The sequence below is a fragment of the Patella vulgata genome, chromosome 7 (assembly GCF_932274485.2).
Source record: "Patella vulgata chromosome 7, xgPatVulg1.2, whole genome shotgun sequence".
Lineage (NCBI taxonomy): Eukaryota > Metazoa > Mollusca > Gastropoda > Patellidae > Patella > Patella vulgata.
This window is the reverse complement of record NC_065885.2, coordinates 2,085,698-2,157,786: the sequence shown is the minus strand read 5'-3', so window position 1 is coordinate 2,157,786 and position 72,089 is coordinate 2,085,698. Positions and strand designations below refer to the sequence as shown.

Here is a 72,089-nt window from a genome sequence, read left to right as displayed (position 1 = left end):
AGCGGAGAGAGAACGCAACCCATATTACGTAGTATGTAGATGTGAACCTAATCCTATTTTATTGCTGTAGATTCGCGATTCTGGTAATGGGTCAGACACGAACCCCTTGTATTCAGTCTGGTATCGACAAGTTTGACATATAACTCTGGTTTTGGCGATAGGCGACCTTCAAAGATTCTAGTATTTGGAAATGACTTGTCCCAGTATGACAACAATAAATAACCAATGATTAATATCACCATTTACATTTAATAATAAAATATTTTACAACAGAAACTTAACAAAGGATAATAATTTCAAGTTATAACAATCAAATCAACAAATCAATCATATCTATATAATAATCTACACACCACTAGAATATAATATTCTCTTATTTCTATTTACCAAGGATTCAAAAACATTATTATTATTCTGCCAATATACACCATGGTCTGAAGTCAGAGATAGATAATTTAAAAATTTTGTATTCACCACTTCTAATCTATTTTGTATTTACCAAGGCTCCCAAACATTACTGTTATTGTTTTATTATTATTATTATTAATAAAACTGTTATTGTTCATATTATTATTATTACTAATAAAACTGTTATTGTTATTATTAGAGTCTACTGTTGTATTCACCAAGGTCTCCAAACATTACTGTTGTTGTTAATATTATTATTACTAATAAAACTGTTATTGTTATTATTAGAGTCCACTGTTTCAGTTTTAATATTCTGTCTATAATTGTATCTATCTAATGGTACTGCTAATGAAGTGTTATATTTAATGTAATTCTGGTTTTCACTTCTCGGTGAATATTGTCCATTTATATTTCTTGATATTCCAGGATATTGAACATAATTTATATTCCTGTAATTATGTGCTGAACCACTGCATTTTTAACATTGTCTGACACTTCCGTAACACCACTTAAAAATGACATCATTTCCTGGAAACATCGAGTAAATCCTTTCTGATATTTGATTTGTTCTTCTCTTGGACACCTTGGAGATGAATATTGAGTTTTCTTGATGAATTCTACTGCAGATTCCAGAATTTCGGCCTTTTCCATTTTATTGGCATCGAGTTCCTGAAATATCACAAAAACATTTCATGAGATTTGATAAACAAATATATCCACTGTTTTAAAAGAACATAATTTAATTTAGAATGCTGATATAGTAAATTGATATCTGATGTAAAGATTAAAACAACTTATCGTTTGATAAAAAAATGAATCTTTACATAACAATTTTTTAATCTGGTTCAAACATTCGTTGATTCGGCTTCGTCTTTTCTTTTCAGCTAACAATTTTCGTCCCTTTCTAAAAGAAGTATAAGAACGTGAATCCATGATTAAATTTTAAACAGGTAGATGTGTTCAGGTAGAATGTTTCAAGTTCATCTGATAAATTATTTAGAAATCAGATATTTATTCCTTTACATAACTGTAAACAATAATACCACGTGACTACTCGGCGGCATTGAAGCATGCCGTTACAATCAGCCAATCAGTGACATTGATATTGTATCGGCACGCGAGTAGATTAGGCGCGGGACAGATGTTAGGATCATCCTAATTGTCTGGCACAATCTAGTAGACGAGATTAATGGAGAAAGTTTGCGTGACGCTTGGCGTGTGTAGGAGATATGACATCAAGTAGATGATTATTATAAGGTATTTATAAAGTAGATTACAAGACAGACTGTTAGTAAACTTTATATTATCAAGAAACAGGTGTGCGTATATATTAAAACTAGTTTGAGGCGCTCTTGATTTTTTTTAGGGGAAAATATTTAGTCGTAATTCATTTATCCCAAAATACACGTCCATGGTGGTGCAATCCATTACAAGAATATTTTTTTTGTATCTAAAATTAAATCGTTTTGGGGAGGGTATCTAATATTTAGTCTTACCGACTATATTTGACATAATTACATTCTACTGTGATAAACTATAACACATATTCATGGAAAACAGCTACTTATTTATTTGGGCGAGGTTTCGAAGAGTAAGTTTTCTCTCGAGGTTATCAAGCTAATACAGTAATACAAATTTTATGAGGGTAATTTATACAGGAAAACTATAAAAACAATTCATCAAACCACACAAAATATTTATATTACTGTGTTATAGTTTATTGCTCTATCCAGTTTCTAAATGCCTCTCAAAGAATATTCTACTGCTACGTATCTCCTTAGTTGGTATTAATTTTTATTGAACTTTGTACAGACGTTCTGGGCCGGTATTATTGAACTACGAAAGGTATTTTATGAATGAAGGTTTGAAAAGAAATATATGATTTTAATAACGTTAATTTCAACCTCTAACCTTAATTTCCCTGTTAGGGACTTTCGTCATGTGATAAAGACTAAGAAACCGTGCTTGAACTACTAAATGTATTTTATGAATCAATGGTTGAAACTTATTTCATTTGATTTGATGTTAATGTCAACCCCTAGCGTTAATTTCCTTTCTTGGTGGATTTGCAATATGTTCATTGTAAAATATTTTTTTTCTATGGACTTTCTTCAATTGATAAGGACTAAGGAATGGTACTTGTACGCATGCCAAGTGTCAGGCCAACTTTCTCCATTAATTTCGTCTACTAGATTGTGCCAGACAATATGATGATCCTAACCTCTGTCTCGCGCTTAATCTACTCGCGTGTCGATACACCATCAGCTCGCGTGCCGATACACTATCAGCGTCACTGATTGGCTGATAAAGACTAAGGAATGGTACTTGATAAATACTAAAGGAAATCCTATTTGAAACGTGGTTTAGATATGAAAAGTAATAACTGTATGGTTAAATATCCATCTGTTGAGGTGTTACGTATTTCAGGTTAGGGTGGGTGGATATCTATTGGTGTGTTAGACGCTGAAAGTTATCGGGACGGTGGGTATCATTAACTGTTGGGCTGATATAATTAAATAGAATATGACACTTGTATTAGATTAGATTAAGTAGATTTGGACGAGGTTAGATTTAGACACCTAGACTATAGCGCAGATCTAATAAACCCTCAATATATTGATCGGTTTAAACAGTTAATCGGAAACATGATTTGGAGTGTGATAGAGCTGGTTAAACACATTCCGAATATAATTTTAACACAGAGATCATTGCTACGATAGCTGAGTAATACAGGTTTCCTGATTCGGAAGTGACGAACGCCAAAGGAAAACACGAGTCATACCTCTATATAACTGACGTAGTTATATAGAGTGGACGTAAAACTCCAGAAACGAACGAACGAACGAACGGTCTAGCTCTATTCCTTGTATGACATGGTGAGTAATACATTTTCTGGTCCGACGAACAAGAATTCCATCGACAAACCTGTACTCTAATAGTCTGTTTTATTTATATTTAGTCAATGGGGAAAAGCACAACCTTACAAGTCGAGACGAGATCACGATCCAGCAATGCTACGGTATCGCTTTGTTCCTTGTATTACATAATTGTAGCGATTAACAAGATGCTAGTGTTATTGTCAATGGCTACAAAACGGTAGCCCCGGGAACAAAATGAAATGAAATGGGGTCTAACGTCCTACTGTTCTGCTCCTATACTGGGCTAATATAGACGGGCATACGCCATACAGTGTGCTACGAGGGAAATTTTGCCCGGGCAGCGGCACTATCGCCTACTCTTATATCGAATTCCAACTGCCAGGGGATCTTTTACGTGCATTCTATATATACACTGGACCTCGGTTTTTCGTATCATCCGAAGGACTAGACAGCTGTCCTTGTCAGGCCCTCCGTCCAGGCCCCGGGAACAGATAATACATGCATGTATACACCTGTCGCAAAACCTATTGTGGCAATATTTAGATAGTGACAATTGGTGGGGGGGGTCTAGAGATTTGAACTCTTGCTGGCCGGTCACCTCTGGTTTGCGGGCAGGGTATAGATCCCTGTGGTAAGCCTATGTGGCTTGGAAATAGGGGCGCTTTCTCAACATCGTGTCTTTACTCCGGGTGTTCCGGGTTCCTCCCACAGTAAACAAAACCCTGCGCGAACGCTCAAACAAATTTTGTTATGAAAAATAGTACAATTCTCTGCAACATCCCCCTGGGTGGAATCGGGCTTAAACACTAATAGAAAAAGATATCTAAATACAATAGGAAGTTTGTTTATACGTAAACAATTGATATCAGCTGAGGAACAATTAATATCAGCTGAGAAACAATTAATATCAGCTGAGAAACAATATCAGCTGAGAAACAAGTGATATCAGCTGAGGAACAATTAATACCGGCTGGGGAATAATTAATATCGGCTGAGGAACAATTAATACCAGCTGAGGAACAATCAATATCAGCTGAGGAACAATTAATACCAGCTGAGGAACAATTAATATCAGCTGAGGAACAAGTGATATCAGCTGAGGAACAATTAATATCAGCTGAGAAACAATTAATATCAACTGAGGAACAAGTGATATCAGCTGAAGAACAATTAATACCAGCTGAGAAACAATCAATATCAGCTGAGGAAGTTTATCCATATATCTAGATTCCTATTTCATAACCTAAATTATGACACTTGACGGCCATCGTGTAGCAGTTCAATGAAGGATATCCCCCTGTAAGAATACGTTTTGTTTTGGTTTTTAAATAATAATATATCGATTTTTCCACGAGACAAAAAGCGACTGATTATCAATTATTGGTTAATAAACGGTCTGGTATCCAGAACTCTGGTTTTGGCGGTAGGCGACCATCACAGATTCTGGTATTTCTAATGGCGAGCATCAATGATCTGGTATTTGCAAATGACTTGCCCCAGGGTGACAACAATAAATAACAAAAGGATTCATTAATAATTAAAGATTCCATACTTGTATAATAAAAAAATTTGAAACATAACAAAACTTAACAATGTTAAGATAAAATTGGAAGTAATACAAATCAGAATCAAAAAATAAATAATATCTATATAACATTCTGCATGTCAGTAAAATATAATATTGTCTGTAATTATCAAGGATTAAAGACATTCTATTTGTTCATAACAATATTAATCTTACAATATACACCGCGGTCTAAAGTCACAAATAAATAGATCATATATACAATATTCACAACTATTCATCTATTTTGTATTTACCAAGTCTGCAAACACCAATAATATTATTACTAATAAAACTGTTATAGTTATTATTCGAGTCTACTGGTGTATACCAAGGTCTCCAGACACTACTATCATTGTTGATATTATTATTACTAAACTAAATGTTATTTACCAAGGTCTCCAAACACTACTATTATTGTTCATAGTGTTATTATTATTACTAATAAAACTGTTATTGTTATTATTAGAGTCTACTGTTGTTTCAGTTTTAATATTCTCTCTGTAATTGTGTCTATCTAATGGTACTGCTAATGAAGGGTTGTATTTAATGTAATTCTGGTTTTCACTTCTCAATGAATATTGTCCATTTATACTTGTTGATATTCCAGGATATTGAACATAATTTATATTACTGTCATACTGTGTTGATTGGATATTTCTAGACACGTGTTGAAACAGAGAATATTTAACATTGTCCGACACTTCTGTTACACCGCTTAAAAATGACGTCATTTCCTGGAAACATCGAGTAAATCCATTCTGATATTTGATTCGATCTTCTCTTGAACAACTTGGAGATGAATATTTATTGTTCTTGAGGAATTGAACAGTAGACTCCAGAATTTCGACTTTTTCCATTTTATTTGCATCAGGATCCTACAAAATAGAAAGAAAAAAATCATAAATTATCCTTTGTCTAGTTAAATTTAAAATGCTGATATACCGGTAGTGGATTTATATCTCACGTAAACAATAAAACAATTCACTATTTGATAAAATACTGAATTGTCACAAATAAATCTACTCTTAAAAATTTAAAATGCTGATGTAGTATATTTATACCTCAAGTAAAGATTAAAACAACTTACCGTTTGATAAGAAACTGAATCATCACATAACAATTTTTTAATCCGCTTCAAACATTCGTTAATTCTGTTTCGTCTTTTCTTTTCAGCTAACAATTTTCGTCCCTTTCTAAAAGAAGTATAAGAACGAGATTCCATGATTTAAAGTTTAAACAGGTGGGTGTGTTCAGATAGACTGTTTCAAGTTTAACTGCTGAAAAATTTAGAAATCAGTTATTTTATACCATTCCTTCACATAACGGTAAACTTGACTTGACGCCATTGCAGCATGCCGTTACAATCAGCCAATCAATGACGTTGATAGTGTATCGGCACGCGAGTAGATTAGGCGCTAGACAGATGTTTGGACTATCCTAATTGTCTGGCACAATCTAGTAGACGAGATTAATGGAGAAAGTTAGCGTGACACTTGGCGTGTGTAGAAGATATGACATCAAGAAGGTGATTATTATAACGGTATTTATAAAGTTGATTAGAAGACAAACTGTTAGTAAACATTATATTTATATATAACAGGTTATTGTAAATTATTATAGAGATCTAGTCCTGTGTGAATTTTAAAAAAGACTTGTTACTTACACTAAACTGATTATGCTTTTTGTTGTCTTTTGTGTCTTGTACTATGGAAAGAATGAACTTAAAAGTTTTCCGGTTGTTGCGGAGTATACCATCTTATGAGATAGATTGCTATAATTAAATAGATTATGACACTTGAATTAGATTACATTAAGTAGATTGAAACGAGGTTAGATTTAGACACCTAGACTATAATATTGATATAAGATTTGATTAATTAGTCCACTGATCAGATTAACCCTCAAGATATTTAACACCTTTATAGATTAGACCATCGGGGCTCGCAATTTGATTGTTGGTTGATTCTCAGGGGCCATTGAGACGCATTTGAACTCGAGATCAGGGTGCTCACTAATCACGTCCAAGGGTGTTATGTGGTGCCATTAAAGTGTTCCGCTATCTATTATTGGTGATAATATGTTTTAGGGCCTCCGAGACCGTTCATTCCATAACACATTCCTAATTTGTATTAGCAACAAATAACAGAAACAAGAATATGAAGCTGAGTTCCTCCTGTTACTATATTAGATCTGATGTAATGCCTACCATTTCGTCACATTATGAATTCCTAGCTTGCTGTTACGTAATTATAAAAAGACCAAAGTAAACAATAATCTTTAGAGGCATTTAGCAATGTATTGTTGGATGATAAAATGGTCTTTGCCTAAACTAGTATATTATTATTCAAGTTTATAATTATTTTATGACATGGGTGAATGTATCTGCTACAAGATTAAACCTGTTTTATTCAAGTTCGTGTTTTATTATCAAATAAACGGAGAAGATATTTTATAATTATATTATTATCATCACAGTCATCCTTAAATAAAACATACAGCTTACACTTCATTCATCACACTGATCGGGGGCCTGTTTCACGAAATTTTAACTAAGATAAAATCCAAATTTTAGTAATTTGATTGGATAATATTAGACTGATTTTAGTGCTTAACCTATCAAAATTGAAGTATCTACTAAAATTTGGATTTTATCTTTAGTTAAGATTTCAAGAAACAGGGCCCAGTAGTGAATTTTCGCTAGGCCGCTACAATCACTGATAAGGATGACATCGATGCGACTTAATGAGCCAGAATTTTTTTTTTTTCTTGCGACAAATTAAATTCTAAAACATTTTTTTTTATGTATTGGAAAAATAAATAAATGCGTTTGACGTATTTGAAGGTAAAAAATATTTCCTATTTAGTGTAAATGGGTATTAAAATGACTAAAAGGCAGCATTCTCTTCGAAGCAGTAACGTCTTATGTAAACAATGCACGCGCCTTTCAGCCAATGATGGACGCTGCGTGACAGCAAGTGTTAAGAAAGTCATCTTTGATAGAGTTATTACTAATACTAGACTCGTAATTCTCTGTGAAACAGATTGTTCATTCATAACTACACGTACGTTGCTTTACGTCGTTGTTGACATTAACCAACCAGAAACCGTTTCATATAAATAGAGCGATCTGATTGGTCGCATGACAGGTGTACAGGTATGTGTCGTCTGCTACAGTTGTTAGCGTGACACTTGGCGTTAGTAGCCGTCTTGACACCTGACTAGAAATAAAACATACCTATAGTCATATAATTATTAAACTTATCAAACAATACCTGTTTGGTATATATATATTATTGAGAAACAACCTGACAAAGCCAATGTGTTATTCATAGTCAACAACTTCAACCATCTTTCCTTCTTTTGGAGCCTTGAAAGGATATTGAATTGTACCTATTAAATTGGTTAGTGTATAGAAATAACAATCTGAAATTAACATGATACCGGTCTGACGTAATCATAAAACTCACAGTGAGAATTATTTTCAATATAAAACAATATAAACACATTTCAAGCTCTGTTCGCAAAGGGGGTGGGGGCGTATGGTTAGTTGACACACTTCAAGCATACATACTCTGTTAATTGCGAGAACAGACAGCACAACGTTATAGATATCTTTTATTTTATTTTTATTTGAACTGTATTCGTAAACAAATAAATGAAATGAAATGAAGTGGGGTTTAACGTCCTACTGTTCTGCTCCTATACTGGGCTAATGAAGACAGGCTTACGCCATACAGTGTGCTATGAGGGAAATTTTGCCCGGGCAGCGGCACTATCGCCTACTCTTATATCGAATTCCAACTGCCAAGGGATCCTTTACGTGCATTCCAATGTTTACACGGGACCTCAGTTTTTCGTCTCATCCGAAGGACTAGGCAGCTGTCCTTGTCAGACCCTCAGTCCTGCATCACTGACAAGGGAAAACCACGTCGGAAAATCGGGATGAACTTTCTCGGCCAAGTAAACAAATAAACACGCATTCCGAAATTTCAGCTGAACATGTATTGTATAATGTGTAAATGCCTCCCTCCATCGTCCACACATTCATAACGTCGAGGGGACACAACAGCTCTTAGCGGACCTTTCATTGTCATATTAGAACATGACACCTCGAAACAGACACGTTATATTATTATTAGAGAGGTTCCGCAACCAGTACGAACTACGACGTACGAAGTACGAACACGGCTTCGTACTTCGTTTTTGACAGGTTCCGCAACCAGTACGAACTACGAACAGGGCTTCGTATTTCATAAAAAAATATTAAATTAATTTAAATTTTAGTCTCCAAAAAGTCCATTGCAACGTGTTCTTATCAAATTCGAGATGATGTGGCCGAGTGTAAAAAAAAAAATAAAACATTTCACAGCCCGAAAATTTGTCCAAAATCAAAACAATTGCCGATCACTTTGACGCTTATCAACCATATACTGAACTGTAAATGTTCAGACTTTCTATAATACCGTAAAAAAAACGAATTTCATCCACAAATCAGTGAGAAAATCACGATTTCGTACCTCGTTTTTTAACCCCGAACTTTTCCAGAAATCTTCGTAGAAAAATAACGAACCGAAGGTCGCTTATGTCAATGAGAACACACGAAGTGATGACGTCAGCACAAAAAAACTTCGTAGTTCGTAGTTCGTACTGGTTGCGGAACCTCTCTAATGTATCAAAATTTCATCAATATCTATCAGACAAGGAATTGTGGGTTGGGAGGGGGACTGGGGATTATTTGATGTCACGCTCAATTCCTTTTTGGCCTTGTTGCCTTTAACTTAACAGGAAAGCAATTCTGTGTAAAGTTGATTGTCCTGGAATTATAAGGCCTTGCAAACTGATGCACAAGCATGTTGAGGTACTATCGTTTTCAAAATTGCGCCTATTTTATGAATATCGGAAAGGCTGTCCTCACAAGTGTTTATAAACTACAATTGTTTGAGAATATGTAGTCCCCACTTGACATGGGGTTTAGAATCCTGACATCTAAAATGGGACAAAAACTAACTCTGTAAACGTTTAATTAAGTTACGACCATGAGACTCAATAATATGCAAAAAAGTAGAATAATCTGTTTATCATGGCAAAAATACCACGATATGTACGGAATGAAAAATGTCAAATTTCTAAAATAAATAAATGTGTGTGGTTTATGATAATACATTTTCCACTCCATCGCTTGAGAACATATCAATTCTCGTAGTAGATGTTTCTCTCTGACTGTGCTGAATGGCTTTCATTTAAGTTTTAAATATGTTTTCAAGGGAGATAAATACTGCAGACACCGTGAAGATTATTCATTTGAATCAATTGTTAAATATTACAATATATATATTTTTAGAATATAAAATGCCATAATTTTAAATTATTAGATTTGTTTACGGCATCGTTTCATGTTGGATAGTGTATCATAAAAGAAAATTGATTTGATGTAAATACTCCTGTATAAATTGTTAACTTGAATCATATTTATAAGTAAACTTGTTTCAAGTGAGCCGGATTTCTTTCCAATTTCATTAGCTTTGCGCAGTGGCGGTACCATAGCCAGTGAGGAATTTCCGAGGCGTGGTTATTGCTAGTTGAAAACTATACCCAATACCCCGCGCTGACGACCTTTTGGTCGGCATGCGCAATTTTTGTCGGCTTCTACGGGAGCTAATTACAAAAAAAAAAAAAGAATCTAGAAGAAATTTCTGGACAGACGACCAAAAAGAGATTTAAAATATCACATTTATTAACAGAATATATGAAAACAAAAACTTAAAAAATATAAACATATCTTAAATTATAACACTTATTGTTCATACTAATATATTTAAAAATAAACCCGCACTGACGAAATTGCCGATTTCACCAAGGTCGTCAAACACTACTGTTACTGTTAATAATATTATAATTACTAATAAAACTGTCTACTGTTGTTTCAGTTTTAATATTCTGTCTATAATTGTGTCTATCTAATGGTACTGCTAATGAAGGGTTATATTTAATGTAATTTTGGTTTTCACTTCTCGGTGAATATTGTCCGGTTATATTTTTTGATATTCCAGCATATTGAAGATAATTTATATTACTGCCATACTGTGTTGATTGGATATTTCTAGACACGTGTTGAATCAGAGCAAATTTTACATTGGCTGACACTTCCGTTAGACCGCTTAGAAATGACGTCATTTCCTGGAAACATGAGTAAATCCTTTCTGATATTTGATTCGATCTTCTCTTGGAGAACTTTGACATGGATATTTAGTTTTCTTGAGGAATTCAACAGCAGATTCCAGAATTTCAGCTTTTTCCATTTAACTGGCATCAAGATCCTACAATATTGAAAAAACACATGCATAAGATTTGGGTAAAAATAAATTAGCCTCATCAAATTTAAAATGGATGGGTAAAAATAAATTAGCCTCATCAAATTTAAAATGGATAATTCAGTACATTAAAACAGTTTATAAATACAGTGCATTTTATACAGTATTTGAAGTAAAGATTACAACAACTTACCGTTTCATGAGAAACTGAAATTTCACAAATAAATCTACTCTTATGAAGTTAAAATGCTGATAAAGTACATGTATATCTGAAGTAAGGATTATAACAACTTACTGTTTGATAAGAAACTGAATCTTCACAAATCAGTTCTCTAATCTGGTTCAAACATTCGTTGATCCGGTTTCGTCTTTTCTTTTCGGCTAACAATTTTCGTCCCTTTCTAAAAGAAGTATAAGAACGAGATTCCATGATTAAAGTTTAAACAGGTAGATGTGTTCAGGTAGAATGTTTCAAGTTTAAGTGATAAATTATTAAGAAATCAGATAATTTATACCATTCCTTTACATAACTGTAAACAATAACATCACGTGACTACTCGACGCTGTTGCAGCATGCCGTTACAATCAGCCAATCAGTGACGTTGATGGTGTATCGGCACGCCAGTAGAATAGGCGCGAGACAGATGTTTGGATCATCCTAATGGTCTGGCACAATCTAGTAGACGAGATTAATGGAGAAAGTTGGCGTGTGTAGAAGATATGACATCGAGTAGATAATTATCATAACGGTATTTATAAGGAAGTCCGACTAAGTAAGCTTAGGTCATACAATAGGTGGATAACGTACTACTGTTTTGCTCCGAACTGGGCTAATGAAGACCGGCATACGCCATACAGTGTGCTATGAGGGAACTTTTGCCCGGACAGCGACACTGCGGCCTACTCTTATATCGAATTCCAACGGTTAAAGGATCTTCTACGTGCACGCCAATTGTAGCACCATGAGTCTTCTGTCTGACGTGGAGAGCGTCTATGGGAAACCGGTCGCCACATCCTACGTATGACCCATGCATCTTTTCTTACTACATATTTCTGTAGCCTTGTGAGCGTCTAGAATTTGTCTCTAGCTGTCTTTACTTCTGCTTCACGTTGTGTATTTACTTCTTCCAGTTTCTTAAGACGTTTGTCTTACCAGGAATAATAATGCATAGTTCGCTTCTACATTTTATATAGCATATAACTGAATACAGGTATACAAGCATAGCATAAATTACAATACTATATAGCTAAAACCACTTCTCCACCCTATCCAGCCTCTCGGATGTCTAGGAACTCAGATGTACCCTCGATCTCTGGAATCTAATGCAAGTCTGACTTACAGGATTCCCCGGTTTCTTTTAAAGGTAAGTGAATATCATGCACAATAACGCGTGATCATGGCCCTTAACTTGTGTAATTAACAAAATGATTGGTTACTTTAAATCAAATGATGCAATTAGAATAATTCCACTCACGTGTAATTCGGTGGTAAATGAGTGACATATGTTTTCGATAAATCGCTCTTTTTTATGTGTCAACTATCAATTACAGACTAAGTTGATTTAAGTATTTTAAGTACATATCACATATTATGCGAATATGTTATTTCTCGAGCAAAAATTCTACTAAAACTATTACATTCGTCCCTTTCTTTAAGACTTTTTGCTCGGTATTGGGTAAAAGATCCCTTGAATCCTTTACAATAACCATACCAACATCTGTAGAATTATATAACTATTCATAAATGTAGCAGAAATCTAGAAAATCAACATATATAATTATCACCTCCCCGCCTTCTAAGATTTATGCTAAATGAACAGGTAGGAGACTCTTAAAACGTCTATGTGCTAAACCCTATAATTAATCAGGCAAATATCAATGATACTATACTATATAACAAAACTGTGAAAACACAAACACACATAATCAAAAATCAAAAGTTGCATGCAAAAGTTCTCCAAAAAGTTCATCAATGTAAAATCCTATGAAAATTCACTAAGCCTAAACACAGAAAACACAAATTGTCTTTTTTAAATCTTCAAGTGTCCTAATTTCAAAACACTATAACACATCACGTAATGTTTATAAAGTTCAGGTTTCACTTCAAATTCTGTCTCAGGAAATCTCAATTTAGTAAACTGATAAACCATTTCTTCTTCTTGGATTTGTATTGGTCTGTTTCAGCTACCATAGTATCAAGTTGAAACTTTCTTTTTTTCTTCTAAGTATGGGTTGTACAATTTTATCCGTCAATCAAACATGTCATTGCCAACAGACCAAGAACTAACTATTCCTAAATTATTAAAACTTTATTTTCATATTAATCTAACATTATTATTTCGAAAAATTATTTGTAAATCTTACTCTTAATTAAAATTAACTTTATTTAAGTATTAATAAACTTTGATGTGTCCCTTTAACTATAAAACTTCAAACTAAGTTTGACCTCTTGACCTAACTCGATCAGTAATGGACAATTTTAGAATTACGTTTATGTTTTTTAATTTCCGTTTCTTTTTTAGAATTCCTACATTGTTATTTTATATTTCACCGTCAGTAATGTGACCTTTTTGACCTAATCATTATAATCCACCATTTTGTATGTTAGTCAAAAACCAATACATGAAACAAGCCCATGGTTACTTATTCCACATTAGTATCACCTAACACGTTATTTAGAATAGAACTGTCAATCAAATATGGCCAGTATATGAATGACATTCCATTTCATCCTACAGTTCCTATTCCATTATTAGTATTACATGTATATAAACATTATTTAGAATCATGTTCAAAGCAAGTGACGTGCACTTCACTCCCTCGGAACACCAGTCTATAATAAACAAAACAATTAGAACATACCTAACTATATCCTATATATTATATTAATGCAATCCGTGACTTTTACACACGTCAAATTTAACACAGTGTTAGAACCTATTGTTTATAATAATTCGACCTCATGTCAAATTACACATTCTAATCCTTGCGTACATGTCGACAGCTTAAAGCAATTAGCAGTATATATTAAACGTTAATATTACGTTTCTAAAGCAAAAATTTAATTACATAAAATTATATACGGACAAAATTTACCGTATACCGCCACTTTTCTAAAAAGTGTCATATTCTTAACTTAACCTCCTATTAAACTCGTATTAATGACTTTTGCGATAATCTCACAATTTAACGAGCCTATAATTTTAGGTTTTTTTTCCAGGAAAACTATAACCAACATCCCTAGATTAACCATATGGGATTTTTTTCTTTCATAACCTAACTTTTTAATCAAAAGTTAAATTACAACAACTCTAAGGCCTGGACTAAGGGCCTCAAAATTATATAGAATACGAAACAACAAAAAAACACAAATTAACGAATCACAGTAGAAACCACGGCCAACAAGGAAACTAGAGTTAATCACTCACAAACGTTATCCTTAGATCTGCCGTCTTCCCACTGCGATCCGGAGACAACATTAGTTCCTTATTTTATTCCCTATTCCGTTTCCTTATTATTCCTTAGTTATATCAAAACATTTTTTATTTAACCTACTCCCTAAACTTTCTCTTTAACTTTAATTTTACTCAAATTTACTACAGGTCATGTTAACCCGATAATATACATACCTAACCAGTGATATTATATTGTTTAATAAACCTACCAATCTCATCTTATGAATGACTCTAATTTATTCGCTATATAGTTAACTTTCAAATATTTAGATTCTAATCAGATTTTAACTTTAAATTAATATTATTTGGTCTTTAAACAAATTTAACACATTTAATTTTCCAAACAAAATGTATTTACCCAATTTTTGGAATATCTCCACCAGATTTTTTTTTTCCACCAGAATTTTTCTGTTGCTGGATTGTACAGGTTTTCTCCTTAACGTCTTCAAATATGTATTCTTCTTCTAAAGTGACTTCTTACCCCAAAGGTCGAAACTGCGTTACGGCATCAAATAGAATATGTAAGACTATGCAGTGCTAGGCAGTCACTGGTTAGATGTGGAAAATATTACGAGAGAACTCCCCACATCCAACGTGTGATGCATACTCTCTTTTCTTCTAATCTTCTGCTTACCCTAAAGGTCTAAACTGTCACGGCAACCAAATAGAATATGTAGCACCATGAGTCTTCTGTCTGACGTGGAGAGCGTCTATGGGAAACCGGTCGCCACATCCTACGTATGACCCATGCATCTTTTCTTACTACATATTTCTGTAGCCTTGTGATCGTCTAGAATTTGTCTCTAGCTGTCTTTACTTCTGCTTCACGTTGTGTATTTACTTCTTCCAGTTTCTTAAGACGTTTGTCTTACCAGGAATAATAATGCATAGTTCGCTTCTACATTTTATATAGCATATAACTGAATACAGGTATACAAGCATAGCATAAATTACAATACTATATAGCTAAAACCACTTCTCCACCCTATCCAGCCTCTCGGCTGTCTAGGAACTCAGATGTACCCTCGATCTCTGGAATCTAATGCAAGTCTGACTTACAGGGTTCCCCGGTTTCTTTTAAAGGTAAGTGAATATCGTGCACAATAACGCGTGATCATGGCCCTGAACTTGTGTAATTAACAAAATGATTGGTTACTTTCAATCAACTGATGCAATTAGAATAATTCCACTCACGTGTAATTCGGTGGTAAATGAGTGACATATGTTTTCGATAAATCGCTCTTTTTTATGTGTCAACTATCAATTACAGACTAAGTTGATTTAAGTATTTTAAGTACATATCACATATTATGCGAATATGTTATTTCTCGAGCAAATATTCTACTAAAAGTATTACACAATGTGTACACGAGACCTCGATTTTTCGTCCCATCCGAACGACTAGACAGCTGTCCTTGTCAGGCCCTCCGTCCTGCATCACTGACAAGGGGTACCACGCCGGAAAATCTGGATGAACTTTCTCGGCCATTGAGGGCAATTAAAGTTTCAAGCCATAAGATTAAACTGCAGTCCTCACTTAAAGTACAAACGACTTGCCATGCAAGAGACCCCCACATTTTCAAGTGGTGGACGGAACACTTCGCGTCAAATCTGATCAAGTCATCTAGCCTCGCTCGATTATATATTTACAAGAAATTGCTGGTCGACGGGCGGAAAGGCCATCGGACAATGATGAAAATGCTCAAATGGCCCAATGCTTCACACTAGGTTATTTTCGTACAACCAGGGTCAATAGTAGAGTCTCCATAAAAATGAGAACGGACGTCCTCACAGGGGCGACAACATAAAAATGTTGGCGTATAAAACAATTTAACAAGGAAAAAAATCTTCTTTAGGGTTTTCTTTGGGTCAACAACATTGGGGAGCTGTTGGGCTCCATCTTTGTAGTTTTGTTTTTCTTCATCCCTCAACAGCTTTCACTGCGCCGCCCAGTCACTAATGTTGGGTAAGTTATCTGCAAAACAAACATTAAAATGAAATAATCTAAATGTACAAATTCGAATGATTTATACATGGGCGAAGGGGCCGATATTTTCCATACCCTGGCATAAATATTCCTGTTTCTAGCTGTATATAAGCAATTTTCATAGTGTTAAAAATCATCAGAAAATATGTATCTTTGCATCCGGTCGTGCTTTGGTTTGCCTTTTCTTAAAAAATACAAGTCACTAAAAACGTAAATTGTGAGAGTTCCTAAGGTTGACCTTAAAAGGGTATGTAGCTACGCGATTTACGATCGAAAAGGTCTGAATTCCGACGGGTTTCAAAACAATAATCCTCGAAAATATCCGCCAATAACCTGATCACATTAAATGTTGGCGTATAAAACCAGAGGTTTAAACTGTTTATAAAGATTAACCCTACTTTAATTTCTAACATGGTTAAGGTTGTGAATATTCATAGGTCAAGATTGTCACCTTTGTTTTCGTGTACATACAGATTGAAAGCTGTCATGCCACGTGAGTGGGTTACTTGTCTGGGATACTTTCTTCCGCTGACCTTGTTTTGGCAGTTTCCAATCCAGTTCTGAAATATATAATAATAATAATAATGATTCTTATATTGCGCTAAACTCCAGAACAAAGTGTCTGCTCAAAGCGCTAACAAAACTAAGTTCATCTGTATGAAGTATTAAACAGGTATGTCTTTAAACGTGACTTAAATGTTGTTAGTGACGGGACAGATCTGAGAGAAACGGGTAGTGAATCCCACTTAATTGCAGCTGCAACTTCCAAGGACTTGAATCCAAATGATTTCAATTTCCATGTAGGCACAACTAAGTTAAGTTGAGACTGAGATCTAAGATTTCTTGGTAGTTGGTAAAGTCTGAAAATATCATTCAAGTATGCGGGACCAGTTCCATTCAAACAACGATACACAATAGATAGAATTTTAAAGTCAATTCTTTCAGCGATACGGAGCCAATGAAGTGATTTTAGTGCAGGGGTTATACTGGATCTAACAGGAGTTTTTGTGACTAGTCGAGCCGCTGAATTTTGAATTTTTTGCAGCCTTTGTAATAATTCTTTTGAGACGCCGAGGAGGAGACTGTTACAATAGTCTAGTCGTGACAAAATTAGCGAGCGAGCAAGTGTAGCTGTGGCTTCAGTTGTGAGAAGATGACGAATACTACTAATGTTCTTTATATGATAGTAGCATGTTTTAGTAAGATGGTTCACATGACTAATCATGCTGTTGTTACTATCTAAATAAACTCCAAGATTTTTTACTTTGCTGTAGAGTTTGATCAAAGAATTTCCTACTTGAATGTTATCTATTTTTATTTTTGATATTCTTGATGGTGGTCCAATTAGAATAACTTCCGTTTTATCGTCATTTAATTTCAACTTGTTAAATAACATCCATGATTTTATACTTGGGATACATATTTCAATGTTCATAAGAAGATCATTGGATTGATTTGTTGCGGAAAAACTATCAAGTAACTGGGTATCATCGGCATACATATGATGGGAAATACTAAAATTTGTTATGATCTGTCCAAGTTGACTAGTATAGAGTGTGAATAAGATGTGGCCCAAAACGGATCCTTGAGGGACACCACATTGTAGGGTCACTGATGTTGAATAACTGTTTTTCACAATGACTGATTGACTTCTGTCTAGGAGATATGATGAAAACCACTTCAGCACAGTACCATCTAGTCCGAATTCGTCATGGAGACGGTTTATCAACACAGTTGGATCAAGCGTGTCGAACGCAGCAGAAAGATCAAGCAAAACCACAAAGGCAACATTGCCATTATCTACATTAGTGTTAATTTCATTCAAAACACAATTTAATGCTGTTTCTGTTCCGCGAAAAGGCTTGTAAGCAGACTGGAACTTGTATAACAAATCGTTATAGTTTAAATGTTCCATAAGCCGTTGTTTTACTGTTTTCTCTAGAATTTTGGACAAAAACGATAAATTTGAAACAGGCCTGTAGTTTTTCAATTCATTTTTATCCAGATTTGACTTCTTCAGCAAGGGCTTTACGATTGCTGTTTTAAAAACAGTGGGCACCACACCAGACACAAGACTTGAGATTCGCAATCATCATAATGGTTGGTAGCAACGTATCTAGGAACTCAATTATGAGCTTTGTGGGAACGGGATCTAGTTGGCACCAAGTTGGTTTGGAATTGTGAATCAGTTTCAAGAGTTCAGCTTCATTGAAAGGGCGGAAAGTAAGCAAACAATCCCCATTGAAATTGCGACCCTTATAATCGAAAGAGTTATTATCAAGGCTCTTTCTAAGGCTAACGATCTTATTGGCGAAGTATTCACTGAAATTATTAGCCAAATCTTCATCGTCTGAATTTTGTGGAAGCACAGCCTCTGTTTTGCGTCCCAAGAGACCAAACATTGCCGAGAACAGTGCTGTAGGATTGTTTGCGTTAGAACAGATGGGATTATTGTGATACGAAGTTTTAGCTTTTCTAATAAGAAGGTTTGTGCCATTTCGGACTTCATTGTAGATTTGTCGGTGAATTTCAAGTTTGGACTGTCACCACTTCCGCTCTACTTTACGCCTTTTGATTTTGGCCAGGTGAATTTCACTTGAATACCAGTGGTTTGCTGGCTTGGGTTTCATTTGTTTCACTGAAACAGGGGCATGTTTATCTAGTAACGTTTTGAGAGTTACATTAAAGAAATCTACCAAGTCGTCCACATTTTCCGGAGGATCAGTAAGGAGCACAGAATTTTCAAGATCAGATTTAAAATCGTCTCTAGATAACTTTTTGATATTTCGACATTGAATGATTGTTGCTGCATTGGAGGGTTTAGGGAAAAGAAGTTCAAATGGTCGGACATCTGTTTGTCTTCAACGACAACATCCCTAATAATATTATCAGAATGTCTTGTAATAATCCAATCTAATTTGTGACCAGATTTATGTGTAGCGGATGGAATGTGTTGAATAAGATTGTTTGAATCCAACAGATCGATGACTTTTGTAGTAAAAGGCTTATCTTGGCATTCATAATTAATATTGAAATCGCCTATTATGACAAGGCCACCCGTTTTTGTTTGACATTCGTCAAAAAGAGAAGACAAATCAGCATAGTATCAGTTGACCTTTGATGGGGGTGGTCTATATATACATATCAGTTGCACAGTACGATTTCCAAGGACAAGTGAAAGTTCAAGTATTTCTAGCGAGGGAAACCTAAATCGATCTGATTTTGTGAACTTGACGTCAAGATTATGTTTATGCAATACAGCGATACCACCTCCAGAAGAGCGTAGACGAGGTGCATGTTTGAAATTATATGATGGGGGTGTAAGATCAGCAATTTTAGCTTCATCACCGGATTCATGTAACCTTGATTCGGTAATAAAGAATAAATCAATATCATCCTCAATAATATTATCAGAGATTTCAACAGTTTTGTTTCTGGCTAACTGAGCATTAAAGAGTCTTATTTTAATCACTTCAGATTTGGGTTTAGGATGAACTTGAATAAGATTAGATTTAACAACACCTTTGTTGTGACATAAGTTAAATGAATCAGAGTTTCTGTTCATGATACTTTTAATCACTGATCGCACAATCGTCGCCAGCCGAAAAATAATCCATCTCGGACAATTGGCGTTGTAATGAGTTGATCACTTCAATGAGTACCGCGTTAATGAGTCTATCTTTCCCAGTGCTAGTTTTACTGAAGTCGTTCTGGCTTCGTTGTAGTTCCGGTAGCTTTTGGTCGAAAAAAGCTTGTAAATCTGACCATTGTCGTCATCCGATCTCTCCTCGTCCGTCTATACCCAGTAGATCCATTAGCGGGTATACCACCATCTCGCCAACCAACGCGTAGACCTCATTGGAAATAAAAGTGGAGACCGCCAGTACAAGCTACTGACTAGAAGAAACTAAGTAACGTTTCTCTGTATTTCAGGAACTCGCGGTCTAATTCCACAATACGGCCGAATATGTTCAAAACGAACCCCTTGAAATGTGAGGGATCTTCACCTTTGAGTTTCAGCCAACCTTTAAATACCGCGTACAAAGAGTCTGAGGGAGAGGCGTGGCTCGGTGAGACGAGTTTTGCCAGCGCGATAAGTCCCAGAGTATGGATACTAGATGACTGGTTCCGGAGTATGTTGTCCAATCTGATTAGTTCCTGGCCTGGACATCGGCCTTTCCTTCCGTTTCCTTGAATGTTTTCTCTATGGCATGGTCAACACAAAGAATCAAATGTGCGGAACATTTCAGTGTTTCACATTAGCCAACAGCCAAACTGTCCAGCAAAGTACCACAGTCCCCTGCTCTGTCTTTCATCCAAATGTGGATATTGGAAATGATGTCATCCACAGTGGTTTTTCCGAGATCAGCGAGGCACTGTGATTTGAGGCGAATGGCCTCGGCTCCTGTCTTTTCAAAATACGATGCGGTTTCGGTTTACCCAGTTTGTCGCTGGCCCTCTTGATCCGTGATGGTGAAATGGTCGGTTTTCACATCAAACAGTCGGTAACCAGCGGCCTTCGTGGTGTCGTCGATGCTGATGGTAACGACGGAGTCACCCGCGTTGAATAGTTTCTGTCAACATGGCGAGGGACATGTACGAAGTATCGTGAACGTGGTCTGAAATACATTTCCGACTTGGCAAGACGAATGTCAGATCTTTGTACTTCTGCTTTCGTTTCAGTTCAGTCTGCGTTTCGTATTTCTATGGGAATACAGATTGTGAACATTGGACTAAGTTTAACAGATCAATAATTTAATTAAAAAGCGACGTATGCCTGAACATAGAGAAACTGCCGTCGATATCACTAACTATTTGGGAGAGAAAAGTTAAAAATTTAATATTTGTGCACGTTCTAAAATAGTCATAAGGCCAGCATCAAGTTTGGTCAAAGGTAACGAGATGTAACCAGGGTTACCGCGAATCTCAACCCTAACCCTGGACCCAGTCTTAACACTTACCCTACCCTAACCTAATCACGTGCCCTAACCTTATTTACATCTCAGTGCCCTTGACGAAAAATTGAGTTGGCCTTAAAGGGACGATCCCGATTTTAAAACAGTCTCGGAAATAAAGGTCTGTGTACGTAAGAAATTTAAGCGACAAAATATAGAGGAATGATGTATATTTATCTTGTCTCAAAATTTCAGCTCAAACTATTGAGTCGTTGGGACGTGAACGTCAAAACTGCTTATCCGAACACGTAACCCTTTTAAACTTTCGCCTCAATTTTTTGGTTGGGTGACCTGATAATCTATTGACAGTCTACACAGTGCATGACTCGCGTGCTGTACTTAACCACAGGTAATTTTCACCTACAAGTTATTTTTTATAGAATAACAATCTTGTTTTATCCAGACACCGTGGGGGGTTGGATGGCTGAATGGTTAGCGTGCGCGCTGTATGATAAAGTCTGTCATTGAGTCGACTGGCGTGGTTTTGAATCCCCGGTTGTACGTAGCAAGGAGTAGGGTCGCCTGTCCTACCTCGTGGGTTTTCTCCGGGTCCTCCGGTTTCCTCCCACTGCTAAAGACCCCTACGCACAAGCGAATTATGTAAATAAAATTAAACCATATGTTAGTCCCGAAATGACCTAGTTTGTGTCAAGTGGACGTTAAACCCCATTTCTCTCTCTCCAGACACCGTATAAGACAGCTTGGAATACCGGTCTCCTTTTCCAGATGAAGACTGTCGGGTAAAGTTGTTCGAAAAATCACGTATATTGAGTTAGTTGTTCGGTCCTAAGGTAGAGGATTTTAAGGGCTTTTAACACACAATTAAGCAGTTTTATTATCCAAAATAAAATCGCGCTTGGGCCTAGTTAAGAAATGGGTCTAGCCCATGGGTATCCTCCCATTTCGCCTACAGCGTATAACAACAGATTATATGGTCTGGTGGTTTTATTATCCCTAATTATATATTATTATTATATTCTTTATTTCCTCCAGTTATGAAGAGTACAAACAATACAGCATATACGATACAATTCAGAGAATAAATACAGAAATATACATATACAAACTATATTGAAGTTAGGACTTAAAGATCACAGTGACGTAACGCAAAATATACAAACATTATTACAGCTCTCTGATAGTCATAAATAGTTGTACTACTGATAGTCATATCACGTGATTGATCTACTTTTAGACTTAACAGGTCCCTAAAGAGGTTACTAGGATCTGCACCAAACTTTATTATGAGACTAATTCTCGTGTCATTGAATAAATCGCATTCTAAGATTAAGTGTTCCGATCTAGAGCGGAACAATCAATCACACTTTTCACATAATTCTGTAACAAAAATGGCATGAACATTTTGCAGTATTGGGGTACACGCTCTCACAAATATTCTGCAGGCAATTTTTAATGAAGGATCACGCATCCACACTGAAAATAGGGGGTGTGGCGACAACTCTTTCTGAATTTGGAAAAACACTCTTTTGCCGCAACAGCCTGTTCACAATCTGTTTCCAGGCACAGTATCCAAGAAAAACAACACGATTTTGGAGGAACATAGATATTATATTGATCAAGACTGTATATATTGATAATCGATAATCCTACATACATCTGGGATTAAGCCTTTCTCGTGTTTTGTACAGTCTAAATTATATTCCAAAAGTCTTGTGATGAGTATCGATCTTGGAAGGTACTTAGAGTTCATGTTCAAGATGTGACCAAAGAAAAACAGTTTTCTTTCGTCAATATAAGATTCCAGTGATCCCCATCCGAGGGGACACGAGTTCGTACATTTAAACCACGAACATATTTACATGCCAAGCGCTGTGCTTGTTCAAGCATGACAATTTCTTCACGGGCCAGAACGTTCCATAACCAACATCAATATAAAGCTTTAGCATAACCGCACTGTTTTATCAACTTATTACTGATTAAAGCGTTTAATCCATCCTGGTAAACACCGGACTTAGCCTGGACAGTGAAACCAGAACGAATAGCACGATAAGCACCAGTAGCCCGATCTTTAGATTTGAAGGTATCTGAAAGAGTGACTCCAAACAGAACGAACAGCACGATAAGCACCAGTAGCCCGATCTTTAGATTTGAAGGGATCTGAAAGAGTGACTCCAACCAGAACGAATAGCACGATAAGTACCAGTAGCCCGATCGCTAGATTTGAAGGTATCTGAAAGAGTGACTCCAACCAGAACGAATAGCACGATAAGCACCAGTAGCCCGATCTTTAGATTTGAAGGTATCTGAAAGAGTGACTCCAACATGTTTAATGCTGCTAACTATGGGAAGTTCTTGGTTACAGAGGTAGATTTGTTCTTTCCCAATAGTTTTCTTGGATATGGAAAAATTCATGATCACGCTTTTGGTAGGTGCAAAAAAAAGAATCTCCATCTTTTACTGTAGGTTTCGTATATTTATAATAATCTCTGTAAGCCAATGAATGGTGAGCTAACAACGGCGACATCATCAGCTTGTGTGGGGCAACATACCTTGACACCTAGGACTGATGCACCAAAACTAATGTTTGATAATTCACCCAGAAGATCGTTGATGAATAGAAGATATAGCCTTGTCGAGAGAACGGCACATTGTCTATGCCGAATTCCCTTATACCTTTGCCCTTTGTAGATAAAAACAGTCTCTAGCTAGTTTAGTTTGTACTGAATCGGTTACTTTACCGACAGTCTTTTTTCTCTCTTTCAACGCAAAATCACAATACGGGAAATTATCAATTTGTTTTGCTCTATTAAACAATTCATTACGTACGGATTTTAATTCTGGGTTTTTAAATAAAACTGCCACTTAAAATTAATTTAGTATATTTTGTATTACTGATCTGTTCAACTTCACTCGATATATGGTCAGGTTATACAGCTCTAGAAAAAGGATATTGACTTGAAGCTTGAAGGTAATTCATCTTGGCTACTAATTGCAAAATCCTCGCAATGATTTGATTCAGTATCGGCGCAACAGTTCATTGCTGATTAGATGAGCGTCAGGATTTTGAGGGTAATAAATTAATTTGTAATAGAAATGGGATGTAGTTGAAATTGGATGTAGTTGAAATAGGAGTGAACCAAAACTAGAGTCCGTAATGATCCATTGACAGCGTGCCATCGGGCTGGTCGTGGGGGTTTACTCCAATTTCGACTACATGCTGTCATGTGATCAGTGCGGACTCTAGTTTCTATATACAACTCTATGCTTTACCACGTGTATTACATGGTCCATCTATGCATCTCATTCTGCGCACCGACCAGAAGGAGATATAAATATTCCCTTCTCAATTCGTTCTCCCGCGGATTGATTTACTTTGTGTTCAACACTTGTTATATTATAGGGGGGTTGGATCATACGGTCTGTCCTTGAGTCAACTGGTGGGGTTTTGATTCCCCGGTTGTATGTGACAAGGAGTAGGGTCGCCTATCCAACCTCGTGGGTTTTCTCCTGGTCCTCCCACTGCTAAAGACCTCTACGCGCAAGCGAATTATTGAAATAAAAAAATCAAACCATATGTTAGTTCCGAAATGACCTAGTTTGTGTCGAGTGGACGTTAAACCCCATTTCTCTCTCTCTCTGTTATATTATTCTATGGCAACTCTTCCCAGCTATTCCGCATCAACTTTTAAAGATGTGATTAAAGATGGTTACAACCAATCAAATCTTATTGATCTGTAACCAGTGCATTCATAGTGGAGATGTATTAATTGATTTTGTTTTCAATAAGTAATATTCACATCTATATTTGTCTTTTGCCGGGATCTTGTTTCTGTGTCGTTGTTAAATTGAAATTTCGTGTTTGGATAGATCATTAATTGATAATAACTGTTATATATGGCCACTAAGTGTATTCATTGACTCATTTAAAAGATACGTTTTATAATTAAATTCAACAAGAAATGTCAGGCTTTGGCCTCTCGTTTATTAGCTTTTATTTATTTATTTCCATAGCAGACTCGAAGGATAATTTCTACCGAAATATAGAATTAGGAAATACCGTTAGAGTGGATTACTCTGTTTCATTTGATGATGTGCCTTTGATCACATGTAGCATGAAATGTGCCTCATACCCTGGATGTAAGTTATTTCACTATGATGATGATGATGGTACGTGTTATATTTTAAATATGATGGATAAAGGGTTGGACTCCATCAATATAACATCTCTACATGTTGATCAAAGTTTGACAGGTAAGTTTAAATAAGACAGGCATGTAATTTGACAAGATTCTTCATAAATCTAATTTGAAATTAAAATTACATTATGTAAGATTTTAGTAAAGAGCTGACCATTCTTGTTATAATAGCTTAAAAAAGATCTCGGATCCTTTCCATATTGGCGCATATCGAACCTCAACTTCTTCGATTATGGCACCTGATGTTACGAAAAATCACGTTTTAAGCTTGTGGACTACCTAGAGGTCACAACTGAACGAAAAAATCACGCTTTTAGCTTGTGGACAATCTAGAGGTCACATTTGTTAACCGATTTAGATGAAAGTTGAAATGTATGGCTATAACCCAAAGATCTCGGATCCTTTCCATATTGGCGCATATCGAACCGTAACTTCTTTTATTATGGCACCTGATTTTACGAAAAATCACGTTTTAAGCTTGAGGACCACCTTGAGGTCACAACTTTTATCCGATTAAAAAATAAACTTTAAATATATCATTGTTGCACACTAATGACGGTTGAGTTCGAATTTCGTGACAATTGTACCGAAACTGTCGGACAAAATGACCGCTCCTTGTACGCAAATAGTGTAAAAGTATGTAATACCAAGGTTGTAGACCCTCTAGAATTCACAATTTTTAACAGATTTTGATGAAACTTTAAATATATGTTAATGTTTCCGTGTCTATTCGCGTAAATCAGACCGCCACTTGCTTTATTTTTTATGGTCCTTGATTGTACGAAAAATCGCGTTTTTAGCTTGTGGACCCCCTAGGGGTCACAATTTCTATCCGATTTTAAAAACCGTTTATATATATTACTGTTACACCTAATGATGGTTGAATTCGAATTTATTAAAAATCTGAACGACACTACCTGACAAAATCACCGCTCCCTGTACGCAAATAGTCTAAAAGTATGTAATACCAATGTTGTGGACTTCTAAAGGTCACAATTTTTACCCGATTTTGATAAAGCTTAAAATATATGTTTATATCCCGAAGATCCCGGTTCCTGTAGATATTCACATATAATGGACCCTAACTGCCTGGATTATGGCCCCTGATTGTACGAAAAATCGTTTGTCTATCTTTTGCAAAATGTGGGCGTGTCTTGCATGGCAACCGCTTGTTTGTTTAATACTTGAATACATGTTGAACATTGCAGTAAACCATAAGATCCGCATGTCTGTCTGTCCGTCAAATTTTTAGGGACACAAATGTTTATTAGGCCAATGCATTGATGGAGTTCGAAGATGTGCATTTTCTGCTTAGGGTAAGCAGAGATAAGCGATTTGATTGGTTGATGCTTTGAGACGCGTTGACTGTAGTTCTAATTAAGAGTGAGTGATGAAACTTGGTGTATAATTTCACTACATCAATACCTTGGCTAAGTTCGATAATGAGCATTTTCTGCTCAAGGTACGCAGAACGATAAGCAATTTGATTAGTCGAGACTTTGGAACACAATAATTCTCCTTCTACTTGAGTTATAGAATGTTCCATCTTGGTGTAGGCGTTTATTCGATGAATGCTTTTGGGCACGATAAATTAGGTTCTACTTAAGTGAGAGTGATGAAACTTGGTGTATAGTTTTTTTTACATCAGCACCCTCACTAAGTAGCGATAAACAGCTTGATTGGTCAAGACTTTGGGACATAACAACTCTGCTTTTAATGGCGGCAGAATGTTTAAACTTGATGTAGATGTTCATTAGGTGAATTCAATGACTAAGTTCAATGCATGATTAACATGTCCCACTAAGGCTAAGCAGAGCTAAGCAGTTTTATTGGTTGATGCCTTGGGACTAGATGACCGACATAAGTCATATGATTTCTATATATTAAAAACCAATGTTACTTTTCCCATTTTGGTAAACATATCTTTGACAACATTAATATACTTTAAATATATTTTATTTACCTAATTATTTCTCAAGTAAGATACGTGTTGAATTAAACAGACACTGGCATGAGTGATATATTGTTCTTATAAAAACATAAAGTCAATTAACTCTTTACAACCGAATATCAACTGGCCCCTGGGTTATAGAACCTTATTAAACCAGCCACTGGCTATTACGTCAGATATAATTTAGACGAAGCATTACAGTCTAAAAAATGGAGGGATTAAGTATTGGTCATTAACCAATCTCTCTATAAAACGAACTATTGTTTTAGATTTCAACTTAGAAGCAATATTTTATAGTTTAATTGTCAATGTGCCATAATTGTCTATTATATATTTTGTAGAATTGTATTTCAAACATAGAGTGAGCTATGGTTTAGAACGGATCGGATCTATCTCTTTCTTGTAAATATTTGTTGATTTATCTATGTTTAATAAATCACATAGAAGTTACTTGGACTCGGTCTTAATTTTATAAAGACCAGAAATAACGTAGTCACACTTTGATTCTAACTGATGGAGAGTGATGAAACTTAGTGTATAGATGACTGAAACGTCGTGTATAGATGACTGAAACGTCGTGTATAGATGACTGACTGAGTTTGATCGTGAACTTTTCCTGGTTAGAATAAGTACAGATAATCAGTTTGATTGCTTAATACTTTTGAAAAAGATACATATGCAATTAATCAATATGTGTCTTCTATTTATTTTGGGATTTCGGCGGGGGACATCAGCCTCACTGTTGGCTTGTTTGAAGAGCGTCGTCGTCGAGGAGAACAAGAAGAAAACTAGCGCTTGAGCCGTAGTTCATTCTCAACGAATTACTTTTGTGGCGGTTTGGGTATGTTACTCGACAGACAATAGCCTAATTACAAGCACAATTTTTAAAGGAGGTGATATCACAGTTATCTTTATTTATTTCAATATTACAGAACGATGCAACAACCAGCCTGGATACCTGCCATTAATTGGTGGAATATTTTGTATGAAAGCATCCAGCAATGCCTTACCATGGTCGACAGCTAAAGCAAAATGTGAGCAAGATGGTGGAAATTTGGTATTCTTGAAGCAAGTGGAATTAGCTCTAAAACTTGCAGCAATAAAGACGTTGTCTCGTAAGTACGATACTTTGAAATAAGATATTTGATATAGTGATGACCCCATAACAAAGTTAAACAAAATTATCGCCTGCTAAATCTAAGAAGTTTTCATTTATTTTTCAGGCATAGCCCGCTAATCAACACCGGCCCTTAAAATGACAGAATACAACTCCGTGATTTAAGGTGTACGTAGGGTTGTAAACTTCTGTGAAGTTGTATACTAAGCATGATGGTTTCTGTTTCTGGGGAACTTTAAACCGATAACCCAGTCACATAAACCCATCAAAATTGGGTTGTGCAGGAAATGTTGATAAATACCCCAAACCATGAATATCTATCGTGATTATGATATTGGTCTAGAAGGTTTTCACTTAATAGGAAGTTTTACAAAAACTGATTCTACAGCTCTGTACAATAGAAATCATACATAATGCATCGTAGTTGTTTTGTTACTTGTCTAATTTCCTTTTGACAGAAATCTTTTGGTGACGAACAAGCTTTCTGTTTTTCAAAACTCTTATCAACAAATCTTTATTAATTCTTATTAACGTGTATAACCATAAAGGGTCTCACATTTTTTGTTAACGGGGACTGCCATCTCTATATACGCGGGGAATGCTCACTAGTCTGCGGGTTAATTAGTCTACCGATATCAATTATAGGGGTTGGGTTAGGGTGGACTAGTCCGCGGGTTCATTAGTCCACCAATATCTATTGTTAGGGTTAGGTTTATGTTTTTTGATACCCATATTTATAGTATTTCGTATAAAGGCGAACTATTGCCCCCCACCCCCATATACGCCAGGGCCCGGTTCTTAGAATATTCTTAAAAGTAAGCCCAAAGTCATGCTTCACTTTTGCTTACGTGAGAAACTTTATAAAATACTGACTCTAGAAAATTCTCAAGACCGTTCTTGCGTGAACACAAGTCAAGTATGAGTCTAAGCACATTGTGACTGGTAATCTGAGACTACGATGCTCTCTAACGTCATAAAACAATTTTGATATGCAAATTACGTATTAATTGGTCGGCTGCATAGAGTTATAAATATATCAATGACATTAACTTCCCGGCAAATAGTCGATTTAGATGCATTTGACATGTCCCCTATACATATATAAAATGTGCCGCATTATCCCCTTCTCTCTTGTTTTCAGGTGTTAAGTACTGGATAGGGCTGAATGATATCATTACAGAGAATGAGATGATCTGGGTGGATGGTTCGACTCTCGATATCAACATTTGGAGTATCAATGAACCAAACAACGATTATGGAATAGAAAATTGTGTTTTGATAATGCCTTCGTTGAATCTGAACGATGTACCATGTTCGTATTCTTATCACTTTATTTGTGAATTTCCTTTCATGTTTACATTTTAAATATTTGAGAAGATCTTTACTAAAGTTTTGTTTTTATTACCTTATGTAAAAGAAAAAATATAATATATCCCTTGAAAGTTCTTGTTCGATATTTATGTTGGCATTCCAATCACTGGATTTGTGAATTTCCGTCCACAATATATCCCAGGCAAGTTAGTCTTCTACGATTTATTTTTATATTCGTCACTGGGTTCGTAGATGGCAATAAACTTACGAAATGATATCACAATAATATATGGACGTATATTACATTTTCACCATAGAATATATCGGACCGTAACTTCATTGATTATGGACCCTGACTGTAAGAAAAATTGCGTTTTAATGTTATTTGTTACTAAAACCTTTTTTCTTTAAAAAATAAATATGAAATGTGTTACACAATGAACTAAGTGAATGATAAAATTAAACTTTTACCATAGCATTATCCTTTAAGAATAAACTATTTATCAAGACTAGTTTATTTAAAATGATAAACATTGTTTAAATAGGTTTAGATGCCTGTACATTATGTGTACATATTGGAGTGAATTCAACCAGCTTTGATTATGCATGTATAATATAGTAAATAACTTAATCAATAAATAAAACACTAAAACTCTATTAAAGTAATGAAGGGTGGGTTTACCTCAATAATTATTTGGTTCTATAAAAATGTAGTTCTTAACTTTATCGATAAATAAAACACTAAAACTCTAAAGAATGGATGCATAGATTTACCTCAATAATATCTGGTTCTATAAAATTATAGTTCTTTTTGAAGTGGGCGAAGGTAGATAATTGATTGTACTATACAACATGAACTGGCCACGTAATTGACTGAATCTTTTATTTTACTTGATGGGCACCCTTCTTTACATGGTTTAATAATGGCCAAGAAATATTTATTGATTGAGGGGAGATAGTCATACCCGCCACCATCGGCTAACTTGTGATAATTGACGATCTTTGTTTAGTGTTTTTTTTTATGATTGTATTATCAAAATCTGTAGTATACTTCACTGGTTATAATTATTAATATTCGTTCTTTTATCTTAAATGCTTCAGAAACCATTACCATTCTTTTATGTTTATTATTACTGAACTTGTATACGTTGTAATCAGTTGTCAGCGATATCACATGACGTTAAATAAAGCTATTTCACACACAGTTGAAGGGGCTTACCCAAGTAGTGGGGCATGTTGCAAATGCTAAAAGAAAATTCCAAAGAACAACAGGCCCATGGCATTCGGGCAATTATCTAAAGATACGCTAAATAAGCACATCCTGAAAGGTACGATTATTGAAAGAAAAACCTTGCCGGACCGCCTTGGCAATTAAGTGATGCAATCACGAACACTAGCAATGGAATTAATAGGCTAGATGGACTAGCCACTATAAAATTTACACCGATAGATCAAGAGATCACGGGATATGGCATATACATACCCATATCAAAGCTGAACTAAAGGAAAAGGCTACAGAGCTAATGGCCATTAAAACGGCACTAGAATAGCTAGTTATGCTGACACACTAAAAAGCCGTTATACTGTCTGACTCCCCGAGTAGTATCAAATCCATTATCGAGCTCCTCCAAAAGCGTGGTTATTGCTAGTTGAAAACTATACCCAATACCCCGCGCTGACGACCTTTTAGTCGGCATGCGCAATTTTTGCCGGCTTCTACGGGAGCTAACACAAACCAAAAAGAATGTAAAAGGGGACGCCTTTTCAATTGTCGATTGAAAACTAATTTATTCAACTCGGTATTTCGATGTTTATTACAACAATATAATCACTGAGTGGCTATCGAAACATATAACTACCATTCATAATTTCTACTTTTCGCCTCTTCAAAACACGAAAGTCGAAAAGTAGAAGTTACGACAAAATGTGAGGCGACAACACGCTATACAAGCCAGTCAACTCGAAAATAGGAAATTAAGAAATAACACACAGCGATAATAGCGCCCCTCGTTTTTTCCTAATTTCTTATTTTCGACTTGCATTTTGGCATGTATTCCATCTTGTCGACTTCGACTTAGTCATATTTTTGTATTTATTGATGTCAGTAAGAAGGCATCAACACGCATACCAGGCCAAAATGCAACTCGAAAAGTAGAAATTAGGAAATTAACACACCGCGCTATTAAAGACCTATCATTTTGACTTTCGCCTCGGAAGTTGTTGTAGTCTCAATTTTCCAGGTCGCATTTGAATACGTGCAATCGGGGCTCACGCTGTATTTCATTATTTTCCGTCAAAATGGATAATAATTTTTATATAAAAAAAATATTCATATTTTTTTTCCGTCAACTGGGATATTTTATCTGCCAAAAATGTCTGATAACCCCTACCCCCTCCAAAAAAAACCCACCTTAGGCTACAACAATTTAATTCATTATAGATCCCTATTATAAAACAAATTTCCCGTACCGGTATATACAATATACAGCAACTTACAAAATCCGTCTTACATGGGGATTGGGTGGTCTAGTGGTTTAACACGTGCGCGTGAAATCACAAGGTCTGGCATTGATTCAAGTGGTGTGGTTTTGATTCCCCGCTTAAACATGAGAAGGAAGTAGGGTCGCTTAACCAACCTTTTGGGTTTTCTCCGGATACCCCAGTTTCTATCCACTGCTAAAGACCCCTACGTGCAAACGAATTATTGAAATGATTTAGTTCGCAACGAGTGAATGTTAAGCCAGTCTGGAGGTCGGGTTTTCGATCCCTGCATTGGCCGAGAAAGTTCATCCAGATTTTCCGGCGGCTTCCCCCTTGGCAGTGATGCAGGACGGGGGGGGGGGGCTGACAAGGACAACTGTCTAGTTGTTCGGATTGGACCAATACCGAGGTCACGTGTACACATTGGCGTGCACGTAAAAGATCCCTTGACAGTTGGGATTCGATATAAGAGTAGGCCGTATTGCCGCTGTTCGGGCAAAATTTCCCTTACAGCACACTGTATGGCGTATGTCCGTCTTCATTAGCCTAGTTCGGAGCAGAACAGTAGGACGTTAAACCCCAATTTCATTTAATTTCTCTTTCTCTCTCTCTCATCGCCAATTTTTAAAATAAAATTGCACCATGTTAGTCAATGAATAACTCTTAGTTTGTGTCGAGTGGACGTTGCCCCCCACCCACCTCTCTCTCTCCTCTATCTTGGACTTGGAAAGGCTATCTTTACAAGTGTTGTTGGACCTTGCGACAAACCTCACACGTTTGAGAATATGTAGTCCCCACTTGACATGGGGTTTAGAATCCTGACATCTAAAATGGGACAAAAACTTTTAAACTCTGTAAACGTTTAATTATGCAAAAATGTAGAATAATCTGATAATCATGGCAAAATTTACACGAATTGAACGGAATGAAAAATATCAAATTTCTAAAATAAATAAATGTGTGTGGTTTATGATAATACATTTTCACTCCACCGCTTGAGAACACATCTATTCTCGCAGTATTCTAACTTTTTCCCTAATTTTCGTTGGGTAGAACGCTTTCTACCACAGATGGAGCAACATATGGCAACCTCTTGCCCAAAAGCATGTATGAGGTTCACCATGGAAAACTTAAGATACACAAGCTGGAAGCAGAGATAAGAAAACATGGAATTTTGGTCCCTAAATTTCAACCTAACCATCCTCTCAACTCTTGTATCCTTCCGCCTCAAAATCATGAATATTCACCAAAACCTGGTAGAAAATGTATTTTCAAACCCTTTTCTTCGATTCTACACCAAAAAGTCAACCAAAATCGCCATGCAAAAGGGGGAAAGGGAAAGAATGACTAAATATAACTTTCGCCCTACATTAGAAATATTTGGTGAGCTGTGTCCAAATATGTTTTCAAGGGAGATAACTACTGCAGACACCGCGAAGATTATTCATTTGAATCAATTGTTAAATATTACAATATATATTTTTTAGAATATAAAATGCCACAATTTTAAATTATTAGATTTGTTTGTGGCATCGTGTCGTGTTGAATTGTGTATCATTAAAGAAAATTTGATGTAAATACCCCTGTATAAATTGTTAACTTGAATCATATTTATAAGTAAATTTGTTTTAAGTGAGTCTGATTTCTTTCCAGTCTTGTTAGCTTTGCGCAGTGGCGGTACCATGGCCAGTGAGGAATTTCCGAGGCGTGGTTATTGCTAGTTGAAAACTATACCCAATACCCCGCGCTGACGGCCTATTGGTCGGCATGCGCAATTTTTGTCGGTTTCTACGGGAGCTAATTACAAAAAAACGAATCTAGGAGACATTTCTGGACAGACGACCAGAAATAGATTTATTTAACAAAATATCACGTTTATTAACAGAATATATGAAAACAAAAACTTAACAAATATAAACATATCTTAAATTAATAAACTTATTGTTCATAATAATACTTTTTTAAATATAAACCCGCACTAACCAAATGTCCGATTTCACCAAGGTCTCCAAACACTACTGTTATTGTTTATAATATTATTACTAATAAAACTGTTATTGTTATTATTAGAGTCTACTGTTGTATTTACCAAGGTCTCCAAACACTACTATCATTGTTTATAATATTATTATTACAAATAAAACTGTTATTGTTATTATTAGAGTCTACTGTTGTATTTACCAAGGTCTCCAAACACTACTGTTATTGTTCATAATATTATTATTACTAATAAAACTGTTATTGTTATTATTAGAGTCTACTGTTGTTTCAGTTTTAATATTCTGTCTATAAGTGTGTCCATCTAATGGTACTGCTAATGATGGGTTATATTTAATGTAATTCTGGTTTTCACTTCTCGGTGAATATTGTCCAGTTATATTTGTTGATATTCCAGGATATTGAAGATAACATAGAGTATGATTATAATGTGTTGATTGGATATTTCTAGACACGTGTTGTATCAGAGCACATTTTACATTGTCCGACACTTCCGTTACACCATTTAGAAATGACGTCATTTCCTGGAAACATCGAGTAAATCCTTTCTGATATTTGATTTGTTCTTCTCTTGGAAAACTTGTAAACGAGTATTTATTTTTCTTGAGGAATTTAACAGCAGACTCCAGAATTTCGACCTTTTCCATTTTATTGGCATCAAGATCCTACAATATTGAAACCATAAACACATTCATAAGATTTAGGTAACAAATGAATAAGCGTCATTAAATTTAAAATGCTGATTCAGTACATTAAAATAATTTATTAATAGAATACATTTATATTTGAAGTAAGGTTTATAACAACTTACGGGTTCATAAGAAACTTCACTTTCACAAATAAATCCAATCTTATAAATTTAAAATATTGATATAGTACAGTTATATCTCAAGTAAAGATTAAAACAACTTACCGTTTGATAAGAAACTGAGTCTTTACATAACAAGTTTTTAATCTGGTCCAAACATTCGTTGATTCGGTTCCGTCGCTTCTTTTCAGCCAACAATTTTCGCCCTTTTCTAAAAGAAGTATAAGAACGAGATTCCATGATTAAAGTTTAATCACGTAGATGTGTTTAGGTAAAATGTTTCAAAGTTTAACTGATGAATTATTTAGAAATCAGTTATTTTATACCATTCCTTCACATAACTGTAAACAATAATATCACGTGACTACTCGACGCCATTGAAGCGTGCCGTTACAATCAGCCAATCAGTGACGTTGATAGTGTATCGGCACGCGAGTAGATTAGGCGCTAGACAGAGGTTAGGATCATCCTAATTGTCTGGCACAATCTAGAAGACGAGATTAATGGAGAAAGTTGGCGTGACACTTGGCGTGTGTAGTAGATATGACATCAAGTAGATAATTATTATAACGGTGTTTACAAGGAAGTCAGACTAAGCAACCTTAGGTCATACGACAGGTGGATATCGATGGTTGTTTTGGATTGATTATACAGTACAACGAGTTTCAAAGTTTATATATTATTTCATATTGAACTTTTTAGCATCTTTTATTCCATATAAGTGTGTCATGTGTCATTTTCGTTCACTAACTAAGTGCCGCTTAAACTGTTTTTTTTTTCATTTTTTTGGAAAAATAAACTTAATACAATTTTAGAATATAATGTTGGAATATACGTGTATGAAAGTGTCACTACTTGATTTTTAAAATATTTAACTGACAATAAGTCTTTTTTAAATGTTGTTCGAATCTAGTATTAAAACAAGGTTAAGTATATTATTATTATATTTGAATCATGATCGATATCTATCACCACATTAATGCCTTAAAAACTGGGGGGTTGGATGGCCGAATGGTTAGCGCGTGCGCGTTGTATCATAAGGCCAACTGAAGTAGTTTCGATTCCCCGGTTTTACTACCAGTGCTAAAGACCCCTACGCGCATGTGAATTGTTGAAAGAAAATTGAACCACGTATTAGTCCCGAAATGACGTGGTTTGTGTCGAGCGGACGTTAAACCCCGTTTCTCTCTCTCGCATTGTGAACCGTTCAACTACAGGACGGGGCGGGCGACAACATAAATCCTTACATATATGGTATGGGTATAGCTACTATTTACCGACTGACAATTTAAAGGTTTCAAAGAGGTAATGCGAAAGCCTTCTGTTGACTTTGTGCAAGATGACTGACCTTTATGTTCGTGTGCCGTCACATCAAAGGGCTTCGATAACACATGCATTGTGTTTACATCGGTCGTAGTAATACTAACTTTCCCATTTACACTAAACAGGAAAACATTTTGTATCCAGATACTCTTCGAGGACTTTTTTTATTATTTATTTTAAAAAAATTGTTTTCGATTTAATTTACTGAAGAAAAAAAATAACATTGAGAGCTAATTAACTTGCCCCGATGTCATCTCTCTGAGTAATAGTAACAGCCAAGCGAATAAATACTGCTGATTAGTTTTTTAAACTAAGAGTACCTGATAAACATCAGCTGATGTAGATGGCGCCAGGGAGAAGATCGTTATCTAAATGTATTTACACCCTGACTATTACTGCCATTAAATTATGACACTTGGCGTCCATCGTTTCACGGTTCAATAGTGCATATCACACGCCTATATATCAGCAACTTTCCCCACTCCCTAATATCAATAAATCTTTTATACCGCAACGTGTCTAAACAGATAGGATTATTGTTTATCAAACACATTGAAACCTTGAATAGTTCCAGATTACAGTAACGGTTATTAGAACACTTTTCAAGCTTTATTATTTCATATTGATGTCAACCAATCGTATCTTAGCTTATAGAAATAGAGTAATATGATTGGTCGTTGGATGACAGGTGTACGGGTAACGTGATAATTTTTTAGTTGGCGTGACATGTGGCGTTAGTATTAGTTTTTGATTGAAACGTGATGTATATCGCTCGTCTAAATCTAGAAAGAAATGAGATGGGGTTTAAGTCGTTCCACTGTGCTAATGAAGATGGACATAACCCATACAGGGGAGATTTAGCTCAGAAAGTGGCAGTAGGGGCTACTCTTATTTCGAATTCCAACTGTCAATGATTCTTTAACGTGTCCCTATCGAACCACAAGAAACTATTCCTTGTCAGCTCCCCCCACCCCGTCCGGCACCACGCCGGAAAATCGCGAGGAACTGTCTCGGCCAACACCGAGGGGGGGGGGGACCCGAGACCAGGTTTATTGCCTGTAGAGAGAGAGGGAGAGAGAGAGAGCGATAGGGAGAGGGGATTGGGGGTAATGCTCACTTAACACCAAGTATGTCTTTTCGGGAATAAGATATATGGTACAATAATGGGCGGCGGTTTGGATGGCCGAATGGTTAGCACGTGCGCGCGCTGTATCATAAGGCATGTTATTGAGTCAACTGGCGTGGTTTCGAATCCCCGGTTGTACGCTACAAGGAGTAGGGTCGCCTGTCCAACCTCGTGGGTTTTCTCCGGGTCCTCCGGTTTCCACCCACTGCTAAAGACCCCTACGCGCAAGCGAATTATTGAAATAAAATTAAACCATGTTAGTCCCGAAATGACCTAGTTTGTGTCGAGTGGACGTTAAACCCCATCTCTCTCTCTCTCTCTCTCTCTCTCTCTCTCAATAATGCGCTCGCATTCATCGCAGGGGCAAACTGTTTGCCGATATGACGTTAAGAAACCTTCCAGTTTTCGACCAAGCTAGCCTAAGTAACGATTAGCGATTTCATTGGCATTCCAAAGACGGGTGACAGTACTGACAGCACGAAACTAAAAAGTGTGATATGCGACTGTGCAGTTCGTTCACAAAACGATACCGAAGATCAACAATAAAGTATATTTTATTAATATCTCTACAATAATATTAAAGCTGTAGAATATTATTCTACATATGTGTTCTTTAGCACAAATCGATGCCATCCATATTACTACACTACTTACTCGTCTCCGACGGATTACATATATAACTTAATTAAAATCACCTTGGAATCTCGCAAAACAATACAACGGTTAGCCATACCACCTACTTATTGTCGTCTATCCATATGTCAAAAGGCTGGGAGGGGGCTAGTTTATGTACTCTAGATTGTTGAGTCAAGTGGTGTTGTTTCGATCTCACACTTCTACGTGTGAATGGGTAGGGTCACATGCCCCATCTCCTGTTTACCCCCACTGCTAAAGACCCCTCCGCACAAGGGAATTATTGATATAAAATTCAACCATGTTAGTCTCAAAATCACCTAGTTGTGTGGAGTAGGCGTTTAACGAGTTATATTGAGTGGGCGTTTAACCGTAGATCTTACTCTCTCTGTCCATATGTCAACTGGTGGCAGTTTCAATAGTTCTATCTCATTCTTATCCAAACGAATTATTTAATTCCCAGTGTCCGCTGTTGATGATAATTGTGTCCCTTTTCTATCAATAAAACAAACACTGCTGTGACCAATCCAATTAAAGCTATCAAAAAAGCACCCATTAAATCCTCCAATCGCCAAGTCCGTTTTGTGTCCGTTGTTTTACAATGTGCAATACTGTTATACTCGAATAATCTGTCATCCAAATTCTTTAAATATCCATTGTCGGATAATCTTACCATTAATGATTCCAGATCGGAGGTCAAATAGGAATTTTTCGTGACTGCTACGCACATTGGGAAATTCGAGTAGAGACTGCCGATAATTTCTAAACTGCAGTCGTTTCTTTTTAACATCAGATATTTGGCATCAACACCTAGATAAACATACTTTTCACCTTCGGCCAATATCCTGTTAATATGGACATCAGCATCCATATTAAAAATACTTTCGTCCGTTTTATTGAACTCCAACATACCGTTCCATAATTTGTTCATTAATGTGTTTTTAGACTCTGTCAAAAGTTTCTTCGTTAATTCATATCCCCGCACACCCCATTTCCAATCCGGTAGTTCAACAAGTTCTTCCAAACTATTAAATGGTTTGTTATATTTAATATCAGTCAATGACGCGGTCAAGTTACCCATATAAACACCCGTTAACACGACACAAAACAACCATAAAAAAGTCACTAATACTCGAACCGAAGCCTTCTTAGTGGAAACACCGTCTCCACGCACAGTCAAAAAACCAATTAAAAATATAATATTTGAGAATATTTTAATAAGAACGTGCCCCAGAACGACATCAAGTTTCCTGTTTTCTTCATTAGAATACGTTTGTACAATGAACAACAAAATGGCTACAACAGAAACTGTTGCTATGGTTGCTATGTAAACATAAACATCCAATGGCCGAAATATCTTTAACCAGTTACTCTCCATATGAATTCCTCTTTTACACACAGCTGACCATGTATCGACCAAAAATGGCGGGAGAACAAAGTCTATGAACTTCGACCTGCTCTCAGTAAAAGTAAAATCAGCAATGACCATATCGACCTCTTTACGATGTAACAATCCGACCAATCCCACCTGTGCTTCGTCATCGGTTGTGCCTCCATACTTTCCATCATACGGTTGAATAAAGGTATAAGTAAAATTTAATTGTTCAGCCAACATGTCGGCCAATTCTGCAATAACACCGGAATAAGTTGTCTTATTGTTTTTGTCAACATGTCTGTACAGAACGTGTGATACCATACTTCCTATCAGCAAATGGCGACTGCAATATTTGTATTTAATATTTGGAAACAAGTAATTCACTGAACATTTCTTTTCATGAGTATTACGATAGTTTAAACAGTCTATCAAAGTTATCTCCCCGCCAGATATTGTACAATGGTAAACAAGATGGCGACAACACGACAAAACCATAACGTTCTGTAATTCAAAATCCATCAATTTCTTCTTTACAATTAGAGATGACAAAATAATCCACTTTGAAGAGGTCCGATAATTCGTTGATTTGTTTGAATTGCTGTCAAAAGTATTGGCTATTTTAAGAAGTTCAAAAGTTCCGTTGCTAAGGAAGAGAATAATGCGAACTTCCTTGAATCGTAATTTATAAATTTGATCTAGAAGTTTCTCAATGGCTGATGAGCTCACCCTTGTGATGTCATAAACTGTTGTTTGGAAACCCACACGTTGTCGTTCAATATAACGGATTATTCTTTGAACTTTTTCCTCATCTATAGTTTCGTAGAAAATATTGACATCTTGCCAGTTCAATGTTGTAAATATAATATTTAACGACTCTAAGATATTATCAAAACAAAACCAAGTCCTGTCCTTGCTAAAATCTAATTGTGCATTACTGACCGAATTTCTAGAATAATCCCCAGCCGCTAGGACCCAAACTAAGGCTAGCATAATACACGTACGTGTTATCATCAGGCCCGCCATTTTCACAAAATACAATTCATATTATAACATCAGAAAAACATGCAGGCCGAATTTCTAGAATAATCCCCAGCCGCCATGATCCAAACTGCCGTCAGAATAATACACGTACGTCTTATCGTGAGGTCCGCTATGCTCACAAAATACAATTTATATTATATCGGAAAAATCGATTGATGAAAAAAGTAAAATCAATATACAGCAAAAAATAGAACATTTAGAAGTAGGGAAGTTAAAGGTGAATTACCTGAAAATGGGTTTCCTCCGATGTGATGGTACAGTGCAATATAGCATTTTCAAATTAATTATTTGCAAAATTTGAGACAAATACACAAATATATCGCCGAATTCGAAGGTTCAGCTCGCGTTAATATCAATGCCGGTGAGTAAAAAATTATTTTTTATGTGATGACACAACACACTCAAATCAAACATGGAGACCTCCACGGAAACCTCGACATTGAACGACTCTTGAACTTTGCATCTCGATTATCATAGGTAAACATTTTAGCGGGAAAGTGCTAGATGTGGTATGCGCGATTATCGAGGAGTCTGATGGGCCCCAGCTGGGTCAGTAGCCAATCGAAATTAGTGCCGAAATATGCAGGGTTCGATAAGATGTACGGAGGTAAAGCGAGACCAAGTCCGCTGTTGAAGATGCTGTCACATACGCTTTGTCTAACAAAGCCAGAGCGTGCAATTGCGGTAATTAGGGTGGTCTAATTGTAGTTTCAATCCATTAAAGATACATTATGGGAGATTCGATAACGAGTTGGAAGTTATCACTATAATAGTTAAAAACTCGATAATGTAAAGGGGATTTGCTGAAAATTTCAATCAAATTGATCCACACAGAACCGACTTTTAGCGATTGAATTTTGGGCCTAGCCACGATAATCATTATTAAAGTCGGTACGATGAAAAACAAAGTCTCGATTATCCATTTTTTGTTTTAATCAGAAACAGCAGACCGGGTTCTAATCCAATAAATATCGCAGGCTAGCGATGTCATCGAGTGTTTATTATGGTCTGGATAAGTTAATTAATATCTAATTAATAATTTAGATAACATTTCAGGCCTAAAGAAAGACTTGCAATAGACAGATTTAGCTCTTTCATAATGTATGTTTAATGTTTCGGGAAGATTAATACTGTATCTAAGGTCTCCCACTTCCATGAAACCAGTTGACGACAATCAGTCTCGATTATCCATTTTTTGTGTTAATCAGAAACAACAGACCGGGTTCTAATCCAATAAAAATCGCAGACTAGCGATGTCATCGAGTGTTTATTATTGTCTGGATAAGTTAATTAATGTCTAATTAATAATTTAGATAACATTTCAGGCCTAAAGAAAGATCTTCGATAGACAGATTTAGCTCTTGCATAATGTATGTTTAATGTTTCGGGAAGATTAATACTGTATCTTTAAGGTCACCCACTTCCATGAAACCAGTTGGCGACAATGGCATGTTGTTTTTCAGTTATTTAGAGACTATTTAAGTGCTGTAGTCAACTCTGTACTGTAATCAAACCTGAATGGCGTGGCGGAAATATTTTAAAAGCTCGACCGGGTTCTTTACTGATTCAAGTGTTCATCAAATAGACAATTCATAAATCGGATGAAAACCCCTTAAAAGGGTAAACAATTGATATGTATTAAACAAACTAAAAGGATATCATCCTTAAAGTAACGTATATTGTCCGGACTTCCGTCCACAATTTGTTTCGGGACAGTCTACATGTAACAATTTTTATCCGATTTTGAGGTAACTTGAAATATAGGTTTATCTTCCTAAGATCGTCTTCTGTAAATCTGATTAAATTAGACTAACGTTAACGTTTTTACTTGGCACAATTACTGCTATCTGAATAGTACTGTTATTATAGCGGCGACGATGAATTCATGTGCATCCAGCACAATATAAAATATTGCTATACTAGCCCAGTTAGTGCAGGATGTTAACTATTAAAACCCCAAATCATCTACCAAATTGTACTCGAGGTCAGATATAAACATGCAATGATAAGTTGAGCAACATTGTGGTTTTGAGAGTGACTACTATGGTGTCAATGAAACCTTGCACACAGGGCCCGCGACAGGGCCCTCCGGGCATTGGGGCAAGCAACACGGCGAACAGAGGTCCTTATGGGAGAGAGAGAGGGTGAAATTCTTTTCTTTGTATATGTTACAGTCAATGTCTACAATCAGGCAATGTGTACAATGCCTTTGTAACCCTAACCCAGCAATGTACACATTTCACTGGTATATTTCAGGCATTGTACACATTGCCTGATTGTAGACATTGACTGTCACAGATACATGATCTCTTTGGCGTATATCCGGGGTAAATGGAGATCACTTTGTTAAAACACAGAAACTGCGATTTAACACAACATATGACAAACCAAGTACATGTAATAGGTTTTAGTTTTACTGATTACATAATAATCAGATGTACACGTAAACCGTGACCATCAGACGCCAACATAAAAGAAAGAAATTCCTTTCATCACATAAAATATTTTGTTTATTTTTTCAATACCCCAAATCATGTTCAACTGGATTCAAACAGAACTTTTCGCGCACACTTGAAAGCGAACTAGTGGCGCGCCCACCATCATTGTGGCGTTCTACTGGCCCGGAGTAGACCCGGTGACGAGAGTCTCAAATTGAAAACATTACTCGGCATACCCCCAACAGCACACGTACACATACCATACTTTGACTGAGACTGTCGCAGGCTTTACGTGGAAGAGCAGTGATGCTTCCAGTACAGAGTCTGACATAATATGCCCTTTCCGGGGAAGATACCTCTTAGAAATAGTAATAATAATAATAATAAATGTCTTATATAGAGCTACATTATGTCCAATGGTCATTTCTAAGCGCTGTTTAGTCACCTTGTATGTTATTTCGAAAGTAAAGTTCATCCAGATTTTCCGGCGTGGTTTCCCCTTGTCAGTGATGCAGGACGGAGGGCCTGACAAGGACAGCTGTCTAGTCATTCGGATGAGACGAAAAACCGAGGTCCCGTGTATACATAGGGATGCACGTAAAAGATCCCTTGGCAGTTGGAATTCGATATAAGAGTAGGCGATAGTGCCGCTGCCCGGGCAAAATTTCCCTCATAGCACACTGTATGGCGTATGCCCGTCTTCATTAGCCCAGGTTAGGAGCACAACAGTAGGACGTTAAACCCCATTTCATTTCATTTCATTTATATCGGAAGTATATCTTGAGTATATTTATGATCACACCTTATTAAATAGATAAGTTTTTAAAACAGATTTAAATTCTGTAAATGTAGGTAGTTCCCGCATTATTTTTGGAAGATCATTCCAGAGAATTGCACCATTAACAGGGAAAGAATATTTTCCACGTAGCTTATTATTTTTCGGTACAGATAGTAATGTGTTTTCATTCGAGGATCTGAGGTTGCGGCGTATCTGTACATCACTATACAGTGTAAACATCTGTTTCATATAGCTGGGAGCGGATATAGAGAAGAGACTTTTATATACGGTCGTTAGGATTTTATATTCAATTCGCGATCTAACTGGTAGCCAATGTAATTCCTTTAGTTTGTCACTGATGTGTTCACGTCTCGGTGTTTTAGTCACTAGTCTAGCAGCATTGTTTTGTGCAACTTGCAACCTATCCAGAGAGAATTTAGGTGCTCCGGCTAGAAGAGCATTTGCATAGTCAAGTTAGGAAATAACTAATGAAGTCACAGTCCTCACACAGACTGATTTGTTCAAATAACATCGAATACTTGCTATTGGTTTCATTTTAAAGTATATTTTCCTAATAATATTGTTTATTTGGGGAGTTGCAGACATAGAGTCATCCATGACATAACCTATGGTTTTCGCCTTTTGAATTGGATGAATGAGACTAGAACCCATTCGTAATGTGACTGAATAATAGTCACATTCAGTCTACCGTTTGCCAAGTCTGCCAGTCTCCTCTTATAATATCTAGTCAAGCGGACAAGGAGAAAGTCTTAACAGTTGCACTGGTCTATAAGCCCTGACACGCTTGAATATCTGGTCCTTCAGAATTCGCATCGCGCCTCAACATAGTTATTTGTGTTATTACCACGAATCGGAATGTCCTTGTGCACACAAATCGCCCAATACGATCATAAACTTTTCAGCGTGTACAAGGAACTGGTCATAGTGTGTCGCATTTGGATGAGCACAAAGTTCAGCATATGATTGTTCCAAGAGGTCAATAGTATCGGCATAAACCATAGCTTTTACCAGGCCGAGGAGATGTGGTCTATGTTCTTTGCAGATTCGATGTTTACTGTCCCATAACGTCACATTGCTTGAAGCAGGTGGAAGACACAGAGCAGGAGTTGGGCATCTGGGAATGCTGTATTTAAGCTCTGCTGTTCAGCATCACAGCATTCGAACAGACGACGCTTAATTAGTAATACCAATCGTCAATCCATTTACTGTTTTGTGATATATGATACATGGTTTATTTCTTGATTATTTGATAATCATTGAGTACTTATGTCACGGTTACCAGTCTTCATTAGCCCAGTGGGCGCAGAACAATAGGACGTTAAACCTCATATCATTTCATTTTACGTCAAGGTTGATGTTTCCTATACAGATATATCACAAGACTTTCTTCCTTTAATCGCGCTCTAGATAATAAATTTATACATCTTTAATGATGCACATACCATATAAATTCAACATCATAAATGTCATTATTCTCGTGTGGTTTAGGTGGATTAGATATCACACAAAATCATACAATACGGGGCACGATGACGTTCCTGCATTAAAATGAAACCAGTTGTGCATGACTTCTATAAAGAAATAATGTCCTCAATCACCTCCCTTTAGGATTTGGCAGGGGTCGTGATTTTAATTTAGATTTTTTCCCATCAATTCATGAAGATATATCCAAGATAGTGGCCACTGACTTTGATTAAGTAGTGGTGTTTGGTGTCAATATATGGTGGGGGTCTTTTTTTTTGGGGGGGGGGGGGGTAGATTCGATTTCTGTCATATACAATGATGGTATGTATACCAATTTAGCATATTTCCAAAATGGCCGGTCCTTGTACGCAAATTGTGTAAAAGTATGTTATACGAATGATGTGCACCCTCTAGAGGTCACCATTTTTTGTCCAATTATCTATTTCGTTATATCCCAACCCAAGGACAGCTGTCTAGTCGTTTGAATGGGACAAAAAACTGAGGTCCCGTGTACATATTGGTGTGCACGTAAAAGATCCCTTGGCAGTTTGAATTCGATATAAGAGTAGGCCGTAGCACCGCTGCCCGGGCAAAATTTCCCTTATAGCACACTGTATGGCGTATGCCCGTCTTCATTAGCCCAGCTTTGGAGCAGAACAGTAGGACGTTAAACCCCATTTCATTTGTTCTCTATCTATCTCTTGCTAAATGTGGGCGTATCTTATAACATCAAAATTTCTCATGGGTTGCTAATATGTACTCAGATTATTTGATATTGAATAAAGCAATCAAAAATAAAATATAATGTCCCAGTTTGGATTCAGTCAGATTTCAAAGAGGCCAACCAATATATTGACAGAACATAACGAAGCAGCATACATCGATGACATTTCAATTACACATATCTTTATAAATACTGAACGTAATTTAACCATTTTTGATTAACATACCTATTAGATATTCATTTTACACAACATTGTAGATTGCAAGTAATTCCTATAGCGATAAAATGGCGCATCGGGACTAATGAATAAATAAAAATACAGCATTGTCTTTTCATTCTATATTAATAAATCGATAAATAAAAATATATTTTCTGCGGGTTATTAATTTATCAAAACTTTTCATTCCATAATTTTCTAAAACAAATTCAGATATAAATAAATAGAACTACAACATTTTTTGCCGGGTGTTTGTCATTTCTATTCCCTTTACATTTCCATAAATTCTTAAAGATACATTAGTTACGAGTTTAATAAAGAGTTGGTCATTCTTGCTATAATAATTCAAAAATAGATGATAAAACAAGAAAATATTGAAAATTTCATTCAAATTACTTCATTCTCAGCCAAGTTACCATTGTTTGTAGGTTTGACAAGATCTGTGCACAGTGGTAACCAGGGCACTGGTATGATCGGGACTTAGCCTCGATTTCCCATTTTTAAATTAAATTTTTAAATGGCGAACCGTTTCAATCTAGTTAAAATCTCGAGGATCCGATGCCATCGAGAGTCGATTATGGTCTTGTTTTGTTAATAAATGTCCAATTAATAGTTTATACAACATTTCATGCCTAAAGAAAGACCTGCAATAGGCAGATTTAGCTCTTGCATAATGTATGTTTAAAATAATTAAACATGCATTATGCAAGAGCAAAATCTGCTTATTACAAGTCTTTCTTTAGGCATGAAATGTTATCTAAATTATCAATTGGACATTAATTAACTTATCCAGACCATAATAAACTCTCGATGTCAAGGCTAGCCGCTTAACGGCCATTGATGATTAAATCAAAACAGTGGATAATCGAGACTATGCTGTTTATATTAATGATTTTAGTAATGATGACCGAGACAATGCGAAAACTTCACCCGCTTCGTTCTCGGCCCATAGTGGATCAATTTGACTGAAATTTTCAGCAAATTACCTTTACACTATCTAGTTTTTAACTATTATAGCGAGAACTGCCATCTCTTTATCTTATCTCCCATAATTTATCTTTAACAATTATATTAATACCGGTAAAAAGAAATAAAACTTTTACGTAGGCTATTATTTATCTTACTTCACCTTTTATTCCCTAATTTTCTAAATAAAAAAAAAATAATAATAAATAATTAACAAACAAATAAAAAAACCGGTACACAATTCTGCGGGCTATTGATTTCTGTTCACATTTACTGTTAAAAGAACATTCATTTCTATTGACTCTTTATAAATTAGTTCCATAAATGTCTATGGGAATACATATTGTACACATTGCACTACGTTTAACAGTTCAGTATTTTAATTATAAAGCGAAGTAGGCCTAGGCGTAGAGACACTGCGGTCGAGATCACTAAATATGTGGGTGAGAAAATTTAATATTTGTGCACGTTCTAAAATAGTCGTAAGGCCAGCATCAAGTTTGGTCAAAGGTCACGAGATGTAACCAGGGTTGGCGCTAATCCCAACTTGCCAAATTTACAAATTTACATCATCCTAGGTCAGTGCTTATGTGGAGACTTGACCTCTCCCCCAATAAGCTTAAAGTACCTAAGTCTCTAACTCAATGTCATCTAAAGTCTTACACGTCGAAAACGCGAATTATTTGTCAATTCAAATCAACATTGATGTTGTGATCGTGTACCACAGTGCGTTTCGGCGTCATTTGTAACAAGTGACCAGAAAGAATGAGGCGAGACATATTCCACATCTCATGTCAAACGGTCACGCCATATCTTATCTGGAGAACATGCGCAATAGACTGGAATAACCAGACTCTAGAAATTGCCATTCGGTTGAGGCTCATGCCGTATTTCGCTGTACGTAACTGATTAGAAATTAGAGTCACAACACAAACAACTTAATGTAAATCAGTTTATATACAATCAGATTACATTATTATATGTTTTGCTACCCATTCGTGTCGTGATCATTGCGGACTCTAGTTTCTATATACAACTCTATGCTTTACCATGTGTAATATATGGTTCATCTATGCATCCCATTCTGTGCACCGACCATAAGGGGATTACAACTCAGTTTCGAATATAATGCCCTTCTCAATAAGACTGGTAATAATTCGATTTCCCGCGGGTTCCTTTACTTTGTATTCAAGACGTGTTATATTATTATATAGCAACTCTTCCCAGCTATTCTCAGAAGATTTAATTTTAATATAACAAAGGACCGCATCAATTTTTAAAGATGTGAAAAAAGATGGTTACAACCTATAAAATTTTATTGATCTGTCACCAGCGCATTCATCTATAGTGGAGATGTTCTGATTGATTATGTTTTCAATACGTAAGTCGTTTGCTCAGCTTCATTAACCTTTTCCGGGATATTGTTTCTGTGTCGTTGTTAAATTGACATTTCGTATTTGGATAGATCATTTGATAATAACTGTTATATATGGTCACTAAGTGTTTGGATAGATCATTTGATAATAACTGTTATATATGGTCACTAAGTGTTTGGATAGATCATTTGATAATAACTGTTATATATGGCACTAAGTGTTTGGATAGATTATTTCATAATAACTGTTACATATGGCACTAAGTGTTTGGATAGATTATTTCATAATAACTGTTACATATGGTCACTAAGTGTTTGGATAGATCATTTGATAATAACTGTTACATATGGTCACTAAGTGTTTCGATAGATCATTTGATAATAACTGTTATATATGGTCACTAAGTGTTTGGATAGATCATTTGATAATAACTGTTATATATGGTCACTAAGTGTTTGGATAGATTATTTGATAATAACTGTTACATATGGTCACTAAGTGTTTGGATAGATTATTTGATAATAACTGTTACATATGGTCACTAAGTGTTTCGATAGATCATTTGATAATAACTGTTACATATGGTCACTAAGTGTATTAATTGACTCATGCAAAAGATAATTTTTATAATCAAACTCAATTAAAAATGTCAGGCTTCGGCCTTTCGTTTATTAGCTTGTTTTGTTTATTCATTTCAACAACAGACGCGAAAGATAATTTATACAAAAAAATCGAATTAGAAAATACCGTTAGAGTGGATTACTCTGTTTCATTTAAAGATGTATCTCTGACCAAATGTGGCATGAAATGTGCCTCTAACCCTGGATGTAAATTATTCCACTACGGTGGTGATGGTACGTGTTATATTTTAAATATGGTGGATAAAGGGTTGGACTCCATCAACATAAATTCTCTACATGTTGATCAAAGTTTGACAGGTAAGTTTAAAGTTGCAATTTCATATTTTTAAGCTATATTTTTAAAATTTATTAAAATAAAGCCTTAAAATAGATGGTATTTATAAACAGTCCTACCTTGTTAAAGAATAATCCTATTAATCCTATAATTCACTATTGCCAGTTGAGAAATTGGCAAAAATATCATTTTCAACTTCAAATTCAAACGTTTGAAGATAGCTATTCCATGGGGGGTGGATAGAAAAACAAGGGAGGTTATTGTGTTATTATTTCCGGGGTCAAAGGATTTTTAAGAGGGAGAATAATACCTATGATCGTATAATAGTGAGTTGACAACCTATTGAGCAAAAGACATAGAAATAATTATGTTTTGACTTACTTAGAAAATATGAAATTATCGCTTTAAATAAGACAGGCATACAATTTGACACGATTCTTCATAAATCTAATTTGAAATTAAAAATACATTATGTAAGATTTAGGTAAAGAATTGACCATTCTTGCTATAACAGCTCAGAAATAGATAATGTAAAATGAGACTATTAAAACTTTTATTCAAATTACTTCATTCTGTACTTCGTTGTAGATTGTACGAAAACAATCACGTTTTTAGCTTGTGAACACTCTAGAGGTCACAATTGTTATCCGATTTAGATGAAAGTTAAAATGTATGGCTATAAACCAAAGATCTCGGATCCTTTCCATATTCGCGCATATCGAATCGTAACTTCTTCGATTATGGCACCAGATTTTACGAAAAACCACGTTTTAAGCTTGTGGGTCACCTTGAGGTCGCAACTTTTGTTCGATTTTGAACATTTTTTAAAATTTATCATTGCTGAGTTCGAATTTCGTGAAAATTGGACCGACACTGCCTGACAAAATGGCCGCTCCTTGTGCGCAAATAGTGTAAAAGTATGTAATACCAAGGTTGTGGGCCTTCTAAAGGTCACAATTTTTTTCCGATTTTTATGAGAATTATAAAAATCGGAAAAACAATTGCGACCTTGATATTACATACTTTAGGAATTCACTTTTTTTTATCAGATTTTGATAAAAACTTTAAATATATGTTAATGTCCAAAAGATACATTATTTTGCACGTCATAATATATTGTTGTTTACTCAGCAGATTGGGGAGTGGGTCAATAACCTGAATATGTGCATACCTGTTTATTTACGATGCATACAAATCAGATCATTCCAATGTCAGGTTTTTGAAATACAATTTTACGAAATGTGGATTAGTATATGGATAAATGTATTTTAAGCCTATTTGCTGATTTCCGGTTTTCGGCACTTTTTATACGCCAACATGTCGTATATTGTCGTCGCTCCCGTCCGGTGTCCACGCTCTGGAGGCTAAACAATTATGGTCATGAGACTAAGAATCCTATTGATTTTCAATAATTTCCGATAATGACTTCCATATTTATGACCCTTGATATTTAAAGTAGCTAAGTCTCTAACACAATATCATGCAAAGTCTTCGACATTAAAAACACTAATCATTTGTCAATTTAAATCAACATTGATGTTGTGATTTTACCAGGAAAAGATGGGCTTCTGATATTCAATATTTAACACAAAATAAACATTTTACCATTGGTACACGAATCGTGTACCATAATGCGTTTCAACGTCATTTATAACAAGGGACTCGAAGAACGAGGCTAGACATATTCCACAATTAGTCATGACAAACGGTGACGCCGTATTCCTATCTGGAGAGTATGCGCAATAAATATTATCGATGTAGACTGGAATACCCAGACGCTAGAGATTGCCATTCGATTGGGACTTCTGGCGTATTTCGCCGAACATAACTGATTTGGAATTAGAGTAAAACGGAAACAAATGATCAGTATAGGGCAGATCAGTTCATATACATTCGTATTACATTATTATATGCGTTGCGACCCATTTGTGTCAATTTCTAGGTCCCAAATATTAGTGATTTAGCTCCTTTAATGTTTTTAGTACTCAACGTCAGTATAGGGCAGAATTAGAGGCCAAACAAGTTTGACAATTACTTAATAGGTTTGTTATTCGTAATTATATTTTAGTGTGTTGTAAATGTTTTCCTTACCGACAAGGGGGGTTCGATGGCCGAATGGTTAGCGCGTGCGCGTTGTATCATAAGGTCTGTCATTGAGTCAACTGGCGTGGTTTCGATTCCCCGGTTGTACGTGACAAGGAGTAGGATAGCCTGTCCAACCTCGTGGGTTTTCTCCGGGTCCTCCGACTGCTAAAGACCCCTACGCGCAAGCAAATTTTTGAAATAAAATTGAACCATGAGAGTCCCGAAATGACCTAGTTTCTGTCGAGTGGACGTTAAACCCCATTTCTCTCTCCTTACCGACAAAAGAAATAAATATGCGACACCCCTTATTGACTGCACGGACGACTTAGCTACTGTGGGCGTATGTTTCGTTGCCTGGCAATCTATCTTTAAAATCCACAACAGGCCAATGAATATTGTAATATCAATTTGGTGTGAATGGGGTATGCTGCATTGACTGGAATACGTTTTACATTCACGAATTGTCAGCCACAGAACAAACTAACCATGTGCGATGATGTAGGAAAGGTATTTTACAAGATTACAATTATCTAAAACATGACCAAACAGAAATTTATCCCAGTTCCCTAGGTTTTGTGTATTTGTTCCTTATACTATTGGATGCGTTTTCTAACTAATGGATATTGGATGCGTTTTCTAACTAATGATACTATTTCACAATCTACAGTGAACAGTGAAAAAATATTTATTTATTGTTTTAACTACATGTATTTATCTTTTTAATTAACACGTGTTCCTTGTTATTTCTAATACAGTGCACGCACGAAAATGCGTGGTCTGTTTTGACCATCACCGGGTTAGTATGCTGGGGTGTTCATTTATATACTGAGCGCCATGGAAAACCCATCACTTTTTTTTCCCAAATATTTTATTACTAGGTGGTTTTGTATGTATAATATTATGCAATACTATGAACTATCGTTTCACACAATGCTCCCAAACGCAAAAAATATCGGCCCGTGTACACAAAACAAAATTGCACGAGATGCACATGAAAAACCCAATATTCACGTGCAGCATTGTGTGTGAGCCCATTAAAAGCATGTTTTCAACTTAATGTGCAGTACATGAACTGTGAAACGTCAATCTGTCGTAATTTGTTGTTGGACGTGTGAAGGAATCGAGCTAGAGATGTCGTGACTTATTGAAAATCAACGGAATGAAGCCATGGGAATGTCCAGGGCTGGCATGTCTACACGTGCTATTGCCAGACACTTCATTTGTCATCAGTCCACTATTGTAAGGTTGGTGGAACGTAATCGATTTACTGGATCAACACGTGACCGTCAACGTCCTGGTCCACAACGCGTTACAACCCAGGCTCAAGACTGCTACATCCGGGTCACTCATCTACGTGACAGATTCCGCCCAGCGACTCGAACAGGTGCGGCAGTCCTCGGAAGACAAGGACCAGTAGGTGCCAACACCGTAAGACGTCGTCTAAGAGAAGTAGGACTCCGTGCACGACGACCTTATGTTGGGGCTACCCTCAGGGATCATCACCGTCAGCGGTGTTTGATACGGGCTCAAGGAAACCAGACATGGAGAAGAGTAGACTGGCAAAGTGTGCTCTTCAGTCGCTTTCATCTTTATCACGCTGGTGGCCGTCAACGTGTGTGGAGATGGGGTGGGGGAAGTGTAATGGTGTGGGGAGGCTTCACATTTCATCACCGGACCGCCCTACACATTTGCAGGGGTCGCGTTAATGCTGTAGCCTACCGTGATGATGTCTTGCAACCAATTGTTGTTCCGATGTTTCGAGCGCACCCACAACTTCAGCACTTCCAACAGGATAATGCACGTCCGCATACCGCCCGTTTAAGTATGGACTACCTGGCTGCTAACAACATCAATGTCTTGGACTGGCCAGCCATGTTTCCGGACATGGCACCGATAGAACATGTCTGGGATGAGATTGGACGCCGTCTGTATCGGAGACCACAGATGCACACCATTGCTGCTTTAGAAGCTGCTCGTGTACAAGAATGGAACAATTTGCCCCAGGCCTTCTTTCAAACATTGGTAAATTCCATGCGACGTCGCTTTGGGACTAGATAACTTTGATTCTAACTGGTGGAGAGTGATGAAATTTAGTGTATAGATGACTGACTGAGTTTGATCGTAAACATTTCCTGCTAAGACTAAGTATAGATAATCAGTTTGATAGGTTAAAACCTGTGAAAAAGATAAATGTTCAATTAATCAATATGTGTCATTTATTTATTTTGGGATTCGGTTTGTTTGAAGAGCGTCGTCGTCAAGGAGAACAAGAAGAAAACTAGCGCTCGGGGCCGCAGTTCATTAATAACGAATTACTTTTGTGGCGGTTTGGGTATATTACTCGACAGACAATAGCCTTTTACAAGCACAATTTTTAAAGGTGACATCACAGTTATCTTTTTTTTATATCAATATTACAGAACGATGCAACAACCAGCCTGGATACCTGCCATTAATTGGTGGAACATTTTGTATGAAAGCATCCAGCAATGCCTTACCATGGTCGACAGCTAAAGCAAAATGTGAGAAAGATGGTGGAAATTTGGTAATCTTGAAGCAAGTTGAATTAGCTCTAAAACTTGCAGCAATAAAGACGTTGTCTCGTAAGTACGATACTTTGAACCCTAAGATATTTGATATAGTGATGACCCCATAACAAAGTTAAACAAAATTATAAAACTACCAATCGCCTGCTAAATCTAATTTAAGAAGCCTTCATTTATTTTTCAGGCATAGCCCGCTAACCAACACCGGCGCTTGCGTAAAAAAAATACAGGGCCCTTAAAATGACAGAATACAACTCCGTGATTTAAGGTGTACGTAGGGTTGTAAACTTCTGTGAAGTTGTATACTAAGCATGATGGTTTCTGTTTCTGGGGAACTTTAAACCGATAACCCAGTCACATAAACCCATCAAAATTCAGTGGGTAAAACTGGTGATGATGGTCCAGTGCCCAACATATCGACAACAGGTTAGGGGGGGGGGGGGGCAATTGTTGGGTGTTGTGCAGGAAATTTTGATAAATACCCAATACCATGAATATCTATCGTGATTATGATATTGGTCTAGAAGGTTTTCACTTAATAGGAAGTTTTACAAAAACTGATTCTACAGCTCTGTACAATAGAAATCATACATAATGCATCGTAGTTGTTTTGTTACTTGTCTAATTTCCTTTTGACAGAAATCTTTTGGTGACGAACAAACTTTCTGTTTTTCAAAACTCTATCAACAAATCTTTATTAATTCTTATTAACGTGTATAACCATAAAGGGTCCCATATTTTTTGTTAATGGGGAATGCTCACTAGTCTGCGGGTTAATTAGTCTACCGATATCAATTATAGGGGTTGGGTTAGGGTGGACTAGTCCGCGGGTTCATTAGTCCACCAATATCTATTGTTAGGGTTAGGTTTATGTTTTTTGATACCCATATTTATAGTATTTCGTATAAAGGCGGACTATTGCCCCCCCCCCCCTATACGCCAGGGCCCGGTTCTTAGAATATTCTTAAAAGTAAGCCCAAAGTCATGCTTCACCTTTGCTTACGTGAGAAACTTTATAAAATACTGACTCTAAAAAATTCTCAAGACAGTTCTTGCGTGAACACAAGTCAAGTATGAGTCTAAGTACATTGTGACTGGTAATCTGAGACTACGATGCTCTCTAACGTCATAAAACAATTTTGATATGCAAATTACGTATTAATTGGTCGGCTGCATAGAGTTATAAATATATCAATGACATTAACTTCCCGGCAAATAGTCGATTTAGATGCATTTGACATGTCCCCTATACATATATAAAATGTGCCGCTTTATCCCCTTCTCTCTTGTTTTCAGGTGTCAAGTACTGGATAGGGCTGAATGATATCATTACAGAGAATGAGATGATCTGGGTGGATGGTTCGACTCTGGATATCAACATTTGGAGTATCAATGAACCAAACAACGATTATGGAATAGAAAATTGTGTTTTGATAACGCCTTCATTGAATCTGAACGATGTACCATGTTCGTATTCTTATCACTTCATTTGTGAATTTCCTTTCATGTTTACATTTTAAATATTTGAGAAGATCTTTACTAAAGTTTTGTTTTTATTACCTTATGTAAAAGAAAAAATATAATATATCCCTTGAAAGTTCTTCTTGTTCGATATTTATGTTGGCATTCCAATCACTGGATTTGTGAATTTCCGTCCACAATATATCCCAGGCAAGTTAGTCTTCTACGATTTATTTTTATATTCGTCACTGGGTTCGTAGATGGCAATAAACTTACGAAATGATATCACAATAGTATATGGACGTATAATTACATTGTCACCATAGAATATATCGGACCGTAACTTCATGGATTGTGGACCCTGACTGTAAGAAAAATTACGTTTTAACGTTTTTTGTTACTAAAACCATTTTTTTTTTTAAAAAATAATTCTGAAATGTGTTACACAATGAACTAAGTGAATGATAAAATTAAACTTTTACCATAGCATTATCCTTTAAGAATAAATTATTTATCAAGACTGTGGTATATTTAAAATGATAAACATTGTTTAAATAGGTTTAAATGCCTGTACGTTATGTGTACATATTGGAGTGAATTCAACCAGCTTTGATTATGCATGTATAATATAGTAAATAACTTAATCAATAAATAAAACACTAAAACTCTATTAAAGTAATGAAGGGCGGATTTACCTCAATAATTATTTGGTTCTATAAAAATGTAGTTCTTAACTTTATCGATAAATAAAACACTAAAACTCTAAAGAATGGATGCATAGATTTACCTCAATAATATCTGGTTCTATAAAAATATAGTTCTTTTTGAAGGTAGATAATTGATTGTACTATACAACATGAACTGGCCACGTAATTGACTGAATCTTTTATTTTACTTGATGGGCACCCTTCTTTACTTGGTTTAATAATGGCCAAGAAATATTTATTGATTGAGGGGAGATAGTCATACCCGCCACCATCGGCTAATCTTTGTTTCGTGTTTGTTTTTATGATTGTATTATCAAAATCTGTAGTATACTTCACTGTTTTCAATATGTAAGTTTCGAATTGGTTATAATTATTAATATTCGTTCTTTTATCTTAAATGCTTCAGAAACCATTACCATTCTTTTATGTTTATTATTACTGAACTTGTATACGTTGTAATCAGTTGTCAGCGATATCACATGACGTTAAATAAAGCTATTTCACACACAGTTGAAGGGGCTTACCCAAGTAGTGGGGCATGTTGCAAATGCTAAAAGAAAATTCCAAAGAACAACAGGCCCATGGCATTCGGGCAATTATCAAAAGATACGCTAAATAAGCACATCCTGAAAGGTACGATTATTGAAACAAAAAACTTGCCGGACCCCCGATGCAATCACGAACACGTGGCTAAGTTACGTCACAAATAAACGTAACAATCCCATTGGTGCTAGAGCACTAGCAATGGAATTAATAGACTAGATGGACTAGCCACTATAAAATTTACACCGATAGATCAAGAGATCACGGGATATGGCATATACATACCCATATCAAAGCTGGACTGTAGGAAAAGGCTACAGAACTAATGGCCATTAAAACGGCACTAGAATAGCTAGTTATGCTGACACACTAAAAAGCCGTTATCCTGTCTGACTCCCCGAGTAGTATCAAATCCATTATCGAGCTCCTCCAAAAGCAGGGTGATCCTTGCATGGATCCCTTCCCACAACAAGCCGACAATATTGTCTCTTTTGCTTATGTTTTACTGCTTTCTACTGCAGATCGCATTTTGAACACCTCCATACTGCTGGACCTATAGGAGTTTGGCCAATCTCCAAAGGGGATGGGGCGAGTACTCTCAGCCAACCGCGGCGGATTCCGGTACCCTACATCTAGCCTGGGTTGTAGAAGGGATATTTACCCACATCCATACAATTGTGATGCGGCTATCGGTTTACTTGTAGAAAGAAGTTCTAAAAATGGCGTCGTCCGAAGAGTGTGTTTACTTTTCATTGCACAGTTGTCTTTTTTTTTTAAAAAGAAAATCGGATATACTTGAAAGAAAACAGCTTTAGACATTGAAAGCTTTGTATGATAAAACACTCTTCACAGGTGTCTTCATGGGCCCACCATTTGTAATCCGGGAAGTTGAAAGAATTTCCAAAGGCAGAATTCGCCACACAGCCGAGGCTAGATGTGGGGTACTGGAGTCTGCGGATGTTTGCCGAATGGGGAGGCGTAACTATTGCATTGGTCTTCGGACAACTCGTTTCATTATGTATAACCGGTTTCAAAGTGTGTTGGTTCTGTTATGCAAGATCTTTTTCAGCGTTCCAAAGTAAATATACGGTGCTAAGATCACCTAAAGATAAGTTTTAAATGTTCCTACTATAAATTAGATCAGGTTTCATTTTAGTTTTTATATTTTACGCTGACATGTTATTGCTTCAAATTTTCCTGCGTGGTTTCCCCTTGTCAGTGATGCAGTATGGAGGGCCTGACAAGGACAGCTGTCTAGTCGTTCGGATGGGACGATAACCGAGGTCCCGTGTACGCATTGGCGTGCACGTAAAAGATCCCTTGGCAGTTGGAAGAGTAGGCCGTAGCGACGCTACCCGGGCAAAATTTCCCACATAGCACACTGTATGGCGTATGCCCGTCTTCATTAGCCCAGGTTAGGAGTAGGACGTTAAACCCCATTTCATTTCATTTCAAATCTTCCTAGTGCAAAAACTGGAAATTTCACCTTTGAACCTCCGGAGTCAATAAGACTAAATTTCTAAAATAAATAAATGTGTGTGGTTTATCATAATACATTTTCACTCCACCGCTTGAGAACACATCTATTCTCATAATAGATGGTTATATCTGACTGTGCTGAATGGTTGTATTTTCATTTGTGTTTATAAATATGCTTTCAAGGGAGATAAATACCTTAGACACCGTGAAGATTATTCATTTGAATCAATTGTTAAATATTACAATATATATTCTTTAGAATATAAAATGCCATAATTTGAAATTATTAGATTTGTTCACTGCATTGTTTCATGTTGAATATTAAAATATAAAATAAAATTAATTTGATGTAAATATTCATGTATAAATTGTTAACTTAAATCATATTTATAAGTAAACTTGTTTCAAGTGACTCTGATTTCTTCCTAATCTCTTTAGCTTTGCGCAGTGGCGGTACCATAGCCAGTGAGGAATTTCCGAGGCGTGGTTATTGCTAGTTGAAAACTATACCCAATACCCCGCGCTGACGACCTTTTAGTCGGCATGCGCAATTTTTGCCGGCTTCTACGGGAGCTAACACAAACCAAAAAGAATGTAAAAGGGGACGCCTTTTCAATTGTCGATTGAAAACTAATTTATTCAACTCGGTATTTCGATGTTTATTACAACAATATAATCACTGAGTGGCTATCGAAACATATAACTACCATTCATAATTTCTACTTTTCGCCTTTCCAAAACACGAAAGTCGAAAAGTAGAAGTTACGACAAAATGTGAGGCGACAACACGCTATACAAGCCAGTCAACTCGAAAATAGGAAATTAAGAAATAACACACAGCGATAATAGCGCCCCTCGTTTTTTCCTAATTTCTTATTTTCGACTTGCATTTTGGCATGTATTCCGTCTTGTCGACTTCGACTTAGTCATATTTTTGTATTTATTGATGTCAGTAAGAAGGCATCAACACGCATACCAGGCCAAAATGCAACTCGAAAAGTAGAAATTAGGAAATTAACACACCGCGCTATTAAAGACCTATCATTTTGACTTTCGCCTCGGAAGTTGTTGTAGTCTCAATTTTCCAGGTCGCATTTGAATACGTGCAATCGGGGCTCACGCTGTATTTCATTCTTTTCCGTCAAAATGGATAATAATTTTTATATAAAAAAAAAATATTCATATTTTTTTTCCGTCAACTGGGATATTTTATCTGCCAAAAATGTCTGATAGCCCCTACCCCCTCCAAAAAAAACCCACCTTAGGCTACAACAATTTAATTCATTATATATCCCTATTATAAAACAAATTTCCCGTACCGGTATATACAATATACAGCAACTTACAAAATCCGTCTTACATGGGGATTGGGTGGTCTAGTGGTTTAACACGTGCGCGTGAAATCACAAGGTCTGGCATTGATTCAAGTGGTGTGGTTTTGATTCCCCGCTTAAACATGAGAAGGGAGTAGGGTCGTTGTCCAACCTTTTGGGTTTTCTCCGGATACCCCAGTTTCTATCCACTGCTAAAGACCCCTACGTTCAAACGAATTATTGAAATGATTTAGTTCGCAACGAGTGAATGTTAAGCCAGTCTGGAGGTCGGGTTTTCGATCCCTGCATTGGCCGAGAAAGTTCATTCAGATTTTCCGGCGGCTCCCCCCTTGGCAGTGATGCAGGACGGGGGGGGGGGGCTGACAAGGACAACTGTCTAGTTGTTCGGATGGGACCAATACCGAGGACACGTGTACACATTGGCGTGCACGTAAAAGATCCTTTGACAGTTGGGATTCGATATAAGAGAAGGCCGTATTGCCGCTGTTCGGGCAAAATTTCCCTTACAGCACACTGTATGGCGTTTGTCCGTCTTCATTAGCCTAGTTCGGAGCAGAACAGTAGGACGTTAAACCCCAATTTCATTTAATTTCTCTTTTTCTCTCTCTCTCTCTCTCTCATCGCCAATTTTTAAAATAAAATTGCACCATGTTAGTCACTGAATAACTCTTAGTTTGTGTCGAGTGGACGTTGCCCCCCACCCACCTCTCTCTCTCGCTCTCTCTTGGACTTGGAAAGGCTATCTTTACAAGTGTTGTTGGACCTTGCGACAAACCTCACACGTTTGAGAATATGTAGTCCCCACTTGACATGGGGTTTAGAATCCTGACATCTAAAATGGGACAAAAACTTTTAAACTCTGTAAACGTTTAATTATGCAAAAATGTAGAATAATCTGATAATCATGGCAAAATTTACACGAATTGAACGGAATGAAAAATATCAAATTTCTAAAATAAATAAATGTGTGTGGTTTATGATAATACATTTTCACTCCACCGCTTGAGAACACATCTATTCTCGCAGTATTCTAACTTTTTCCCTAATTTTCGTTGGGTAGAACGCTTTCTACCACAGATGGAGCAACATATGGCAACCTCTTGCCCAAAAGCATGTATGAGGTTCACCATGGAAAACTTAAGATACACAAGCTGGAAGTAGAGATAAGAAAACATGCAATTTTGGTCCCTAAATTTCAACCTAACCAACCTCTCAACTCTTGTATCCTTCCGCCTCAAAATCATGAATATTCACCAAAACCTGACAGAAAATGTATTTTCAAACCCTTTTCTTCGATTCTACACCAAAAAGTCAACAAAAATCGCCATGCAAAAGGGGGAAAGGGAAAGAATGACTAAATATAACTTTCGCCCTACATTAGAAATATTTGGTGAGCTGTGTCCAATTATGTTTTCAAGGGAGATAAATACTGCAGACACCGCGAAGATTATTCATTTGAATCAATTGTTAAATATTACAATATAAATTTTTTAGAATATAAAATGCCATAATTTTAAATTATCGGATTTGTTTGTGGCATCGTTTCATGTTGAATAGTGTATCATAAAATAAAATTGATTTGATGTAAATATTCCTGTATAAATTGTTAACTTGAATCATATTTATAAGTAAACGTGTTTCAAGTGAGTCTGATTTCTTTCCAATCTCTTTAGCTTTGCGCAGTGGCGGTACCATAGCCAGTGAGGAATTTCCGAGGCGTGGTTATTGCTAGTTGAAAACTATACCCAATACCCCGCGCTGACGACCTATTGGTCGGCATGCGCAATTTTTGTCGGCTTCTACGGGAGCGAATTACAAAAAAGAATCTAGAAGACATTTCTGGACAGACGACCAGAAATAGATTTATTCATCAAAATATCACGTTTATTAACAGAATATATGAAAACAAAAACTTAACAAATATAAACATATTATCTTAAATTAATAAACTTATTGTTCATAATAATACTTTTTTAAATATAAACCCGCACTAATAACCAAATGTCCGATTTCACCAAGGTCTCCAAACACTATTGTTAATGTTCATATTATTATTATTACTAATAAAACTGTTATTGTTATTATTAGAGTCTACTGTTGTATTCACCAAGGTCTCCAAACACTACTGTTATTGTTCACATTATTATTATTACTAATAAAACTGCTATTGTTATTATTAGAGTCTTCTGTTGTTTCAGTTTTAATATTCTGTCTATAATTGTGTCTATCTAATGGTACTGCTAATGATGGGTTATATTTAATGTAATTCTGGTTTTCACTTCTCGGTGAATATTGTCCAGATATATTTGTTGATATTCCAGGATATTGAATATAACTTAGAGTATGATTATAGTGTGTTGATTGGATATTTCTAGACACGTGTTGTATCAGAGCACATTTCACTTTGTCCGACACTTCCGTTACACCGTTTAGAAATGACGTCATTTCCTGGAAACATCGAGTAAATCCTTTCTGATATTTGATTTGTTCTTCTCTTGGAAAACTTGTAAACGAGGTTTTAGTTTTCTTGAGGAATTCAACAGCAGACTCCAGAATTTCGACCTTTTCCATTTTATTGGCATCAAGATCCTACAATATTGAAACCATAAACACATTCATAAGATTTAGGTAACAAATGAATAAGCGTCATTAAATTTAAAATGCTGATACAGTACATTAAAATAATTTATTAATAGAATACATTTATATTTGAAGTAAGGTTTATAACAACTTACGGGTTCATAAGAAACTTCACTTTCACAAATAAATCCAATCTTATAAATTTAAAATATTGATATAGTACAGTTATATCTCAAGTAAAGATTAAAACAACTTACCGTTTGATAAGAAACTGAGTCTTTACATAACAAGTTTTTAATCTGGTCCAAACATTAGTTGATTCGGTTCCGTCTTTTCTTTTCAGCCAACAATTTTCGCCCTTTTCTAAAAGAAGTATAAGAACGAGATTCCATGATTAAAGTTTAATCACGTAGATGTGTTTAGGTAAAATGTTTCAAGTTTAACCGATGAATTATTTAGAAATCAGTTATTTTATACCATTCCTTCACATAACTGTAAACAATAATATCACGTGACTACTCGACGCCATTGAAGCATGCCGTTACAATCAGCCAATCAGTGACGTTGATAGTGTATCGGCACGCGAGTAGATTAGGCGCTAGACAGAGGTTAGGATCATCCTAATTGTCTGGCACAATCTAGAAGACGAGATTAATGGAGAAAGTTGGCGTGACACTTGGCGTGTGTAGTAGATATGACATCAAGTAGATAATTATTATAACGGTGTTTACAAGGAAGTCAGACTAAGCAACCTTAGGTCATACGACAGGTGGATATCGATGGTTGTTTTGGATTGATTATACAGTACAACGAGTTTCAAAGTTTATATATTATTTCATATTGAACTTTTTAGCATCTTTTATTCCATATAAGTGTGTCATGTGTCATTTTCGTTCACTAACTAAGTGCCGCTTAAACTGTTTTTTTTTTTTTCATTTTTTTGGAAAAATAAACTTAATACAATTTTAGAATATAATGTTGGAATATACGTGTATGAAAGTGTCACTACTTGATTTTTAAAATATTTAACTGACAATAAGTCTTTTTTAAATGTTGTTCGAATCTAGTATTAAAACAAGGTTAAGTATATTATTATTATATTTGAATCATGATCGATATCTATCACCACATTAATGCCTTAAAAACTGGGGGGTTGGATGGCCGAATGGTTAGCGCGTGCGCGTTGTATCATAAGGCCAACTGAAGTAGTTTCGATTCCCCGGTTTTACTACCAGTGCTAAAGACCCCTACGCGCATGTGAATTGTTGAAAGAAAATTGAACCACGTATTAGTCCCGAAATGACGTGGTTTGTGTCGAGCGGACGTTAAACCCCGTTTCTCTCTCTCGCATTGTGAACCGTTCAACTACAGGACGGGGCGGGCGACAACATAAATCCTTACATATATGGTATGGGTATAGCTACTATTTACCGACTGACAATTTAAAGGTTTCAAAGAGGTAATGCGAAAGCCTTCTGTTGACTTTGTGCAAGATGACTGACCTTTATGTTCGTGTGCCGTCACATCAAAGGGCTTCGATAACACATGCATTGTGTTTACATCGGTCGTAGTAATACTAACTTTCCCATTTACACTAAACAGGAAAACATTTTGTATCCAGATACTCTTCGAGGACTTTTTTTATTATTTATTTAAAAAAAATTGTTTTCGATTTAATTTACTGAGGAAAAAAAATAACATTGAGAGCTAATTAACTTGCCCCGATGTCATCTCTCTGAGTAATAGTAACAGCCAAGCGAATAAATACTGCTGATTAGTTTTTTAAACTAAGAGTACCTGATAAACATCAGCTGATGTAGATGGCGCCAGGGAGAAGATCGTTATCTAAATGTATTTACACCCTGACTATTACTGCCATTAAATTATGACACTTGGCGTCCATCGTTTCACGGTTCAATAGTGCATATCACACGCCTATATATCAGCAACTTTCCCCACTCCCTAATATCAATAAATCTTTTATACCGCAACGTGTCTAAACAGATAGGATTACTGTTTATCAAACACATTTCAACCTTGAATAGTTCCAGATTACAGTAACGGTTATTAGAACACTTTTCAAGCTTTATTATTTCATATTGATGTCAACCAATCGTATCTTAGCTTATAGAAATAGAGTAATATGATTGGTCGTTGGATGACAGGTGTACGGGTAACGTGATAATTTTTTAGTTGGCGTGACATGTGGCGTTAGTATTAGTTTTTGATTGAAACGTGATGTATATCGCTCGTCTAAATCTAGAAAGAAATGAGATGGGGTTTAAGTCGTTCCACTGTGCTAATGAAGATGGACATAACCCATACAGGGGAGATTTAGCTCAGAAAGTGGCAGTAGGGGCTACTCTTATTTCGAATTCCAACTGTCAATGATTCTTTAACGTGTCCCTATCGAACCACAAGAAACTATTCCTTGTCAGCTCCCCCCACCCCGTCCGGCACCACGCCGGAAAATCGCGAGGAACTGTCTCGGCCAACACCGAGGGGGGGGGGACCCGAGACCAGGTTTATTGCCTGTAGAGAGAGAGGGAGAGAGAGAGAGCGATAGGGAGAGGGGATTGGGGGTAATGCTCACTTAACACCAAGTATGTCTTTTCGGGAATAAGATATATGGTACAATAATGGGCGGCGGTTTGGATGGCCGAATGGTTAGCACGTGCGCGCGCTGTATCATAAGGCATGTTATTGAGTCAACTGGCGTGGTTTCGAATCCCCGGTTGTACGCTACAAGGAGTAGGGTCGCCTGTCCAACCTCGTGGGTTTTCTCCGGGTCCTCCGGTTTCCACCCACTGCTAAAGACCCCTACGCGCAAGTGAATTATTGAAATAAAATTAAACCATGTTAGTCCCGAAATGACCTAGTTTGTGTCGAGTGGACGTTAAACCCCATCTCTCTCTCTCTCTCTCTCTCTCTCTCTCTCTCAATCTCTCTCTCTCTCAATAATGCGCTCGCATTCATCGCAGGGGCAAACTGTTTGCCGATATGACGTTAAGAAACCTTCCAGTTTTCGACCAAGCTAGCCTAAGTAACGATTAGCGATTTCATTGGCATTCCAAAGACGGGTGACAGTACTGACAGCACGAAACTAAAAAGTGTGATATGCGACTGTGCAGTTCGTTCACAAAACGATACCGAAGATCAACAATAAAGTATATTTTATTAATATCTCTACAATAATATTAAAGCTGTAGAATATTATTCTACATATGTGTTCTTTAGCACAAATCGATGCCATCCATATTACTACACTACTTAATCGTCTCCGACGGATTACATATATAACTTCATTAAAATCACCTTGGAATCTCGAAAAACAATACAACGGTTAGCCATACCACCTACTTATTGTCGTCTATCCATATGTCAAAAGGCTGGGAGGGGGCTAGTTTTTGTACTCTAGATTGTTGAGTCAAGTGGTGTTGTTTCGATCTCACACTTCTACGTGTGAATGGGTAGGGTCACATGCCCCATCTCCTGTTTACCCCCACTGCTAAAGACCCCTCCGCACAAGGGAATTATTGATATAAAATTCAACCATGTTAGTCTCAAAATCACCTAGTTGTGTGGAGTAGGCGTTTAACGAGTTATATTGAGTGGGCGTTTAACCGTAGATCTTACTCTCTCTGTCCATATGTCAACTGGTGGCAGTTTCAATAGTTCTATCTCATTCTTATCCAAACGAATTATTTAATTCCCAGTGTCCGCTGTTGATGATAATTGTGTCCCTTTTCTATCAATAAAACAAACACTGCTGTGACCAATCCAATTAAAGCTATCAAAAAAGCACCCATTAAATCCTCCAATCGCCAAGTCCGTTTTGTGTCCGTTGTTTTACAATGTGCAATACTGTTATACTCGAATAATCTGTCATCCAAATTCTTTAAATATCCATTGTCGGATAATCTTACCATTAATGATTCCAGATCGGAGGTCAAATAGGAATTTTTCGTGACTGCTACGCACATTGGGAAATTCGAGTAGAGACTGCCGATAATTTCTAAACTGCAGTCGTTTCTTTTTAACATCAGATATTTGGCATCAACACCTAGATAAACATACTTTTCACCTTCGGCCAATATCCTGTTAATATGGACATCAGCATCCATAGTAAAAATACTTTCGTCCGTTTTATTGAACTCCAACATACCGTTCCATAATTTGTTCATTAATGTGTTTTTAGACTCTGTCAAAAGTTTCTTCGTTAATTCATATCCCCGCACACCCCATTTCCAATCCGGTAGTTCAACAAGTTCTTCCAAACTATTAAATGGTTTGTTATATTTAATATCAGTCAATGACGCGGTCAAGTTACCCATATAAACACCCGTTAACACGACACAAAATAACCATAAAAAAGTCACTAATACTCGAACCGAAGCCTTCTTAGTGGAAACACCGTCTCCACGCACAGTCAAAAAACCAATTAAAAATATAATATTTGAGAATATTTTAATAAGAACGTGCCCCAGAACGACATCAAGTTTCCTGTTTTCTTCATTAGAATACGTTTGTACAATGAACAACAAAATGGCTACAACAGAAACTGTTGCTATGGTTGCTATGTAAACATAAACATCCAATGGCCGAAATATCTTTAACCAGTTACTCTCCATATGAATTCCTCTTTTACACACAGCTGACCATGTATCGACCAAAAATGGCGGGAGAACAAAGTCTATGACCTTCGACCTGCTCTCAGTAAAAGTAAAATCAGCAATGACCATATCGACCTCTTTACGATGTAAAAATCCGACCAATCCCACCTGTGCTTCGTCATCGGTTGTGCCTCCATACTTTCCATCATACGGTTGAATAAAGGTATAAGTAAAATTTAATTGTTCAGCCAACATGTCGGCCAATTCTGCAATAACACCGGAATAAGTTGTCTTATTGTTTTTGTCAACATGTCTGTACAGAACGTGTGATACCATACTTCCTATCAGCAAATGGCGACTGCAATATTTGTATTTAATATTTGGAAACAAGTAATTCACTGAACATTTCTTTTCATGAGTATTACGATAGTTTAAACAGTCTATCAAAGTTATCTCCCCGCCAGATATTGTACAATGGTAAACAAGATGGCGACAACACGACAAAACCATAACGTTCTGTAATTCAAAATCCATCAATTTCTTCTTTACAATTAGAGATGACAAAATAATCCACTTTGAAGAGGTCCGATAATTCGTTGATTTGTTTGAATTGCTGTCAAAAGTATTGGCTATTTTAAGAAGTTCAAAAGTTCCGTTGCTAAGGAAGAGAATAATGCGAACTTCCTTGAATCGTAATTTATAAATTTGATCTAGAAGTTTCTCAATGGCTGATGAGCTCACCCTTGTGATGTCATAAACTGTTGTTTGGAAACCCACACGTTGTCGTTCAATATAACGGATTATTCTTTGAACTTTTTCCTCATCTATAGTTTCGTAGAAAATATTGACATCTTGCCAGTTCAATGTTGTAAATATAATATTTAACGACTCTAAGATATTATCAAAACAAAACCAAGTCCTGTCCTTGCTAAAATCTAATTGTGCATTACTGACCGAATTTCTAGAATAATCCCCAGCCGCTAGGACCCAAACTAAGGCTAGCATAATACACGTACGTGTTATCATCAGGCCCGCCATTTTCACAAAATACAATTCATATTATAACATCAGAAAAACATGCAGGCCGAATTTCTAGAATAATCCCCAGCCGCCATGATCCAAACTGCCGTCAGAATAATACACGTACGTCTTATCGTGAGGTCCGCTATGCTCACAAAATACAATTTATATTATATCGGAAAAATCGATTGATGAAAAAAGTAAAATCAATATACAGCAAAAAATAGAACATTTAGAAGTAGGGAAGTTAAAGGTGAATTACCTGAAAATGGGTTTCCTCCGATGTGATGGTACAGTGCAATATAGCATTTTCAAATTAATTATTTGCAAAATTTGAGACAAATACACAAATATATCGCCGAATTCGAAGGTTCAGCTCGCGTTAATACCAATGCCGGTGAGTAAAAAATTATTTTTTATGTGATGACACAACACACTCAAATCAAACATGGAGACCTCCACGGAAACCTCGACATTGAACGACTCTTGAACTTTGCATCTCGATTATCATAGGTAAACATTTTAGCGGGAAAGTGCTAGATGTGGTATGCGCGATTATCGAGGAGTCTGATGGGCCCCAGCTGGGTCAGTAGCCAATCGAAATTAGTGCCGAAATATGCAGGGTTCGATAAGATGTACGGAGGTAAAGCGAGACCAAGTCCGCTGTTGAAGATGCTGTCACATACGCTTTGTCTAACAAAGCCAGAGCGTGCAATTGCGGTAATTAGGGTAGTCTAATTGTAGTTTCAATCCATTAAAGATACATTATGGGAGATTCGATAACGAGTTGGAAGTTATCACTATAATAGTTAAAAACTAGATAATGTAAAGGGGATTTGCTGAAAATTTCAATCAAATTGATCCACACAGAACCGACTTTTAGCGATTGAATTTTGGGCCTAGCCACGATAATCATTATTAAAGTCGGTACGATGAAAAACAAAGTCTCGATTATCCATTTTTTGTTTTAATCAGAAACAGCAGACCGGGTTCTAATCCAATAAATATCGCAGGCTAGCGATGTCATCGAGTGTTTATTATGGTCTGGATAAGTTAATTAATATCTAATTAATAATTTAGATAACATTTCAGGCCTAAAGAAAGACTTGCAATAGACAGATTTAGCTCTTGCATAATGTATGTTTAATGTTTCGGGAAGATTAATACTGTATCTAAGGTCTCCCACTTCCATGAAACCAGTTGACGACAATCAGTCTCGATTATCCATTTTTTGTGTTAATCAGAAACAACAGACCGGGTTCTAATCCAATAAAAATCGCAGACTAGCGATGTCATCGAGTGTTTATTATTGTCTGGATAAGTTAATTAATGTCTAATTAATAATTTAGATAACATTTCAGGCCTAAAGAAAGATCTTCGATAGACAGATTTAGCTCTTGCATAATGTATGTTTAATGTTTCGGGAAGATTAATACTGTATCTTTAAGGTCACCCACTTCCATGAAACCAGTTGGCGACAATGGCATGTTGTTTTTCAGTTATTTAGAGACTATTTAAGTGCTGTAGTCAACTCTGTACTGTAATCAAACCTGAATGGCGTGGCGGAAATATTTTAAAAGCTCGACCGGGTTCTTTACTGATTCAAGTGTTCATCAAATAGACAATTCATAAATCGGATGAAAACCCCTTAAAAGGGTAAACAATTGATATGTATTAAACAAACTAAAAGGATATCATCCTTAAAGTAACGTATATTGTCCGGACTTCCGTCCACAATTTGTTTCGGGACAGTCTACATGTAACAATTTTTATCCGATTTTGAGGTAACTTGAAATATAGGTTTATCTTCCTAAGATCGTCTTCTGTAAATCTGATTAAATTAGACTAACGTTAACGTTTTTACTTGGCACAATTACTGCTATCTGAATAGTACTGTTATTATAGCGGCGACGATGAATTCATGTGCATCCAGCACAATATAAAATATTGCTATACTAGCCCAGTTAGTGCAGGATGTTAACTATTAAAACCCCAAATCATCTACCAAATTGTACTCGAGGTCAGATATAAACATGCAATGATAAGTTGAGCAACATTGTGGTTTTGAGAGTGACTACTATGGTGTCAATGAAACCTTGCACACAGGGCCCGCGACAGGGCCCTCCGGGCATTGGGGCAAGCAACACGGCGAACAGAGGTCCTTATGGGAGAGAGAGAGGGTGAAATTCTTTTCTTTGTATATGTTACAGTCAATGTCTACAATCAGGCAATGTGTACAATGCCTTTGTAACCCTAACCCAGCAATGTACACATTTCACTGGTATATTTCAGGCATTGTACACATTGCCTGATTGTAGACATTGACTGTCACAGATACATGATCTCTTTGGCGTATATCCGGGGTAAATGGAGATCACTTTGTTAAAACACAGAAACTGCGATTTAACACAACATATGACAAACCAAGTACATGTAATAGGTTTTAGTTTTACTGATTACATAATAATCAGATGTACACGTAAACCGTGACCATCAGACGCCAACATAAAAGAAAGAAATTCCTTTCATCACATAAAATATTTTGTTTATTTTTTCAATACCCCAAATCATGTTCAACTGGATTCAAACAGAACTTTTCGCGCACACTTGAAAGCGAACTAGTGGCGCGCCCACCATCATTGTGGCGTTCTACTGGCCCGGAGTAGACCCGGTGACGAGAGTCTCAAATTGAAAACATTACTCGGCATACCCCCAACAGCACACGTACACATACCATACTTTGACTGAGACTGTCGCAGGCTTTACGTGGAAGAGCAGTGATGCTTCCAGTACAGAGTCTGACATAATATGCCCTTTCCGGGGAAGATACCTCTTAGAAATAGTAATAATAATAATAATAAATGTCTTATATAGAGCTACATTATGTCCAATGGTCATTTCTAAGCGCTGTTTAGTCACCTTGTATGTTATTTCGAAAGTAAAGTTCATCCAGATTTTCCGGCGTGGTTTCCCCTTGTCAGTGATGCAGGACGGAGGGCCTGACAAGGACAGCTGTCTAGTCATTCGGATGAGACGAAAAACCGAGGTCCCGTGTATACATTGGAATGCACGTAAAAGATCCCTTGGCAGTTGGAATTCGATATAAGAGTAGGCGATAGTGCCGCTGCCCGGGCAAAATTTCCCTCATAGCACACTGTATGGCGTATGCCCGTCTTCATTAGCCCAGGTTAGGAGCACAACAGTAGGACGTTAAACCCCATTTCATTTCATTTCATTTATATCGGAAGTATATCTTGAGTATATTTATGATCACACCTTATTAAATAGATAAGTTTTTAAAACAGATTTAAATTCTGTAAATGTAGGTAGTTCCCGCATTATTTTTGGAAGATCATTCCAGAGAATTGCACCATTAACAGGGAAAGAATATTTTCCACGTAGCTGATTATTTTTCGGTACAGATAGTAATGTGTTTTCATTCGAGGATCTGAGGTTGCGGCGTATCTGTACATCACTATACAGTGTAAACATCTGTTTCATATAGCTGGGAGCGGATATAGAGAAGAGACTTTTATATACGGTCGTTAGGATTTTATATTCAATTCGCGATCTAATTGGTAGCCAATGTAATTCCTTTAGTTTGTCACTGATGTGTTCACGTCTCGGTGTTTTAGTCACTAGTCTAGCAGCATTGTTTTGTGCAACTTGCAACCTATCCAGAGAGAATTTAGGTGCTCCGGCTAGAAGAGCATTTGCATAGTCAAGTTAGGAAATAACTAATGAAGTCACAGTCCTCACACAGACTGATTTGTTCAAATAACATCGAATACTTGCTATTGGTTTCATTTTAAAGTATATTTTCCTAATAATATTGTTTATTTGGGGAGTTGCAGACATAGAGTCATCCATGACATAACCTATGTTTTTCGCCTTTTGAATTGGATGAATGAGACTAGAACCCATTCGTAATGTGACTGA

At 36.4% G+C, this 72,089-nt stretch overlaps 5 non-coding genes across 5 annotated transcripts; all 5 read left to right on the top strand.

The window, feature by feature from the left end:
- Nucleotides 1-10,372: 10,372 nt before the first annotated feature.
- On the top strand, nucleotides 10,373-10,509 carry LOC126828932 (U4 spliceosomal RNA). The gene has a single exon (XR_007683313.1). It is a non-coding gene; the product is annotated as a U4 spliceosomal RNA (small nuclear RNA).
- Nucleotides 10,510-31,689: 21,180 nt separating this feature from the next.
- LOC126828930 (U4 spliceosomal RNA) lies at nucleotides 31,690-31,823 on the top strand. Its single transcript, XR_007683311.1, has one exon. It is a non-coding gene; the product is annotated as a U4 spliceosomal RNA (small nuclear RNA).
- Nucleotides 31,824-34,239: 2,416 nt separating this feature from the next.
- LOC126828923 (U4 spliceosomal RNA) lies at nucleotides 34,240-34,376 on the top strand. The gene has a single exon (XR_007683306.1). It is a non-coding gene; the product is annotated as a U4 spliceosomal RNA (small nuclear RNA).
- Nucleotides 34,377-59,039: 24,663 nt separating this feature from the next.
- On the top strand, nucleotides 59,040-59,176 carry LOC126828918 (U4 spliceosomal RNA). Its single transcript, XR_007683301.1, has one exon. It is a non-coding gene; the product is annotated as a U4 spliceosomal RNA (small nuclear RNA).
- Nucleotides 59,177-61,608: 2,432 nt separating this feature from the next.
- On the top strand, nucleotides 61,609-61,745 carry LOC126828910 (U4 spliceosomal RNA). The gene has a single exon (XR_007683294.1). It is a non-coding gene; the product is annotated as a U4 spliceosomal RNA (small nuclear RNA).
- The last annotated feature ends 10,344 nt before the right edge of the window (nucleotides 61,746-72,089 follow it).